Raw genomic sequence first — 72,089 nt, forward strand, 5'->3', positions numbered from 1 at the left:
AATTTTCGTTTGACATTTTTAGAATTTTGTTTAGTTGTTTTTAAATCTTAAATTTGTAAACTCTAATATATTTCTATATAAAAAATAATTTAAAATACTCTAAAGATTCTAAACTCTAATGTCATATACCATATCCTAATTTGAGGTTTTTGAGCAATTAAAAAAAAATGATTTGGGATTTCGTTTGGCCGTTTTTGGGTTTCGTTTAATTGCTTTTAAACCCTAAACTAATAAACTCTAATACATTTTTATATAAAAAATAATTAAAAATATCTTAAAGGTCTAAACCCTAATATCTCATACGATATTTTAAACAATATAGAGTATAGATTATAAAGTATATAGAATTTAGTGTATGTATTATAGATTATAAAGAACATATTAATTTTATTTATTCTTTTTACTAATTTTATTTCACAGTATTTACCTTCAGCGCGCATTATATTCATGAAACTTACTATTTCGTTTCTTCAATATTTTTTATCAATGTAATAGATAATATGTTAAATAAACATATAGTAAAGTTTTATTCAAAATTTTCGTATTTTGATAGTAATGTCCATCGTTTCCGTCTAATTTCTGTCGAAATTTAAAAATCTTCGAAATTTCCGTCGAAATTTCTATCAACATTTTCTCGAAACCTGAAATTTTATTCCTTGCATTTAACAACCAACGCCTAGTTGCTGGAAACAATTTTATTTGTCCAAAATATACCGCCTTGCTCTCTACACCTTTTCAAAAGTCTTTTTTCTATATTTTCTTCGAATTTGAAGATAAATTTCCTAAATCTTACAAAATTTGATTGTTAAAAATTCAGAGAGAGTTTAGCTATGTCCATTCAACTTGATTTGAGAAAATTTAAGAGAAATTTGTGGAGATTTTAAAGAATGGATAAAAATGTGTTTTATTTCATTTTTTGTTCAATTTAAATTTGGGAGAGAGAATTAAGAAATGATTAAAGATGCTCTCAAGTTAAAAGAAAATGATTAGCTTTTTTCACAGTATGTATTGTTTTTTGACTTTTTCCAATATATCCTTTTGTGTCTCGCCATTTCTCTAAAGAGAAAAATTGAACAATTATCTTGGTTGGCAGAGTAATGCTATTTGGACCAAATTAAGTGATCAAATGAGAGGGGCCAAGTGAGGTGTCACTTAGGGAGGTGGTCCCTCTCATTTGGTCACCAAGTGACACCTCACTTGGACCTTCTCATTTGATTACTTAATTTGATCCAAATAGCATTACTCTGGTCGTAATGATGAAGTTATTTGCCACCTTATATAAAAGTCTTCATGGTTACTTCTTTGTCAACTCAACTCTAAATTGCAAATTGTTGTAAATAATGTATTTTATCTGGCTATCCACAAATAGGAAAACTATGGAGATACTTTGTAATTTATATATATATGTATTAGAAACTTATCCTTGTAAATAGATATAAGAGTGAAAAAGTTTAAATCAATTTAGCGAGAATAGACTACATAGATGGAGAAGACGGTAGTATGAGAAAAGTGATTGAGGGTACGTAGTTTGAAAGTTGCAATAATAAAAAATCCGAAAAAGAAAAAATTTACTAGGAAGGGGGCTGGCAATGTGAGAATACTATACATATTGGATGCCAATGAGACCTTGAAAAATTTTCATATTTTATTTTAGGACTTTGTAAATTTATTCGAGGAATAGAAAGTTTATATAAAATTTCTCCTTACCTTTGATTTTTGTAAAAAACATTTTTTTGGGGATTTTATATACTTTTTTTTTTAATAAATGTTTGTACTTTATAAATTTTTTAAAAATTTGACCCGATTTTGATCAAATTTAAATATTTGAGTTTTGACTTTAAATTATTTTCAATTTCTAATTGTTTGCTTGATATACATGGTTGGTCCATTCCCAAACTAAGATTTTGTGGTCTAGTGATTGTCGAATATGTTATCAGAGTATTGATTGCAAGAGGTCCTAGATTAATTTAAAACCTCCACTCCTCATTCCCTACTTCTTTGATGATTTGCAAGGTGTAGGGTAGTGTAGGGTGGGGCTGTGCCTATGTGTTTCTCTTTCTATTTGCACTTCTATGCCTCTTTAATTACTTGCAGAATTGGGCTACACGTGAGTGAGTGAGGGTACTAGCCTGATATACATTATAGATTTATTTCCTAACAACTTAAACTTTTGGGGTTTGGCCTATTGACCATTATGAAAGAGAATATTAAAGCTCATTCATTATGAAAAAGTATATTAAAACTCATTGATCATTATGGTAAAAAAAATTTCACATTAACTATATCATTATTTAGAAATGTTTGATGGATTTTAATATAATTTTCTATAACTTAGTCTCAACACATTCATAATGTTTTTGTTAAGAAATATTTTAAAGTAAAAAAATATTGTCATCTTATAGGAATACCCGGGTGCTTCTTTATTCATACTACATCATGAGAGAAAACATGAACTAAATACTGGCATCACCACTATATGCACATCTATAAATGACTCAATTATGCCACGTCCCAACAAGGATGGGGTAAGGTTAAGAATATCTAAAAAATATATATAATACAAAATTTCTCAAACCACCTCAACCCTATCCAATTCTCTGCCACTTTTCTATTAATTAAAAAATCAATGTATTTGTGCTTGTAGATGGCAAAGACAAGAAAAGTAACACTGGCTCTGAAAAGCGCACTTGTGCATATAACCTTATCGATCTCACATTAGAGTCATGTATATGCTTGTTGCATGGTTCTGGATCTTCAAGTATGTGCAATCACCCCAAAATAGAAAATTTGAAGATTTCATGGGAGTTAAACGAACATAGATGCTCGCGTGCAAATTCACAGCATTCATTAATTTGTGTCGATCTTAATTGCTTCCAATTTCAACCACACGAGAAGGATAAAGGAATAGTGAGAAAATCATCTCTCATCTAGAAGCAGAGGCCACCCTTAACCATGTATTATAGACTCCGTAGTCGTAATCCACTTGTCCATAAAACAAGATAATAATCACAAACTAATAGAAAACCAAAAGAAGTTTTGCATCTGCAATCTATACTATAAGAGATAAACTTTCTTGCAACATGGATATAGCTGATTTGGTATCTTAATCCAATAATATGATTACATTTATATTTTTATGCTTCATCACATAAACATTTAAAATCTCTCGAGTTACGAACTAAAATTTTCAACAAATGACTTGTGATGCACTAAGGAACAACTAAAGATGTCCTAAGGAACAACTTGAGAAACTCTAAGGTATGACTTTAGTAGAGTCAAAACATGACTTGGAATGTCACTGGGTACAATTTGAAATGCATCAAGGGTATAAACATTTAAAATACCTCGAGGTACGAACTTAAATTCTCAAGGAACTACTTGAGATATCCTAAGGAACGATTGGAAATACCCAAAGGAACGACTTAAGAAACTCTTGGGTATGACTTGGAAAACGTTAAAACATGACTTGAGATGTTACTTGGTACAATTTGAAATGTACCAAGAGCATAAACATTTAAAATACATCGAGGTACGAACTGAAATTCTCAAGGAACAACTAGAGATGCCCTAAAAAACGACTTAAGAAACTCTTTAAGACTCTAGAATATGACTTGGGAAGCGTCAAAACATGACTTGGAATGTCACTAGTTACACTTTGAAATGCATCAAGGGTATAAACAATTAAAATACCTCGAGGTACAAATTGATATTCTCAAAAAACGACTTGTGATGCCCTAATGAACGACTTGAGTTGCGCAAAAGCTCAACTTGAGAAACTCTAAGGTATTATTTGGGTAGCGTTAAAACATGACTTGAAATGTCACTGGTATAATTTGAAATGCACCAAAGGTATAAACATTTAAAATATTTGAGGTATGAACAAAAATTCTCAAGGAACGACTTGAGATGTCCTAAGAAACAACTTGAGAAAAACTAGGATATGACTTGGGAAACGTAAAAAATTGGCTTGGAATGTCACTAGGTACAATTTGAAATGCACCAAAGATATAAACATTTAAAATACTTGAGGTACAAACATAAATTAATTCTCAAAAAACGACTTGGAATGACCTAAGGAACGATTGGAAATGTCCTAACGAACGATTATAGATGCCCTAACGAAGACTTGAGAAAGATAAAGAGAGACATAGACAGAGAAAGAGGAGGAGACTCACCTTCACAAAGTTCACAATTGCTTATTGATGTTCCTACTCACAGATTTTTCTTATTCAATTATTGGGTTTTGATAAACAAATTTTATTGATTAGGTTTATGAATTAGCAGATAGGTATGGAAAATTATGGTTAATTTGGCTTAATTTCTCATTCTTCCTTTTTTTTTTTTCAATTTTTCCTCTGATTTTCAGTGATTTCAGTACAATATCAAGGATTTTCAATTTTCACAAAAAATATCTTCAATATCGGGGATACAAGTGAAGATTTTGCTCACTACAACAAAAAAGGGCTTTTATAGCACTCAAAAAACGCTATAAAAACCCTTTTATAGCGTTATTGCAAACGCTATGACAGCCGACGTTATAATAGACCCATGGTTTATTATAGCGTTTTTGGAACGCTATAAAAAAATTTCTTTCTATGGCGTTTTAGAAACGCTATAAAAGATTTATATAATAGCGTTTTAAAAATGCTATTATATGTAACAATCTTTCATAGCATTTTAAAGAAGCTATTATAATTATTACTATAGCATTTTAAAATGCTATCGTTAAATTTTGCAAATATATAATAGTTATTGATTACATATTGTATTGCCTCCAGAATTATTTTTTTTAGGCTTTTTAGATTGATACTAGAAATTTTTTATATATAGCTAGCATTTAGTATGAAAATTATATGCTATCAAGTATATATGTAAATTAAAATAAACAATTGGAACTAAAACACATCATTAAATATATTGGTCCTGAAATACAATAAATAGATGTTACTTCAAATACCAATGTTAAAGCTGCATAAGTATAATAGTTTCACAAGTGTCATAGTTTCAAATTGACCTTTAAAAAACACTAATATGAAGGTCCTATAGTAACAAAAACGAGCCTAGCCTTCATGATACTCGAGTAACCTATTAACTATCCTCAAAATAAAGCATCCAATAGCCGAGTTTCTCCAAAATGCCAAAAAGAAAATATCCAATATCCAAGTGCCTCCAAACTGCCAAAAAGAAAGTCCAATCATTTCTAAGTTTAGCCAAAACCTTAATATAAGCAAAATATAATATTTCTTAAACTTATAAAATCTTGCCGAGTAACAATTTCATATACCAGATTCACCAACTAAACAATGGCTATAATTAATTTTAATATACTCTACACAGTAGGCAAAAAAACTCATTCTTTTAGATTTTTCATGAAAAAGATGCACTTTAAAGTCATAAATGGCAAGGCAATAGCCAAGCAATACAACATATACTTCACCTATCTTGAAAGATCATCTTCAACTTGGTTTTGATTCCCATTCCTAAACTTCCACGCAAGTTTTCTAGTGAAAGATCATATTGAAGACTTTCTTTTGTTTCCTCAGGTTTAACAGTGCAGTTTAGGATGATTCAGCAACAGTAATATGTAAAGATAATCAATTCTAATGTTAATACAGAATATCACTAGAATATTATAGTGCTTGTGTTTGAAATAAACATAAGCCTAATAAAGTAGAAGCAGTTGACCAAACATCCATCATCTTATACTCATCATGTCAGTATTATAGTTCAACCTTCCATTAAACTCAGACCAAGCCTAATTTAATTGTTAGCTTTTAGCAGTTAGACATCAAACTTAGACCAAATAGACATAATAAAAAAAAAAGATATACATTTGAATTTAGAATAGACTTTGACCTTGGTGTAGGTTAACAGAGAACAAACATAGAGGGAACACTATTAAATTTTTTGTAGTAGTGACATGACTACAAATAGACTAAGTAATTGCATAGATACATAAGGAAACATTACCTTCTCTTTCAACATCAGGTGCAAAGTGTCCTCAAATTTATCTCCTTATAGCGTTCAATAACATGGTTTTTGCCACCACTTCCATCCCAATTTCTTCTCCCATGATCGAGGATCATCCATCAACTAGATTTAACCAAAGATTTTATTTTCTATCAACTTTGGCATTTCCACCAGACTAATAATGCAAATACAAATGCAAATGCAAATAACAAAGCAGCAATATATACAAGTTCAATTTTTCCTTCTTAGTGTATAGCATGAATAAATAACTCAATCATTTGAGGACACACAAATAAATAAGTAGAGGTGACAAGCCTTATGCATAAAGTACTTAATACCTTATTTCAAGAAGCAAGTTGGCGCAAGAATTTAAGCTACCTGCCAGTTTCACTTCATAATTTGCATAGTATAAAACAAACATTCCTTTATTTGGCAATCTAATAATTATTGCTTAAGCTACTTAGATGATTAATCTAATAATTAATATTTGTAAGAATCTAGTTTCTTCTTCTTTTCTATCACTTTTTCTGGAGAGAGAAATAGATGGTGTGCAAATAATAAATTAAGATTTTTTTTATTTTTTTATTTTTTTGTGATAGTAGGATTCGAAACTGGAAGGAGGGGTTGGGGCAAATTGGCCTTAGCCACCTCCTCTATTAGTTGTTAGTTCTAAACTAATACTCTGTAGTAGCCAATCTTTGGTCTAATTAACTACTAGTCTAAGAGTTATTTCCAGCTGCCCTTCACTTCTCATCTCTTAGACCTCATTTGACTTATCACAAATAAGTAGAAAAACATATCAGGATTATCCAAATCCCCTTTTATTGTTCATTTGTTATTTGCCCAAAATTTATCTTGAAATTTTAATATGCTGACTTCAGAATTCGCAGAAAAGCATACCCAAACATATTTATTCAATTTCTTTAATTCATACAGCACCTAGACTAAATTAAGATACACAATTACTACACTAACATCACATATATACTATAAGAGAGAAAGAGAGAGAGAGACCTTGGTGTTGTTTACCAGCAGCCTCCAATGGGTGAGCTTTCCAATTCCCGGTACAAGTATAAATAAGCAAATGAGTAAAGAAGGAAGCTTTCACAAAGGGTTATCATTTTGTCTGCAGTTTCCAACAAAGTCAATCCTCTCTCATTTTATCTCAATAGATGCTAAATTGCTATTTCTCACTTCATTTCAAATTTCATCAACATCCAAGAAAAATGAAATATAGTAGCAAATCTCATTATGCACTTAATCACAAAATGCAATATAAAAAGCAGCAAATCCAAGAAAAAATCAAAATCAAAATTGCCCAACCCAACCCATAAAAATGGTAGGGCTTCTCTACGGATCACTTCAAGAGAAATAAATTTGACTAAAACCCATACATTAAAATCACCAACTGTCTAAAAGTTTAAAAATTTTACAGAAAAGCCCCAAATTTCTTTGTGAAGTAAACAACGATCAAACTAGCAAACCCAAAAATCGATGGGCACAAAACACAGAATCGGAAAAACCATAACAATTAGGTCGAAATTTACACAAAAGAAACAGAGAAACAATAAGAACGAAAAAATCACCTTTCGTTACTTTCTAGAGAAACCCCAACCTTTTTGAAAATCTCCGGTGGACGACGCTGCAACTCGAGACCCACGACAAATCGATGGCGAGAGGGTAGCAACAGTGGCGAGAGGGTGACGAGAGGACGTGATGATGGCGATAGGGTGACGAGAGGGCTGCGAGAGAGAGGATCTGGCGAGGGAGAGATGGTTGCTAGGGAGAGAGACAGTGACCACAAAAGGGTGAGAAAGTGAGGAGAGGAGACTTCTCGATCTATTTTCCTTTAGACATTGAAAAGAAAAAAAACATAAAACAAAAGAGCCCAGCCCATCATGTACCCATAGCGTTTTTAAAAATAATGCTACAACTATATTAAATATAATAGCACTTTTGAGAAAATGTTATAATTCAATGCTATTATAGCCCTCTTTTGTTGTAGTGGCTTCACCCCCTATCTGCTGACTCCAAATAGCAATATTTCAAAATATAGGCCAATATTTTGAACACTTATTAAAACTGAAAAATTCATTATTGAAAACCAAAATTGAACCACTCATGTTAGTTTGGTTCAATTTGTTAACCGAAAAATAAAAACAACCAAACCAATTCGGTCGGTTTGGTTTTGTTCGAAACTTGATTTTTTGGTATTTTTGTCCATCCCTAATTAAATGTTTCCGACTAAGACCCCGTTTGGGATTGCGGTGAAGAACCCAAAAGCTGCTGTAGATGACAATTCTCAATCACCTATAGCAGTTTTGATGTTTGGTAAAAAAATAAAAAACTGTTTTTCTCCACAATTCTCAACTCTCAAAAAAAAAAAAACAGAAAGCAGGTTTTTAAGTGCTTTTGAAAGCTGCAGTGACTCGCAGCAACAATGAATATTTTATTTTACCCATAATACCCTCATTGATTTCTATAATTTTTATTTGTTTATTTTAAATTAAAAAATATGTCCATTGTTAGTTATATTTTATATTGTAATAATTAATTATGATATTTTATTTATACGATTAAAATTATAATATACCTAAAAAAATAATAGGCATACTTATTTAATAATGTTGTTCTTAGAAAATTAATGCTAATAAAAATTTGTAGTCAAAAATTTCAAAAACAAGTAAAAAAAACATTTTATTTTTACTAAACAAATAAGTGAAATGCACTTTTAGCTTCATGTCTATTTTAGTAATTATACACAGTCACAACATTTTTATAATAACATTTTGCACTTACAGCACTCTTGAAAACATAGTTTACCAAACACTCAACTGTTTTACTTTATAGCTGACTTTACTTCACAACTGTTTTTTCTCACAGCAATATCAAAACAGACATGAGTTTTAAAAGGAGGGCTGCTATTTGCACACCTTTTTTTTTTTTTTTTTTTGCACACCCTTTTGTAAAAAAAAAAAAAATCAAAAATCAAAGAAAAAGACACACTCACCTCTCACCCAACATACTCTAACTTCATTTTTTCTCTTTTGCACACCCCATCAATAGACAAAAAAAAAAAAAAAACACAGACACCCAGCCACAGACACCCCCCTTCATCTCCCTCACCCGACCACACCCACCCACGCAGCCCTCCCTCAGCAGCCCTTTCGTCACTCGACCCACCCACCCAGCCCCCTCCCTCCCTCCCTCCTTCACCTGACCACCACAAGCAGCACCCGACCTCACCCTCAACCTCCTCCTCTTCTCTCCTCCCTCCCTCCTTTTCTCTCTCTGCTTTCTCCTTCGTTCGACATTGGTTTGTCGAAAATTTGAGTTGCCGAAGACCACCACAAGCAGCACCCGACTTCACCCCCAACCTCCTCCTCTTTTTTCCTCCCTCCATCCCTCCCTTTCTCTATCTGCTTTCTCCTTCGTTCGGCACTGGTTTGCCGAAAATTTGAGTTTCCTTTGGCAGCCACCCACCGAACACTCACAAACCATTCGACAGCCACCCGCCGAACACCCACAAACCATTCGGCAGCCACCCGCAGACGCCGAACACCCACAAACCATTCAGCATACATCCGTCGAACCTAGAGGGAGGTGGGCTGGGTGGGTCGAGGCTAGAGGAAGGGTGCGACGGGGTTGGGTGGGAGGGGATGCGATGGGGCCAGGGCTGGGTGGAGGGGAGGGAGGAGGTCGGGCTGGGTGGAGGGGAAGGAGGTGGGCTGGGTCGGGGCTGAAGGGAGGGTGCGACGGGGCTAGGGCTTGGTGGAGGGGAGGGAGGAGGTCGGGCTGGGTCGGGGCTGGAGGGAGGGTGCGACGGGGCTGAGGCTTGGTGGAGGGGAGAGAGGAGGTCAAGCTGGGTGGAGGGGAATGTGGTGGGCTGGGTCGGGGTTGGGACTTGGTAGAGGGGAGGGAGGAAGTCGGGTGTGTTTTTTTTTTTTTTAGGGGTGTGTTTTTTTTTTTTTTTTTTTGTCGGAGAGTAAGGGGTGTGTTGGGTGAGGAGTGAGTGTGTCTTTTCCTTTAATTTTTGATTTTTGATTTTTTTTACAAAAGGGTGTGCAAAAAGAAAAAAAAAAGAAAAAAAGAAGAAGGTGTGCAAACCCTCTTTAAAAGTCACGTGCTGCTTCCATTTCTAATCCAAAACCCACGTCTTGGCGCGCAAGAACCCTCCAAATTCCAAAAGCAACCCCAACAGGCCTAGGGTTTTAGCCGATTCCAGCTGAACCTAAAGCCCTCAAAAAGCCAAATGTCACCGTTTTCCATATCTCTATGAAACCCTCAGTTTCCCCTCACCCCCCTTCTACCAGTATGGCCTTATCTTCCGGTCTCCGCTTGTCTTCCTCTATCCTCCGCTACCGCCTTGCTGCTGCTCCGCTTAACCAGACCCGGTTCTCCAAGCTCCGACTCAACGTCTCGGAGCTCCGCTACCTCTCAACATCCTCCCGAACCCGGACCCAGCAACTCCACTCAACCAAAGCGAGTCTCAGGGACGACCCCGAAAGTGAGTACCGAGGCGGCGAGGGGCAAGATGCGAATGGGAGCCTGCTGGTCAAGGAGGACGCAAACGGAAGTAGCGAGAGAATCGTGCGTACTGAGCTCCACAAGGAGGCCACTGATGCTTACATGGCCTATGCAATGTCTGTCCTTCTCGGTCGGGCGCTACCGGACGTTCGCGATGGTTTGAAGCCGGTGCACCGTCGTATTCTGTGAGTGACGTTTGCTTATACATTGTTTGGTTCCTGAGAAAAGTTGAAGGGAAGATAAAGAATTAAGAACCCTATGAAATACCCATTAGTTGGCTGTATGATTCTTATTTTGAATTCTTTCTCGAACTACAGGTTTGCAATGCATGAATTGGGTCTTTCGTCGCGAAAACCATACAAGAAATGTGCTAGAGTTGTTGGAGAGGTTAATAGTTTGAGACGTTTTGCTTCCTTTATTTGAATCCCCAGTATTTACGCTTAGGATATATAATGTTTAAATGCAGGTTCTAGGAAAATTTCATCCCCATGGAGACAATGCTGTGTATGATTCCTTGGTGCGAATGGCTCAGGTAACTACAACATTTTCTATTAATGAATAAGTAAATTCATAAGAAAAGTAATGCGGTAAAAGCTAGTAAATTTATAAAGAATATTTAGTAGCCTCTAGTGCATTTGCTTTTTCATTTTTTTTTTAATGTTTGTTTTGATCTAATTAATGATTAGTTATTTACTTAATCTGTTCTTCTTACTGCTTTAAATCTTAAATTTTACAGGATTTCTCCTTACGGTTCCCACTAATCCAAGGGCATGGGAATTTCGGTTCAGTTGATGCTGATCCTCCAGCTGCCATGCGTTACACAGAGTGCAGATTGGATGTATGTTCAGATATTTATTTACCTTGAACATCATATGGGTTCGACATGCTATTCTTAGTAGTTAACATCTGGAGATCAATGTTAAGATATTTACTATACATTTCTATTCCAAAAACGGGTCAACTTCTTTCTCTCTCTCTCTCTCATTGTGCATGTCAACTTCTCTCTCTCTCTCTCATTCTCTCTCTCATTGTGCATGTCAATCATAATTATTTCTTTAAGTATTTGTTTAGTGTTCAAAAAGGTAAAAGAGATTTTCTACTCCATGCCCATTGCACGTTGGAAGAGTATGAGCATGTTGCAGTGTGCTGGAGTCTGGACACATATCTGAGGAGTGTAGGGGAACCATTATTCTGAAACATTTTTTTAGCAGGGACAACTCTTTTCTAAGCCTATGTTCCACATAGCTGGTTGCCCAAGCAAATGTATCATCATCATTGCTTTCCTGCAATAATTAATAGTAACTATTAATATGAAATTCCTAGGTCATGAATATATATATATATATTGTTTATATAGTTCTGACCCTAAAAAATCTCTTGTTGCTGTCTATTACATTTAAATTTTAATTACATGATACTGTGGTAGGTGAATGCAGACATTCTATGGTGCATTAATAGTTCAATCAGTCCTTTTCTCGCAATTTACATTCTGTTTTTAAGGAAGCTATTCATCTTTAGTAATAATTATATATATATGCTTTAATTTTGCAGGGTCTGACAGAAGCAATGTTACTGGCGGATTTAGAACAAGACACAGTCAGAGCTGTTCATTACGTTATGTAGTCATAAAGTTATCATTCTTGTATCATTAATATGTTTGTGCATAACGTGCTTCACTTGTTGCAGGTTGATTTTATTCCAAACTTTGATAATTCACAAAAAGAGCCATCACTTTTACCTGCTAGGCTTCCAACTTTATTATTAAATGGTTCTTCTGGGATTGCGGTATTTTTCTTAGATTTCATTAGCAAAAGCTGCTGCCACTGTTTTGTTCTTGTTCTTCAATTATTGTTGATCTTCTATCCACATATGATAGGTAAAATTATTTTCAGGTTGGCATGGCGACCAACATTCCTCCGCATAATCTTGGGGAATTGGTAGATGTTCTTAGTGTGTTGATTCATAATCCAGAAGCTACGGTAAGTGGTGAGAACTTTTATTATTATTATTATTTTTATCTTGTCTTTCTAAATGTTCATGGTCAGGTATATTTAAAATGGTTCTCTTTTGAATAATGCAAGTTCTTTTGTATTGGTTCATTATGGTTGTTCATAATACAACATTATGGTTGTTCATAATACAACATTATGGTCTGCAGACTCACAACTCTAAGATAACCTAGGCTAAACCAAATCTAAGAAACAACTGCCTTCCAGTCTAAAAGAATAGAAGAAAGAGCTGAATCCTTAAATTCAACTCATATAGACACCCACAGAGAAGACCAGAATCTAACTCTTTGACAAAGTTCCTTCACCCCTGCCCCCTTTTTAGTCCTAAAAAATTCTTCTATTCCTCTCCATTTAAATGATCCCCAATACAGCCAAAAACACTGTACCCCCACCAGACTTTACCCTTCATCCCACTGCCAAACATAACATGTTTTTCGCTTAGCAATGAATAGCAATCTGCTGAAATCACCCAGCTCACCCTGGCATTCCTAGGCAAATTCTGCCATAATCTGATAGTTACTGGACAATGTACAAAAACATGATCAGCAAATCGCACCAATGAGGAGATAAACTTCAATTAGGTCTTCTCCTTTGAGCAAATCGCAAGTATTTACCCTTGAATGAGCCAAAATTCAAGCTAGAACCTTTACTTTAGAAAGGGCTTTGGCTTTGCAAATTCCGCTGGGTGAAGTTCAGGAATAGCATCAATATCACAAAATTTCTAAGAAAAGGTTTGTAAGAAAAAGATCCTGATGACTCTAGTCTCCATTTCCTCGAATCTTGAGTGCATTAGTCAATCTAACCCTTTCCAGAGAGGCAACAGTGAAGACAATCCCAACCTCAGAATCATTTAAATTTCTTCTAAAGCCTAAATCCCTATTCACCTGATAAAGGTTGTCAACGACAAACCTGTCAATAGTTGCACTGAGATACCTTGATAGCAAAAACAGTCAGGGAAATAAATTTTTTAAAGAGGACTCCCTTTCCAACTATCAGCTGACAACACTGTAGAAAATTATCCAACCAAAGGACTGCGACTTGACCCTCTAAGAGCTGGTTTTGCATCCCACACATTCCCTTGAATCTCACATTTACTCCTGGTAACAGCATTCTACAACAACCCCCGTTCTAATGGAAAACTCCATAACTATTTGCTCAATAAAGCCTTATATCTCAACACCAGATCTCCCACACCCAAACCTTCTCTCTCTCTAGTTTGAGACACCAAATCCAACCTTACAAGATGCTCCTTTTTGCCTGAATATTGAACAAAGACAAGTAATAAGTCGGAAGACTCCCTATCACCGCTTGAATCAAAGTTAATCTCCTTCCTCTTGATACAAATGCCCTTTTCACCCTCTAACCTCTTCTCAACCTTTTCCACCACCAGATACCAAAAATTACTTGCTCTAGGGTTACCCCCAAGGGAAGCCCCAAGTATTTCATTGGCCATGACCAAACTTCAGAAGGAATCACAGTCGTAGGCAGGACTTCACTGTAGCGTTATAACTGTATGAGTTATTACTGTACCATTGCCATCTTTTTTCTCCATAGATATGAGGTACAATTGGGCATATTTTGAACCCTCGAGTGAACTCAAAAGAACTTTACTATGTTTTTGTGTTTTCTTTATTTTATTTCGTTTTTCCTTCTGAGTTCTTAACATTTTTCTTCCCTGTGGTAGCTACAAGAATTGCTCGAATACATGCCAGGACCTGATTTTCCAACAGGCGGACTGATTATGGGCAACATTGGGTAAGTTAAACTAGAAACTTCTTTGCAATCAGAAACATTGTTCATTTTGGCAAGCTTAGACAAAGATTTGGACAGCCCCTCCTTTTAGTAGTCCTTTCCTTCCTTGGGTTTTACCAGTTTTTATAACTTGTAACGTTTTAAAAGCAAAAGGGGGATGCCTATAATGTGATGATTGGTAGTGGTGATGTGTGTTATGTACATGCCTGCTGCTATTTTCATGGGGTATACTGCTATGTTTGTATTGGCTGTTATTTTTTAATTTTTTCCCCCTTTTTGATAGGAAATTTATCTATTTTTTCTTAATAAGTAAAAATGTCAAGAAACTTGAGCATAAGGCAGAGATAAGGTAAAATATTATACATAGTGGGAATGTGGGGTTGAAGATAACAACACAAATGATGAGAGTTATGTAGGACTATCCCTTTTGCTTTTGCTGGTTGCTTCCTCCTGATATATGTGTGCATGTGGGTGAGAACATTCACACACATTACGTAGACCATCCCCATTCCACTCTCTCTCTCTCTCTCTCTCTCTCTCTCTCTCTCTATTATCTATATAGCTTTATTCTTGTGTAATCAATGATGTTTTGTCATATGTTTATTTCTTCAAGCATCTTAGAGGCATATCGAACTGGGCGAGGACGTATTGTGGTCAGAGGCAAAACTGATATTGAATTGCTTGATTCTAAAACAAAGCGAAGTGCAGTTATCATAAATGAGGTGATCTTGGTCTTCCTGTTTAGTTTGCATTAAATATGCATTCATTCTTAGATTCTCATCTACTAGTTAATTTGTTAGTGATTTTATGCTTTGTGAATGAATCAGATCCCTTACCAAACCAACAAATCAGCTCTTGTGCAGAAGATAGCCGAACTTGTGGAAAATAAGGTGATGTCAAGTAATAAATGGTCCATTAAAAAGTGCTTGTTTGGAATTCTCATTAAAAGTAGTTTGATAATTGGTTTTTTTTTTTTGGTCATTTGATTATCTAAATCCGAAATGTTCCAATGTACTCATCTCTTCAAATGCATTTGTTAGTGTTATAATTCTAATTTAAAATTTGATTATTAAATCCAAAATGTTCCACTGTATTCATTTAACTTATTTGATGTTATCATCTTGACCTCTTATGATACTGCTTGTCTCTGTTTATGTTCTTCCCAAATTATATTTGGTTAATTAAACTTATACTTACCATCTCTCAAATCCCAAACTTGTCACCATGTTCTGACCAAAAAATAAACTTGTCACCATGTTTGCGTTTGTTGATGTATTGCACTTGTTACTTCTCTATCACTCACATTCAATTTAATACATTAATAAGGTCATACATTGTTGTTAATTAGTTACCAAGAAAATACATTGTTGTTAATTGTTATCTTCTTTTTTGTTGTTTTCTTCCTCCCCTTTTCCCTTTGTATTTTTTTTCTTCAGATCCTAGATGGCATAAGTGATATTAGGGATGAAAGTGATCGCTCTGGAATGCGTATAGTCATTGAGGTATGGAAATCTTTAATGCTGTGCTCCTCTGAGTACTTTGTAGCTTATAAATACTAATAATAATTCACATACTATGGAAAATTTAATTATAATAGGGTTTGTGATCGGATAATAATCTATTTTCATCCTTTTTCAGCTCAAGCGAGGATCTGACCCATCAATTGTTCTAAATAATCTGTATCGTCTCACATCTCTTCAATCCAGTTTTAGCTGCAACATGGTGGGGTGAGTTATATCCTTCTCAGTATTCCAGATATGGGTAGAGATTCACGATGCTGGCATTTTTTCTTCACTGGTCTATATAACTTTTTCTCTCTATTCCTTCTCTAGCTTACCTTTTGAGCTAAAATTGGAACTTGAATTTTGGCCTTGAAAGTGATAACTTTGTTTGAATGTTGTGACTTTAAGGAACCAAGATAACATAGTTAGACCTCCTGCATGTGCACTGATTTTATATAGAAAGTGAAATTAGTCTATTGCCATTGGTAAGGATATCAAAATAACAAAATTGAGGTAAAAGCTGGAAACAAAGCCCGGTTGGTGTAAGGGTCCGGGGCCCGATGGTTTCTCATTGGCTTTATTTCAACATTGCTGGGATATCATGAAGGTTTGATGAAAGTCTTTGAGGAGTTCCACAAGAATGGGGTGATAATGCAATAACCAACGAGACATACTTCTGCCTTATTCCAAAAAGAAAAGATTCAGTGTGACTTAATGATTTGGAGAAAATGGAGGGAATGGATCAAAGGGTGTTTAATTTCTGCTAGTTTTCTAATAATGATAATGGGCGGCCCAAAGGTACATTTGGTGCGTCAAGGGGACCCATTATTGTCTTTCTCATTTACCTTGGTTATTGATACTTAGACCTCGCTGGTAGATAGAGCAAGGGATATTCAGCTAGTGCATGGACTCCCAATTGGTTGGGAAGGGATGATGGTAGCACATTTGAAATTTTCAAATGATGCAATTTTCTTTCATTCTGGGTGATCAGAAATTCTTCAATTCAATTACAGTTATTGAGTTTTTTTGTCCAATATCAGGTTTGAAAGTTTAATGATCTAAGAGTTTAGTTGTTGGGATAAGTACACAAGATGGAGGGTTTGGCTGGTAGATTGCACTGTAAATTGGGAAGCTGGTCCATGAAATATTTAGGTCTTCGATTAGTTGGAACTTCACAAGCTGTGACTTTTTGGGATCCAATTGTGGAGAAAATAGAAATTAGAATTGAAGGACAGACGAAAGCTTTTCTATCAAGATTTAGTGGGCTCACATTTATTGAATTGATTTTTAAGTAGTGCACAACCTACTACCTATCTCTTTTTAGAAATTCCAAAAGAAGTGGCTAAAAGATTGAGAAACTAATGAGAGTTTTTTGTGGGAGGGAATTGAAGAAGGTAAAGGAGATCAGGTGGTTGGTAAGGTGGGAGTAGTCTCTTGTTCTTGAAAGAAGGGTGGTTTGGCAATTTGGTAAAATGAAATTTGGCTCTTCTTGGGAAGTGGTTGTGGCGGTTTTTGTTGGAAATAGATTCTCTTTGGCATATTATCAACAAAAGCAATATGGGCTACATGCTAATGGATGGAACTCTAATATTGTGGTTAGGTGCTCAACTCAGGGTCCTGGGAAAGACATCTCTAAATGATTTTACTGTTACTAAATCCTGATTTTTTCTGTTATTGAGTTATACTGTATTTTATTGATTAAATTTCCTTCTTCAGATGATGCATCACAATGCTTCTCTTGGATTTTCATTTGGTATTTTGTCTATTTACAGTATTCTTAATGGACAACCTAAACAGATGGGTCTAAAGGAATTGCTGCAGGTGACTACTTAAGTTTCATCCCTCCAATATATTTGTACAACCCACCCACCCACTCACTCACTCCTGCATATACATAAGTAATTATATATGCTTACTATAAATGTTCTTGTGTGGTGATGTATATGTGTTTCTTTCTTGCTTATATGCTTACAATGTTTAACACTTTATGAGATATGTTAAGAGTGGTGCAAGAAAATGGAGTTGGAACAAGACATGTATATGACTAGACTTTTTGGCTTCATTTATTTCAAAAGAAAATTGAACATTTGAGGAAAAGTTTTCTTGGAAATTTTCTCTGCAGAAGAACTTAGTTTCTTTTTTTTGGATATATTGTAGAAAAATCATTTCTAGAATATGTTTTTATTGCTGGCAAAGCTTCCCCGTTCCCCCTTTTCTTTTTCATTAAGAAATCATTTTTTTATTCATGCTGATTGGACTGCTGCTATTTTATGAGTTCTTAGTTGTTTCCCCAACTCTAGTTGATTTTTCTTGGTTTTTTGTGTTTTTTTGTTTTTGAGGGAATGCTCGTTCACCATTAATTTAAATATTATTGCCTTAAGAACACATTTCTTGTCAAAAAATAAGGAAATGCTTGCGTCTTAGAAAAGTTTTCCATTCAAACAAAGATCAGGGAATTTTCCATGAAACTATTTTCTGTTGAAAAGAAACAGAGTCCGTAGCCTTGGGATTTATGTTTTCCTGCATGCAGCAAATAGGGTTAATTAGGTCAGATTCTTGGGCCTCCAGGCTTACACTCTATTGGCCTTTTGTTTTTCCCTGCGCTGTTAACTATAAAAGTTTGTCGAGTCATCAAAATGTTCATTGGCAAATTTAGATCTGATTTGATGAGTAATGTTTTTACTGGGCTTTTATATAACTCTGTTGGGACATTGAATGGCTTCAGATCTTGGATAAATTTGTCACATCTCAAATCTACCTGGTTACTATTTTTTATCTTATTTTGTTCTTTTAGGATTTTAAGCATACAGTGAATGGTAAATATTTGGTTTATCACTCTTAAGTACCCATGCTTAATATGTTCACATTCATTGTCACGCTGATATTATGATATGAAGCTTTACGATATTGGTACTTGTCTTGTTACAAGGTTCTTATTGTTCTAGATGGTGAAGCTGCACTCAATAATTACCTTTGTTATTAAATGTTCACAGGCATTCTTAGACTTTAGATGCTCTGTGATTGAGAGACGTGCTAAGTTCAAACTTTCACAGGCACAGGATAGAAGACATATTGTTGAGGTATGGTTCTGTTATTTCCAAAGAAGTATTTTCTTAAATTGTCCTAGGAAATGATTATGTAGAGCCTCTATAATAGAGGTTTTTGGACTTCCATGTATGTGTGTTCACGTCTGCTCTAAACCACTGGTGAGAGCTTGAGAAGACTTCACTCTTTGTCACATTGCATTTGCAATTATTCTAGCTGTTCTTTATGTACTGCTGTGTTATTGTGAATTTATTTTCCTATATTTATATTTATGGCGCCACGCTACAGATTGCGGTGGTCCATTGAAGTTTGTAAAACCTTTTCAATAATTAATGGCTAACTTGGGCTGTCCAAATACTTCATAAATTTGATCATATTCCTTTGTTGACTTTGGAATAGACTCACAGTTAATATGTATGTTATTATTTACATAGGGTATCGTTGTGGGCCTTGATAATTTAGATGGAGTAATTCGCCTAATAAGGGAAGCTTCGAGCAATGCGATGGCATCATCTAGTCTGAGGAATGGTGAGCTCCCCTATGTTTTTAAGTTTTTTCTTTTCCTTAACTTAAATAGATAAGTTATTCTGCAAAAGAGCTGATGTCAACAACTTTTGGCACTTCTTTGGGGTTTAATGCAAATGAAGTTTAATGACACTTCGACAGGGAAAAAAAGAAGAAGTTTAGTGACACTGATGGCTTCACTTTCATTAATCAGAACCCTTATATAAGCTGTTCTTTTTTCGAACTTGTTTCTTTAGGGGTATGGTTTTGTTAATGCCTCATTTAGTGAGGCTCTTTTTGGAATACCCAAGAGTTCTAATATAATGTAATCATGTTTTCAATTTTGTTTTTTAAATTCCTTTGATCTCTGTGATCTGGCATTTGTTTTCTTTAAAATGTGGAAATCTATTAGATTTAAAATACAGACTTTTTATACTTATGTTGTCCATAACCCTGATATTTTCTTTTTCTTTCAACAATCTTTTTTAGTCCTTAATGAATGTTATGGTCAATGGAAATCTTGCATTTTCTTAAATGTGTTTCTTATCGTTACCAACTGTGATTAAAGATCTGCTTCTCTACTTTTAGCAAAATAGTCCTTTAATGTTTCCTGTCTACTTGCTCTCCTTTTATTATTCTTAATAGAAAGTCCTTTAAAATTAATTTCACAATATACTTATCTCTGCCATCATGAGTTTGTAGCTGCTACTTGCTGATAACCTTTACGGAAATTTTTATTTTTCCTCCCGAGTCAGTTGCATCTTCTCTTCTATGTCATTAGTTTCATTAGCATGTGCCTTTGCTGTTTATACTTGGCCTTCCTCTTCCTTGAACTTCAAGAGGCTTTTGGGTTGTATCTGATAAATGAAAATGCAAACCAAAGGTATAAATTATCAAATTTCTAATTTGTAACTGTTGGGAATATAAGAACCACTTTGGGTATTCAAAGCCTTGCATTCCAACATATAAATTATTGGGTCCCTCCATCCATTGGATTAAAGTTTACAACTGAGATTAAAGTTTACAACTGATGAAACCTAACTTCCATTCATAATAATTTGTGAAGCCTTATATAACTCTAGTTGCAAGATTCCTTAACTTGCACCTTTCTGTTTTGTGTCTTTCCTTATTTCCAATGGTGAATATTATTTTTTAGTTTTTCATTGTATCATTTAATTATTTGTGGTGGCTGTTTTCAGCAGTAGACATGGTTAACATTACTAATATTTCTTCTCATTCTTCTGTACAGAGTTTAATCTTTCTGAGAAACAAGCTGAAGCCATATTAGACATTAGCTTAAGGAGACTTACCCTTCTTGAGGTGCATAATAATCATGCCATTAAAATGTATTGATGAGAGACTTTTGGTCATAATTTTTTTATGAAGATCCTATTCTCCTTATTGTGCAGAGGAAAAAGTTTGTCAATGAAAGTGAATCATTGAAGCAACAAATTTCAAAATTAGAAGAACTCTTGTCAAACAAGAAACACATATTACAGGTATATTAGTCTGAGTAAGCTGTATATGAATAACACTGTAGAGGTCCATTTATATTATGCTTCTTTTAAAAAAAATCAGATTATTATTATGATTCTGATAATTAGTTGCCTGTGTTTTAATTAACCGTGACTTACATGCATTGGTCTATTTACTAACAAAAGCCGCATGCATCACCATTTATTCATTCCATTTACATGCATTGGTGTGTGTATATTCTATTAAGTATGGTTTTTAACTTCTTTCAGTTGTTTATTTTCTTAACAATTTTATGATTTCGATATAAAATTTTGATCTAATATAAGCAATATATATATATGGTCTTGTTTTAGACTTTTAATCACACGTTATATCAAAGATATACGTATTGAACTTGTTTCTATATTTTTGCCCAAAATTTGAAATGTATCTAGTGAATTCTACATGTATGTATTTTATATTGTTAAGTCCTCTATGTTACTAATTTTGCCGAAAATTTTAAGATTCTGTTTTGTAATCCTTAATTATTTTTTCATTGTGACCCCGTGTATGTATATTAATTTAAAAAATGCACAACTGATCAGGTTAATCAGGAGCCTCTTGCGCCACTCTCCTGTTCAGGCAGTCTACAACACATTTAATTGAGTTGGGAGTGGGATTTGAATATTAAGCTTATTTAAACCTGATCTGAAAAATACTTGGTGTATAGGATGTTTTTGCATCATCATATTAACTTCTAGTTATCTTTAATCCACCCTTGTTAGAAATTATATTTTGATGCTCGTAATATGAGTATCCTATTGATATATATTCTTAACCTACTTGTTTAAAAACAAATTTTAAATGTTCGTTAGCTGACTATCCTATAATTTATAGGCAAGATATTTGAATTGTCTCCAATATCATAAAACTGTTCCATAGCTAAAATTGACTATAATGCCTTTTTTTTAAAAAAATAATATATATATATTTTTTATATCTGATTAGTTGATTGAACAAGAAGCAAATGAGTTGAAAAGCAAGTTCTCCAATCCAAGGCGTTCAGTGCTGGAGGACAATGATGGTGGTCAACTTGATGACATAGATGTTATTCCAAATGAAGAAATGCTTTTGGTATTGCCTTTATCTTATTTTTCATGGAATTTTATTTCCCTCCTTTTTTTCCAATGAAGAAAATATATGCATACAATTCTTTATCAGTTTCTAAGAACTGATCTTTCTTCAAATTTTCTGTGCATATTATTTTTAGGCCTTCAGTGAAAAGGGGTATGTTAAGCGGATGAAACCTAACACCTTTAACCTTCAAAATCGAGGAACCATTGGTAAATCTGTTGGGAAATTGAGGGTTAACGATGCAATGTCGGACTTTATTGTTTGTCACGCCCACGATCATGTTCTATACTTCAGGTACATCTCTCTTCTGGGTTTCTCATGTAAAGTTTCTTTTATCTCTTGATTGGAAGAATTAATCTGAAACATTTGGAACTGTCAACATGTCTTGGAGGATTCATCATGTGGTGGGTCTAGGGCTTTTTCATGCTGAAGTTGCAAGATTTAAATTTTATACTTGCCTATGCTTATGGGGGATTTGGCGAAGTAGAACCAATGCTTTTGTCCTTATTATTAGGATAATGTCCAAAGATTGGTCCTATAAGGCCCTATGCCCCCTGTCATGCCAAGTGAAAACTTTCTTTACTGCCACCATGTAGTAAGTTAAGAATCATGGACATGAATGATCTTGCCTCTTTATTTCTTTGCTAAAAAAAAAAATTGGAATAGAAAATGCTTGCGTTTCTTCCTAAATTTCCACTTGTCTCCTATATGCTCATCCTTAAGCTACTTGGTCTTTCTCACCCCATGGATTGTTTTTCAATTTATGGTACGTCATATTCTTTCATCGCAGCCCACACAATATGTTTCATAAAACATATAAATCATTGCAATAGGTTGTTATGAGGTATTTTGTGTATCATTCTCTATAGTTTCATGTTATATTCCAGTTAGTTAGAGTTAGAACTGAGCTGGGTGGTGCTTGAATCAAGATTTTGAGACATGCCTGTGTCTTTAGCTTGGATTCTATCCTGTTCAATATAAGAGAACCTGGTTTTGAAATGTCTTGTCTTCTTATAATTTCCCTTTAACCAGATTTTTTTTTTAAATAGAAAATAAAAAAAATTCTCCTCATGATAATTTTCTCCTCAAAACTGTTGTCTTGCACTTCACTACTCTTACACTGTATTTGCTTTAGTTTCCCACCTGGTTTGAATATCAGTAATAAAGTATGCTTCTCTTGAGTGTCATAAGTTGTTCTTTTATCCCTTTTTTTAAAAAAAAAAAAAAAAAAATCTGTTGTAGTTCCTCCTCATATGGTGATATGATATGTATCAGGGCATCTTAGCATGTCTCTATTCATCTAGTTGTTCAGTATGTTTACATAGGAATAGGATATAGAAGCTGAAAACATGAATGTTTATCCTCAGAATTGCAACTTGTCCCCTTGCAGCTATAACTCACTTTTGTTGAATCCCAAGAAATATCAAGTGGCTGAAACATATTGATAAATCATCATATAAAAATCCATAAATTTAGATGCGCATCCCGTAATTTGTTAGTTTCTTTTACTGGTGCTGATAAAGGGTTTCCCTTGGCTGAAATCTTTCCTTGATAGATATTTGCATTTGATGACCTCCTAAAAGACAATGCAAATCTAGTTCCCAGAGTCACACCTTATGGCTTGCCTATTGAAAGTTACTCAGTTTTTAGGAGCTTTCTGTTGTACTTTTGTTAGTGAATGAACTTCAATTAATTTTGCATGTGGTTCCTGTTTTAACATGGTCATCTAATCCAATTTAATTTTTTTGATTTTTATCTATTTTGTACCTGTAACTTGCCTTGCATATCATGCAGTTAATTTTTGGTGATGGATGACTTGAAACTGTTACTTTTGCAGTGATAAAGGAATAGTGTACTCAGCTCGTGCATATAAAATTCCTGAATGCACCCGGACAGCTGCTGGTACACCACTGGTTCAGGTAATTTACCTTTAATCTGTTACTAGTCAATCTCTCTTTGTTTGCAATTCATTTAAACGATTGCTTAAAATTCGTATTTTTTTTTGCACTGGAGCCAGATCTTATCTTTGTCAGATGGCGAGAGAATTACATCTATTATTCCAGTGAGTGAGTTTTCTGCAGATCAGTTTTTACTTATGCTAACAGTGAATGGCTACATCAAGAAGGTCTCGTTGAGTTCTTTTTCGTCTATCAGGTCAACAGGAATCATAGCAATTCAATTGGTTCGTTCTCTTTCTCTACTTTAGTCTTGTATTGCCTCATGCATAAAATTCTCCTTTGGCTCACAGCTCATCATTTTTGTTTTCTGAAAAGAAAAATATATATATATTTTTTTGTTTTGGTACAAAATTACACATGGATAAGGAATCCACTGTTTAGTTCCAAAAAGAAAAATAGATACAACAAGACACCAAAACAACCAGACTCACAGAAAACATAGCAACATACATTACTGCACCACAGCCAGTCAATCCAGCTTAATGTTTGAAAAAAAAATCTCTCTAAAATCCCCTGTGACAGAAGCACACAAGGCTGACCAGAATCTGACTTGATCCCAGAGTTCATCCACCCCAACCCCATTGTAATTCTCAAAAATCTTTCTATTATGTTCCACTGTTTCTTTTTTTCGGCCAGGTATCTATAACGTTCCATTCAAATAACCCAGAAAATTACCATCACTGAACATCCCCATAGTCTTAGCTTTCTTTCCCTTGCTCAAAGCGATGAACTGAATGCTCAACAGCTCAAAATACCCTTTTGGCTCACAGCTCATCATTGATGTGATAGGTTCCTGGTGATGAGCTAAAATGGGTCCGTTGCTGCACAAATGATGACCTTGTAGCGATGGCTTCTCAGAATGGAATGGTTATCTTAAGTTCCTCTGGTATTGTAAGTTTACAACACTTTCTTTCTCATTCATACATTGTATGCAGTTTAAACATGTAATTACATTTTCATTATTTATTTATTTATTTTGTTGTTGTTTAAGTTTACAGTAGCTATTCATGAGCAATGGAAGAACACCGTTTGTCTTATTTTCTTTAAATCCAGAATTTGGTTCTCATCAATGTTGCCTTAAAACATGAGTTTTAGTCATGAAAGAGTACACAACAGTGATTTTTCCATAAGGTGGTCTAGTAAGGGTAATAACATGGCTAGTTTAGATTAATAAGTAAAGTTTGGGTTTGATAAGGGAATGTTAAGTTAGTATCTTTCTGGTTGTAGCATGTGTCCCAAATTTTATCTATGTTAGGTTGGATTCATCACATTGCACAATCCTATCAAAAGGGAAAAAAGGGAAGAAATATGAGGATATATATATATATTATATATGTGTGATATTTAAAATTCTTTCAGAATTACTAGGCAAGTATGGTGTAAACAGTTTCAGGCTGACTCATTTGAGTCATACATATGCCAATTCCACTTTCAGGAGATCCAAGCACCCACTTTTTCATCAATGTCTGTATGATCGTTTTTTGGATGCATCTGCATCGAGATTATCTTCTATCTAAACCATACTTTCTGTAATGTTTATAGCAGTGCAACTTGGGTTTTGTTGTTTTATCAGTATTATAATTTTGTGAATAGCTTTTGTATCCTATTTTCTCTTTATATTGGAATACACAAGTGATTCCAAGTTCTGTGCCATCATTGCTTAGTTCGAAATAGTGGTATGAAATGTGTCTGAACTGTTGGTTAAATGCATGGAAAATTTGTCCCTATGTGTCTTATGTGGACCCTCTTAAAGGAAGTAACAATAATCATTTGACAGACAATTTAAAGTTCATGTTTCCAAGATTGCAGTTGTTGTGGCTACCTATTTTCCTGAAATTTTCTTCTCCCATTTTTCTTGTTTATTTACTCCTTATTGTGTCTCTTCCGTGGGATCATCTTGTATCTTCCATGCACTTTTGCACCCTTTAGGGGTTGTTTGGTTCACAGAATTGATTTCCTGTAAAAATATCATCATTCTGGTAGAGACTAGTACTACTCGTGTTGTTTCTATCCTTGGTCATTTTACAGAATTCTGCTAAGAGAACTCAAATTTTGTTTTCTGGTGCTATATTGCTGGCGAACATTGATATAGAATTTACCTGAAGGATATTTATACGACTAATTTACACCATTTCATGTTCATCTTTGTTATGTACCAGATTCGAGCACTAGGGAGAAACACTAGGGGTTCAGTGGCCATGAGACTTAAACAAGGGGATAAGATGGCAAGCGTGGACATTATACCAGGAGCTATGTGGAAAGATTTGGAGAGGGTGTCAGCAGCTCCCAATAGCTCGTAACTTCTTTTACAATATAATGGATTTTTTCTAGTTGTTATTAACTCTAACCTTTGATTAGCATCAACATGGACTTCAGGGGTACTGGTTAGCTTGAGCAACCAAAACCTATCAATAGAAGTGTTTTGGTCGGATGTTTGGGTTACTTTTGCCCAATCGGAATGGCATCTCATTTATTAGGATAAGGGAGAAGGAAGAAAAAGGAAAAGCTAGCATAGTCTCAGGCTGCCCAATGCTTAGGAGCTCGTTCAAGTTTGAAGCGCATTGGGTCAACTATACTTTGTTGACAAAATGCTGGACAAATTAAAATGACATTCAGGCATCTGTATGTAGAAAGTGGATTTATGATGGACGAGCCGAATTGGAGGAGAGAGAATAAGAATTAAATTAATTTAGGTGAGGGGTGGAATAGCCAAGAACTTGAGGGAGAGTTGCTTGAGATGATTCAACTATTTGCACTAAAGACCTACTGGCTACTAGTGGGCTAATTACTAAGAGTCAATTCATTAAAAATGAACAAACAAGAAAGGCTAAAGGGAAGTCGAAAATACAATGGGTTAAAGCTGCAAGTTGTAACCAATGATATAATCATTATAACCTAAAAGAAATTGGCCTTGGATCTAGTGGGCCCTAGTTATTCGAAATTTGAGACAGTTGAATTTATTCTCCTACCCCAATGTAGTCTGATAGATTTGCCTTACATTTTGTGTTTGTTAATTGTGCCGCAGTGCTAGAGGTGTGAATGGCCCATGGTTGTTGTTTGTGTCCGAGAGTGGATATGGAAAGCGTGTTCCTTTGAGCAGATTCCACTCATCCCGATTAAACAGAGTTGGTCTGATAGGCTACAAGGTATGCTTATCATAACATAAAATTCTTGGTTGAAAGCTTTAATAATCTGTTCTTTTTCCAAGGTTGTGGGCTTATGCCTTTTTCACTGCTCCTTTTTCAGTTCTCCACAGAGGATCGCTTGGCAGCAGTTTTTGTGGTTGGATTCTCGTTGGCAGGTGATGTTACATAAACTAATTTGAGGCTGATTTCTGATGTCTATGAGCTTTGTCCTTAATTTGGTTAATTTTATTTGAATTAACAGAGGATGGAGAAAGTGATGAACAAGTGGTACTTGTAAGTCAAAGTGGTACAGTCAACAGAATAAAGGTTCGGGACATTTCAATACAGTCTCGCTATGCAAGGTAAATTTGAACTGGGGTATTTCCTTTGTATTCTGAAATATGTCGGGGTAGTTGTAACACACACACACACACATAATTCTCTGTCAACTATGTACTACGATGGAACAGTATGATTTTCATGTATAATGGACAGATCCTTATCATCTCATGTAGTGGTTGGTGGTTGATATTGTGATGATATATTTTCTTTGAATATACATCTTTCCAGGGGAGTTATCTTGATGCGGCTTGATTATGCTGGAAAGATTCAGTCTGCATCATTAATCTCAGCAACAGACGAGGAGGAGCCTTTGCTAGAGGTTGAAGCTGCCGTACAAGGCTAACTGTACACAAATTTATTGCTCAGTGCATTTCAAGGCCACTTGTACATATATGGTAGATATACATTGAAGGTGAAAACATGTATTTTTGTTACACAGTTGCTCTTAAATTATTCTGCCCCTTTTTGAGAATTGTCAAATTTTATGTATATCAATATTGGTAATTTTAAGATTCCATGGGCCTGAATTGGGGAGTCAAATCTGATGAAAAAGATTGCAACTGCACCAGAGTGCCATTTTCTGCATGCCACAATTCTGAAAATACTTTTACACTTAAATCCCAATTTGCAAGCCTTCTCCGCTCTCATGTCCAAGGAGTGACCCTGCTCTCTAGACCAATTTCTCATTTTCTTTTTCTTTATTGTGTTCTTGACTGGGGTTTTGTTTATGTGTTTTTTTGTTTATCTTAATGTTGTATTAGAGTTATCAAATAAAAAAATGGATCAGTAAATCCTTTTTTATTTTTTGGTGGCAGGAGTAAATTCTGTTTGAATGAACATGAATGGTTAAAATTTGAACATTGAAAAAAAAGAAGAGAAAATTAGGGAAAGAATAGGAGAAAATCATTTTGGTCTTCAACATATGAAAGTGGCACTTGTTTAAGAGACAGTTGGCCTTTAACACTCAAAAACCATTAGTTTATGATCCGGCTGCACACCTTCAAAAATCCAATGAATCATATTATGATGAATATCCAAGCACACGTTTCAATTAGTTTGATGGCGTTTGAGTTGCTGGTATGTTTGGCGACAGAGGAACATGCAATTGTTTGAACCTAATTTCTCTTTTCCTACTGCACCCCCCTCATAAGATTATTTGACACTTTGCTCGCGAGTGAAAGAAGTTTGTTGTGAATAGTCTTGCTAACCTTTTTTTTTTTTTTTTGGTTTTTGTTTACATTTGTGGGAATCGAATTTTGGACATATTTTAATCATAACCCTTACCCCACCTACCCTCACTACTTGGCCTAACCACAAGGAGTTAATGGTCTTGCTAACTTTGGTCTCTCGGTAAGTTTGTTGTGATTATTGGGTTTACTACCCATCAATCTCCTTTGACCATATAGGTAATTGCTGTTATTATTTGCACCATACGTGATCCAAATTTCCTCAGCATATAGGTAATTTTTAGTGATGACAGGACAAGTGCTACAAGGTCTTGTAGAGCCTACAGTCATAGACACAAAGGCATTTGTAGGGATCCCAGCTAGTGTTGTCATTGTTGTGTAGTTACAGGACTATGCACAAGAATGAAGAACCTCTGATGAAATTGGAATAGGGAGATCATGTGAGAAACTTGAAATTAGAATGAATTGGTGTGAAACAAGAGGTAAATGAAGTTCTATTATTAAAAGCGGGGCAATTTACAATTATCATATTATATTTAAAAATCTATTACTAAATTATTTGGCAATTTCTTGTATGGTCAATAAAATCTTTTAATAATTATAGGGTTTAGAAACCGACATATTTTAATACATGAATTATATTATAGGGAGATATATATTCATATATCTTTGGGGTATGTCTCGAGACAGCATCAATAATCTATTAGCATTCTTTAAAATGCGCGCAGAAATTATGCACTATGATATAAATTGATCAAAGGGTGGGAGAAGCAATAGTACAATGCGAGCCTCTAGGCCAAGTAACCCTCGTACTTGTAACTCTTCTTGATCAAGAGAAAGTAGAACCACAAATGTTATTAGTGTGGAAATTAAAGCATCTAATCCAAAATGGATTGACAATGGATGGAGTTGCCATGACATTATATATTGTAACGTTAAGACTTAACATTCACAATGTAGGACATTCTATCAACAATTAGCCACAAATTTACCCTAATGTTTCCTTGTAACAACATAAATAGTAGTATTACTAATATGAGAAAAGACTTTACTAAACAATGAAACAAGCCAACATGTAATCTTTATCAAAGGAGATAGAGAAATTAGATTGTTTTTACATCAATACGAAATATCAATTGTATGACCAACAGCAACAGCCCCCTGGTGTATGCACCCTCTTTCCACTGTCCTGGCACCGTATACTGCGATTTTCCAATAAGAAACTACCCAGGCGCTATCCTCAGAGAGAAAATTGGTGTTTTGGAAACATGAAACTGTAAAGTTCATTGTCTTTCATGCAAACGGGAGCCTACTTGGAGAGCAGCCAACATTTTTACCGCAGGATGATAAGTCCTGAAACATTTCACAGAAGAAGGCCATTCAGAACAGTCATGAAGGGACTCTAAAATTGAATGGTCCAAAATTCCAAATGCCACATGGTCCCTGCAGTAACTGTTTGTAACTTCATCTTAATATGTTCTATCCGTGAGGAACTATATACATTTCACTGAGCAAACATATTAATTTATAGATAACAGTCTGTCAAATTTGATATTTATCCGTTCATTGTTTTGATTATAGTTGTATAACTGAGAAATGCATACCTAATGAAAACATGTGAGTTTACTCATCTTCAAGGGCAGCAATTTCATATCTGACTTCTTCCAAATGCTCATTTATAGCAGTCACAGCATCCTGCACCCCTCTAATGGCTTCCTTGAGAGCACTATCATATTGGGCATCTTCTTCTGCCTCTTCAGTTCCAGTAGCTTCTGTTATCTCATGGAGATGCACACACTCATGCTCCATTGGTTTCTTAAATCTGCAATTTTCATGACTCACCAGACGATCCGAGGGTCTACCAGCCTTCTTCAACACCTGAATTGTAGCCGTCTTTGAAACAAACAAAATACACTTATTGTCAGCAGAGAATGGAGCAAAATGGCAGCACAAATAAGTATGTTCATTGATCAAATATATGCCTGAAACAAAGAAAAACTATCCTATCCCAATCATAATTAAAATTAAAAAATAAATAGCCCAGAGCACCACATACCCCTATTAACCATAACTCAATTATCATTTAGTCATCTAAATATAATCAAATAAATAGACGAACACACGGGGTCATGATGATAATCAAATGGTCAAACAGAGCTACCTGGATATTTTTAAATAGTGATTCAAAAATTATAAAGTATGATCATTGAACCAAATTACGGGAACAATGTGATCCTTTTTGTTCTTATCAAAAGGGATCCCTCTTAAGAATAAGACCCTCTATATACACACACATACACACAGAGGATTGTTTGATGTTTGTGTGGATGTGGATGTGGTTCTTTTTCTAGCTGTTCCTTAAGCATCTAAAACACCACCAACAACAAAGCCTTAGCCCAACATAAGTATCTAATAGACTACCACACAACTATATTTGGGTTGGCTACATGAACCTGATCCTCCATTCCATCCATACCCAATTAACCACAAAGCATCCAACAAAAACAGGAATGATATGAATTAAATACCAGGTTCAATTTCTGCTTCTCGTGGGTTTGGACAGCTCTGAGGAGTTGGGCCAAATCAAGTCGGCAGTAATCAGGATTGAGAAAAAGCGATTCCATTTCAAGCACTTTTTTTGAGCACTCATTGAATTCCACTGTCACCTCACTGCATACTTGTTGGTACGCTAACTCCCCATGTACTCCTGATGACTCCATGTACTCGCCAAACCCGCTTTTCAGCTTCGCGTATGCTTCTGCCCTGCGCTGCTGAATCCCGAGAAACCCGCGAAGTAATTCAGCGATTTTTGAGGACCCTTTTGCTGCCTCTGCCTCTGCCTCTTGTTCTTCGTCTTCTTCCATTGGGTCTCTTATTGATACCTTCTTCTCAAAGTCTTCCATATTCGATTTGCTTCTTCTCGCCCTAACTCCCAATCCCACTTCCTCCTCTGTTTTATTACTCTTCCAAATCCAAAGTAAAGTAAATTTTCTTGGGTAACCTTTGGATTTTCTGTGAACAGATCTCCACCGTTAAAGTTTAATTAACAAATTCAATTAAAAGTTTTATTGGGCATCAAAGAGGGGAATTTCTACTCATGCTCCTCAATTTACTCTCCATACCCCTCTTTTTCATTTTGGTCAAGTTTAAAACCCAATTTTGTCCTAAGATAAAAATGAGTGTTGCTATTTGCACACTCCTAAATTTCTTTTTACACACCATTTTTCTCTTTTTTTTCTTCTACACACCTCACACACTCATCTCAAATTCAAAACCTCTCAACACACACCTAACTCATTACCAAAATACCCTCATTTCATTACACACCTACACACCCCATCTTTCTCTTTCCTTCTCTCTCTTTCTCTGTCCACACACACCCGCGCAGCACCACCCTCCCTGCATGTGCACCATTCTCCTCTCATTCTCTCTCTCCTCATCTCTCTCTCTCTCCTCCCTGTTGCACCACCCTCCCCGCGCCCACCACCATGCCAAGCTCGCACAGCCAAGAAGCCTCAACACCCGACCACGCCGCCGACGCAAATGAGTTCGCACCCGACAGCTCTGCCCAGCTCGCACGACCATGCCGCAGTGCCAGCCAAAAGGATGAGCTTCGCAGGCCATTCGGCAGTCATGCGCCAAAACTGGCAGGTTCGTTCGGCAGCCATCCGTCGAAATTTTGAGTTTCCTTCGGCAGCCACCCACCGAACATTCGCTGCAACTCGATCATCATCGATTTCCTCAGCCCGGTGGCTTTCACCGGCGAACCAGGCGACGAGACATCCACCAAACACTTCTTCTCTCTTCCCTCTTCCTCTCCACACCCACCAACCACCGAGAAAATCAGCGACGGCGCCGAAAACAAAAGCACCACGCTGGCGTTGATTTCGTTTCCGGCGAAGTTGGGAGACCGGACCACTCTCCTCTTTCTTAAGATCGAGGCTGGTGTGTGTGTTTTTTTGGTCCGGGTGAGGGAGGGAAATGGGTTTTTTTTTTTTTTTTTTTTTTTTTTTTTTTTTTTTTTTTTTTTTTTTTTTCTGTTGATGGGGGTGTGCAAAGAGAAAAAATGGAATTGGACTTTGGGTGAGAGAAGGAGAGAAGAGACTTTTCCCTTTGATTTTTTTTATTTCTTTTAAAAAGGGTGTGTAAAAAAAAATTTAGAAGTGTGCAAATAGAAACCTTCATAAAAATTTTCTATCATCTTTCGTCACATTCCCAACCCTAATTTCACCTAGCCTATACTCAACCCACCCCACCCCACCATTGGCCGCCCCTCGTCCCACGCTAGCTGCCGACCATCCTTCTTCCCAATCCATCGGTTGTCGACACCCTTCCTCCATTCCTTCTACCTTAGTTTAATTTTGTTGTTATTTTCATCGTTTCAAAGTAGAACCGTAAATGAGGATAGTAAAGTGGTCCCCAACTATCTAGGGCCTCAAAAATTTCATACCTATTATAAAATATAAGAGAGATGAGAGAATACAAGAGAGAAAAATGGAGAAATCATAGTGTCTTTTTTATTAGCATAAGGCCTTTATTTATAGACTCTAGAATGACTAGGGTTGCTTGGAGATCACTCTTAAATTATTTGGATATCACTCTCAAGTTTCCTTGTTTTACGAGAAGAGGATTATGATAATTACAATATTACAAATACACCCAAATACATAATTGTAGACAGCCACATAAATATCAATATTTACAACAATATCATTTATATATTTTATTAAGTACAATTAATTTTGAAAATATATTTAAATTTCAATTCAAAAAAAATTTCAAAAAGGTCCATCCATTTTATTTTATTTAAAAAAAAAATGGTTCGTTTATTATGGTTTCTATGAGTATTTACTAACTCAAGAAAAAAAGAAAAGAAAAAGGAACATCGAGGGTCGAATGCCTCACTTTTATGATTCGCCTTGATCTCTCGAAATTTCAACTACGGCCTTGTTTCAAAGTTTAGTTGTGCTTTTGTAACAACTTATATGAAGTTTGTGTAAATGTATATGTGTTTTACCAAAGTTTTTAAATATGAAAATCACATACGGTCCTAAATAGGTAGACCAAGGCACTCTTCATGGCGTTTGGTGAGCTTGGTTTCAAAGATAAAGTTAATTCTTCACCCAAAAAAAGTTCATTGTTTATGTGAAAAAAAAAAAAAAAACTTATATATATGTGAGCAAATCACCAGCTTAATTTGTTGGTAACTCTATATGATCGAGCTGTTCACTAACTCAAGGTTGAATTTGTGTTCGTTTATTTATTAAACACTCTTAAATAAACAAGTATAACAAGTTTTAAGCTTGGTGCTGAATTTACAAGTAATTCTAAGGACTTTCTTTTCAATATTTAGAGAGCTATAAATGGATAATAAGGATTAAAGACTCTATTGTTAACAGGTTAATTCTTAGCCAGCTCTGCTAATTAAAGACAGGACTAATTGGCTACAGTTTGAGTTACTTGGGCAAATGCAACGATCCTTATTCCTTAACATAAATTTGTTAGATGAATAAAAGGTAGGACTGTCTCGCTACCCTTATAGTCTCTGTTTCCATTTTTGTAGTTGAACCAAGACTTGGAGTTTGAACACCAATCTATTAATTAAAGAATGAGAATACTAATCTTATAGATCGAGGCATGCACAAGCATTTTTATCAAAAGCACCAAACACAACATGATGCTCAATTGTGTAGCATGCATGTCAAACATTTTAGCAAAGATGTCAAAACCTACATTGAGTTGTAAGATTATAGAAATAAAAAACATGATTTCTTTCATAATTATGGTAACCATGAATGAGAGACACACGACCAAGCCAGCAAAGGAGTGACCGTAGCGATCGGCTGCTTCACTACCCCAGAATGGAAGGGAAAAAACAGAGAAGGCAATGAGCTTAATTACCAAAGATGGAGTCTCTGTGGCTGTATCTTTTGTTTGGTGGAAACAGTATAAAACTAGCCCGAGTGGTTATAATTGCTTATTAATACATGTTTGGGATGGTGTGAAGTTTTTGTGCAGGGACTTATCGAGGAATGTAATCTTTCAATAGTCAATACACACAATTTATTAATTTGGTTCATTATTCTATGTACTACTACTGCATGTTTCCAACATAATAACGTAAAAATTACTTGCAGATTTATATATATAGAGTTTTTCATAGAAAACAAAAAAAAAAAAAGAAAGAAAAAGAAATAGACAATGAAAGCAGTCATCATGGAATTATTCTACAAGTTTTTCAAAATTGTGATTGTTTTTAAAACTGGATTTTTTTTTTGTTGTTTTTTGCGGATGAAGTAAAATGGAATTGTTTATTATCAAACCAACTATTTAGATGGTTTACATTACACATCCCATGTATTAGCCAAAAACGGACAAACAGAGTCCGGTGAGCTATAACAACAACATTCGTCCTAAAAATGCGTTTGAGATAATAATCGTTCATCAATTTGTTTGGGATTTTATAGTGATCGAGCTTGATTGATCTAAAGAATTATGTTCTCATTAGCTTGATAATTTTGTTTGAGCTTGAACTCAAGCCTAAATAGAATCTGTATTAATTTGACAAATCATTCAAATTATAACTCCAGAGATAAAGAAAAATGTGAATTTCAAAAAATCAAGTCAATCTTCTACGGGGTCTAGTTGAACCAAGACCTGGAGTTTGAACACCAACCTATTAAAGAATAATTAAGATACTAATCTTATAGAGGCACAAGCATTTGATCAAAAGCACCAAAGACAACAAGATGTTCAATTGTGTAACATGTCAAATAGTTTAGCAAACATTTCACCTAGATTGAGTTGTGAGATTGAAGAACTAAACAACAAAAAGATGATTTCTTTCATAATTATGGTAACCATGGGAGACACTCGACCAAGCCAGCAAATTAAATTGTGCCTGTTGTTTGCTTCATTACCCAAAAATTTGAACCATCCTCAAACAACAAAACCTAGAGGCCTCCATGCTCACCTGGAAAAAGTAAAAAAAAAAAAATTAACAATATGGCTAAATCTGTAGATTATCGAATTGATTTTATAATATATTGCTATTCCAATCCTTAATTTTTTTTGTTTTTTGGCTCTATTGCAGTCTTAGCATACTATCATTTCTTACATTTCGATCTTCTCAATTCCCTCAGAACTTCTTCTGTCACAGTTGATTGTTATCCCTTTCTTCTTACCAGTGGACATGTCCTCAGCAGAGACACTCAGGATACCATTAGCATCAATACTAAAGCAAACATCGAATTTAGCAGCACCCTTGGGAGCTGGAGGAATGTCATCCAGAGTAAATTGGCCCAAATAGTTATTATTTAAGGTTGTTTCACTCTCACCCTCATAAATTGGAAAGAAGACTCTTGTTTGGTTGTCATACAATGTTACTGTCGTACGATTCTTCTTGATGGGAATTCTAGTGTTTCTTGGAATTCTAGATAATTAAATTATATGTTTATAGAAACAAATGAAGTATATATAAATACGAGCCTCACAGTGATATATATATAAAACTGATTTGAAGAACAAAGGGCAATATATAAATAAATTGATATAAATATATACATACCAAAAATGGAGTGAGTGGGGTTTCTGATGACCTGGTTAAGTGCTGCATCACCTACCAAACGCTCAGTATCAGTATCAGTGAAGGCAACATAAGATGGGGTGGTCCTGTTTCCCTGATCGTTTACTATGACTTCTACATGACCATGCTGCCACACTGCCACGCATGAGTACGTTGTCCCCAAATCGATACCGATTGCATGACCCTTTTCTTCTCCCGCCATTCTCAGCTCAAAAACTTCAAGAGCAAATATCAAACAAGAAATAAATGGTTGCAGAGAATGCAGAAAATGTTTTGGGACGGATTCTGGCTCTATCGTTTGTTAATTAGTCACACTTAGCTTACACGGATAACCAAAGAGAAGTTTAATGGGAACAATTTTAAAGGAGCGAGTGTTATCTGTCCCAAACACATAAAGTTTAATGTGTGAAATTAATGTTGATATGACTTTATGCCACAAGTAATTAAGTACGACCAAAATGAGAAAACAATTAAGACAAAAGGAAACATGCTTATTCATTGGTTATGTTGATGATCCAATTAAGTAATCTAATTAGTTCTGCATAGATCCAACTTGACAGCAAACCCTCTTATGCGCGTATCTTTTTTTAATGTGAACCACAAATATTAAATCCTAACTCCAAAAAAATACTTATTTCAAATTAACACAATACAAACACATAAAATGATGCAGAACCGATGGCGGAGAAGTTTATGCAACAGCTTGATCGTTGCAAACCCAAGAAAATTGGGAAATGATTTCTACTAGTCGGAGGGTTTGGCTCTGAAAGTGGTACTAATGCATATCGTTTCGAAGAGAATCGTGAGACGAGTCAAACTCATTGCTAAGCCATGATGTATAGGCTTTTTCGGCCATCCGAGATCGTTTAGGACCTCAAAACTGCATTCTAAACTTTTAGACATTTTATTTATTTTTGTTTATATTTTATTTGGGTTTGTAATTACGTACCGTAGGCCTTAATTATATGGTTGTTTGCGCCCTAAGGTTTCTTTAAGCGTACTTAAGCAATTTTTACAATTGCTAGCCGAATTATTCTATTATTATTTTATCAAACTAATTGTTGAGGTTTTCTCTTAATTTCCTGATGGATTCCAGACTTCTTGTTCTTTTAGATTTACGTTTATAAACCTTGGCTGATTGTACTGCATCATAAAATATCATGATTAAATTCTATTTCTAGAATAACACCCAAATTAAAAATAGAAAACTAGTTAACTAATTAACCTTATTTGGACATAGTTTTCTCCTGAATCATCCTTGTTAGTACCAATAATTTACGACTATATTCTTTGTATTTATTTATGTTGAATAATGGAAAGGATGTCCGAAAGTAGTATTGATAAAGGCAAGCAAAATTGTTGGAGTATCACACATTAAAGACTTTAAATAAGAGGAAAAAATGTAACCTCGGTCCGGTCCGTTATCCTTTTCTTTTTAACTCCAGTCGTCGCTCGATGACGTCGCATGGTCCCACATCTGATTCCGTCACGCGAATTCGTCTGCTTAAAAGGGTGCAAGGAGTTCCGGGTCCCACAATATAGAAAGTTTCGCATAGTGTCCATCCCATTCACTCGTCTGGCACAAAGGCTACGAAGGTGCGCGCACACACCGAGCTTGCAGCCTGATCCTCCCGGTCCCACATGGATGATCCTCTAACACTTGGCAGTCAAGAACAAACTTTTTTTTTTACCATGTTTTTTTTTTAGGTTTTTTTTTTTTCATGTTTTTTTAAGGTTAATTGCAGAGAAACGGTTCCTTTTCCCCTCTGCTAGTTCACTCAAGCTACTCTCTCTCACTCTCTCATATATAAACTTCTTTCCACTCTCTAAAATCCCTAAAGTTCCTAGCGAAAAACTGCTTTTGCTTCCCTTTTGTCACCGTTTCAATTGGGCATTTTCTTACCAACTTTTTATTTTTGGTCTGAATCCTTTAGCAATTTCAAACTCGATTTTTTGGACGGAACTTATATGTCTTCTAGGAAGTGCAACACCAATTAGATGTATTCTAACCGTTTAATTTTGTTTGTAAAGCTGATCTCTTGATTAGGGACAAAGTATTATGTATTATAATGAGTGAATTGGAAATACTATGTTTATATATGATACGTGGTGGTATGGTAACACATAATAATTTTTCAAAAAAAAAAAATATCAATTAATATATCTTGACTATAAAATATGATAAAGGGTATGAATAATGTTGTATGACATTTTGGACAAGTATGGAGGGGTTATTAGCTCTTGACCCATATACAATAATATGTATTTTATACACTCATATCTAAGTCCATTTTGAAACTAACTTATTTACAATATATATGACATTGGCATATACATCATCACATCATTAAGGTTACATGCAATTATTTATTGTGGAAAACTTCCTAATTTTGTGCTGCTAATGTCCACGCTTAGGTGACAATTTTATTTGAGAAGTATAATGATATTGATAGGCCCATTATTAATTAAGAAGTCCTGTTAATTTGCAAATTGATCATCAATGTAGATGAAATTAAATCTTAATTAATTGGTTACCTCTTTCGCAGAAATGTACAAAGACGCATAATTGATTGTCATCTACTTTACCGCTTTACGTACAGGTTTTTTCATATAATAGACTTCGTATAAATATGTCCCAATTAACACATAAAGTTTCTTATGTGAAATTAATATTTATGTGAGTTTATGCATGCCACAAGTAATTAGTATGACCAAAATGAAAAGACAAGGAGAAGCAAATTAAGATTATTTATCGGTTACGTCGATGATCCAAGTAATTAATTAGCTTTTCATGCATAGATTCAACTTGACAGCAAACCCTCTTATATATGTATATTTTCAAATATGAACCATAAATATTCAATCCTCAACCTAAAAAAACTCAACACTTCATTTCAATTAAACAAAATACAGACACAGAAAATAGCATCATTGAATTCTATTTTTAAATTAACAGCCAAATTAATCTTAGTTGAATATTGTTCTTCTGGAATAATTTATGAGTTTGTTTTTTCTACATGTTGGATACTATCCTGAAGTAGTATAAATAAAGCCTGAAGTAGTATAAATAAAGCCAAGCAAAATTCTTGGAGTATCACACATTAATGCAATAAGAGGAACAATGTAAGAAATCTATTATTGCTTTAATATATATATATATATTATTGGAGGAGTATTTACATGAGGAAAGCATGAATTTGTTTTATACTGCAGGGAAATGCCCAGCTGGGCCCGGTCAAGGGGGTCCCACACCCGATTCACTCATCGTCTGATACAAAAGGCTGCGAGGTGCGCGCACACACCCAGCCTGACTCTTGATCTTCCCGGTTCTACAATGACCTCCACTAACAGTTGGCACTCAAGCAAGCTTCGCGTATTGATCATCCGGTGCAACTTAAAAGGGAATCTCCACAACGTCACTAATGTGAGCGGAAGGTCGTATTGTGCGCCACACAAAGGCAAATTTTTACTGATAAGTGGCAAGAAGGACAACCCAGCGCATTTTTGGTACAGTATATATATAGGACAAAATGCGAAAAAAAACGCTTCATTCTCCACTCCGCTAGCTCGCACAGTACACACTAGTCTCTGATCTCTCTCTCACCGGCGCATTTGGTTTGTTGATTTCACCGGCCAAAAAAGAGAATCAGAGCATGGCATTTAAGTGCATCATCAAAGGCGGCTGTGGCAAGACAGTTCATACAAAAGATGCACTGAAGGAGCATCAAGAGACCGTACATAGAGGCAAATTCTTCAGGGATTGCGGCAAATGTGGTAACAAGATGGCTTATCCAGGAGAATATCATCCATGGTATTTCTCATAAATTCTTGAATCCTATTCGGGGCTGTCATTTGTTATTTTTTGTGTATTTGGCATTTTGGTTCTTTGGGTATTATTCCTTTTTTTGGTCATGATCTGGGCATTATTCTTTGGTATATATGTGAATCCTCTATCTAATGCAGAAATTGTTGCAGGTCCTTCAAGTTTGAACAAACAAATGCTTCTTATACTTACTAATTAATTGTTGCATTTGTTCTTATCATGACTGCTTTGTTTTGCTTATTATATTTACTGATTGTTTTGAATTGTCACAAATAAAAGCACAATTTGAAACAAGAGTTTTAATTCATAGCCAAGTGATTGGTGTTCATCATTTTGGTTCAAGTTGTGCCCACAAATTAATTAATGCATGGTGAAATCTATGGCTCAAAATGAAACACTGTGTGGTTACACTACAAGAAAAAACATTTTTAACAACATGAGATTAACAACGTGCAGTGAAAACACCTTGTGAAATGTAATATTCAACAACGTGCTTTTAAAACACGTTGTCGAATTGGTCATTTACAAGTGATTAACAACGTGCACTTTTTGCCCATTGACATAAGTTGAATCAACAACGAGGTGTGCACGTTGTCAATGGGTTTACCTATAACAACATGGTAAGCATGTTGTTATAAGTTAGTAAGCAAATAAATAAAAAAATTAGACTAATAGTGCTCTGATACTTAGAAAAAATTGGAAAGCCCTAAAATATATTTTGGTTAAGTGGGAATACATTTGCATTGGGTTCGCTCTAGACCTCACGCCAAAATTTCAAACAGCCCCAAATTCAGACAAAACTCAAGATCGATTTCCCAAGAGTTCAGACAAAACTTTAACCTTCTTTCTTCTCACTACAAAAATTTAGACAAAACTCACGATTTCCCTCTTCTCTTTTTGTACTCTCTCCCCACGCCTGAATCCTCCTCTTGTAGTCCACAAAAAAAATTCTTCGGGTACAACGAAACAGAGGTCGGAGGCCGACTCAGGCTGTTGTCGGAGATCACTGGCGTCTGCCCTCACTGCAAGGAACAGATCAAGTGGAAACGCCGTTACAGTAAGTAGAAGACCCTGACGAAGTCGGCCAAGTGCCAACGTTGTACGAAATGAGCTATTCGTCAATCTCACCGTAAACTCTGCTCGGCTTAAACCAAGGAACAAGGTGTCTGTGCAAAGTTCTGTTGCCATGTCGAACGCATTGTCGGAAGAGACCCTTTGGAAGTTGAGGCTGAGCAGAAGTCGCTTCATGAGGTTAATTTGTTTGTAATTTTCTTTCTTATTTTCCAAATTCCAATTGCTTTTGCAGTCAATAAACTGCTAATTGGATTGATAATCATGATGGGTATGTCGGAGCTAAGCTTTCATTGGATTTTGATAAATTTGTTGTTCTTAATTATGTAGGTGGATTAATTAAGGTTTTTATTGTTTTTTGTTGTTGTTGTTGTGGGTCATTGACTCATTGTTGCTTGTGTTGTATGACTTGGGTGATTAGTGGTTTAATGAATTTCAAGGATGAATTTAACGTTTCTTTGATTATTTCATGATCTGGGAACATGGGTCTCTGTTATATATATATATTATTGGAGGAGTATTTACATGAGGAAAGCATGAATTTGTTTTATACTGTAGGGAAATGCCCAGCTGGGCCCGGTCAAGGGGGTTCCACACCCGATTCACTCGTCGTCTGATACAAAAGGGTGCGAGGTGCGCGCACACACCCAGCCTGACTCTTGATCTTCCAGGTTCTACAATGACCTCCACTAACACTTGGCACTCATACAAGCTTCGCGTATTGATCATCCGGTGCAACTTAAAAGGGAACCTCCACAACGTCACTAATGTGAGCGGAAGGTCGTATTGTGCGCCACACAAAGGCAAATTTTTACTGATAAGTGGAAAGAAGGACAACCTGGCGCATTTTAGGTACAGTATATATATAGGACAAAAGGCAAAAAAAACGCTTCATTCTCCACTCCGCTAGCTCGCACAGTACACACTAGTCTCTGATCTCTCTCTCACCGGCGCATTTGGTTTGTTGATTTCACCGGCCAAAAAAGAGAATCAGAGCATGGCATTTAAGTGCATCATCAAAGGCGGCTGTGGCAAGACATTTCATACAAAAGATGCACTGAAGAAGCATCAAGACACCGTACACAGAGGCAAATTCTTCAGGGATTGCGGCAAATGTGGTAACAAGATGGCTTCTCCAAGAAAATATCATCCATGGTATTTCTCATAAATTCTTGAATCCTATTTGGGGCTGTCATTTGTTCTTTTTTGTGTATTTGGCATTTTGGTTCTTTGGGTATTATTCCTTTTTTTGGTCATGATCTGGGCATTATTCTTTGGTATATATGTGAATCCTCTGTCTAATACAGAAATTGTTGCAGGTCTTTCAAGTTTGAACAAACAAATGCTTCGTATACTTACTAATTAATTGTTGCATTTCTTCTTATCATGACTGCTTTGTTTTGCTTATTATACTTACTGATTGTTTTGAATTGTCACAAATAAAAGCACAATTTGAAACATGAGTTTTAATTCATAGCCAAGTGACTGGTGTTCATCATTTTGGTTCAAGTTGTGCCCACAAATTAATTAATGCATGGTGAAATCTATGGCTCAAAATGAAACACTGTGTGGTTACACTACAAGAAAAATCATTTTTAACAACAAGAGATTAACAACGTGCAGTGAAAACACCTTGTGAAATGTAATATTCAACAACGTGCTTTTAAAACACGTTGTCGAATTGGTCATTTACAAGTGATTGACAACGTGCACTCTTTGCCCGTTGACATAAGTTGAATCAACAACGAGGTGTGCACGTTGTCAATGGGTTTACCTATAACAACATGGTAAATGATTTTGGTTCAACATGGGTTTACCTAACTTATAACAACATGCTTACCATGTTGTTATAAGTTAGGAAGCAAATAAAAAAAAAAATTAGACTAATAGTGCTCTGATACTTAGAAAAAATTGGAAAGCCCTAAAATATATTTTGGTTAAGCAGGAATACATTTGCATTGGGTTCGCTCTAGACCTCACGCCAAAATTTCAAACAGCCCCAAATTCAGACAAAACTCAAGATCGATTTCCCAAGAGTTCAGACAAAACCTTAACCTTCTTTCTTCTCACTCCAAAAATTTAGACAAAACTCACGATTTCCCTCTTCTCTTTCTGTACTCTCTCCCCACGCCTGAATCCTCCTCTTGTAGTCCACAAGAAAAATTCTTGGGGTACAACAAAACGGAGGTCGGAGGCCGGCTCAAGCTATTGTCGAAGATCACTAGCGTCTGCCCTCACTGCAAGGAACAGATCAAGTGGAAACGTCGTTACAGTAAGTAGAAGACCCTGACGAAGCCGGCCAAGTGCCAACGTTGTACGAAATGAGCTGTTCGTCAATCTCACCATAAACTCTGCTCGGCTTGAACCAAGGAACAAGGTGTCTGTGCAAAGTTCTGTTGCCGTGTCGAACGCATTGTCGGAAGAGACCCTTTGGAAGTTGAGGCTGAGCAGAAGTCGCTTCATGAGGTTAATTTGTTTGTAATTTTCTTGCTTATTTTCCAAATTCCAATTGTTTTTGCATTCAATAAACTGCTAATTGGATTGATAATCATGATGGGTATGTCGGAGCTAAGCTTTCATTGGATTTTGATAAATTTGTTGTTCTTAATTATGTAGGTGGATTAATTAAGGTTTTTATTGTTGTTGTTGTGGGTCATTGACTCATTGTTGCTTGTGTTGTATGACTTGGGTGATTAGTGGTTTAATGAATTTTAAGGATGAATTTAACGTTTCTTTTATTATTTCATGATCTGGGAACATGGGTCACTATTAGAATTTGTGAGAGGTGGGTTTTATTTGCATATTTGAATTCTAATTTGGCATCTCAAAATGGGAATATACATACCAAAAATGGAGTGAGTGGGGTTGCTGATGACCTGGTTAAGTGCTGCATCACCTACCAAACGCTCAATATCAGTGAAGGCAACATAAGATGGGGTGGTCCTGTTTCCCTGATCGTTTACTATGACTTCTACATGACCATGCTGCCACACTGCCACGCATGAGTACGTTATCCCCAAATCGATACTGAGTGCATGACCCTTTTCGTCTCCCGCGATTCTCAGCTCAAAAACTTCAAGAGCAAATATCAAACAAGAAATAAATGGTTGCAGAGAATGTAGAAAATGCTTTGGGGACGGATTCTGGCTCTATCGTTTGTTGACAGAGGGTGTTGAGAGTCATCACCCTAAGACATGATTAAACCTAGGATTGATTAGACATACATCTATTTTAGGAGACCCAATTTGTAACAACCCGACCCCAAGTTTAAATTGAAATTGAAATTTTCAAGTTTAATTATGAGTTTCATTTAAGTTTTGGAAGAGAGGTCTAGTGTTTTAGAGGGGCGGTTTAAAAATGAAATGTAGACCTTTTTTTTTTTTTTAGACGAATAGATAGAAACTGAGTTTCTGAACGCATAGGCGAAAACGGCCTTTAAATCAAAGCTTCGGGGAGGATAGTTTGAAGAATTGTCTAGAAAGGGGTATTTTTGTAAATTCAAAACCCCAATAACTTAATTAAAACAACCCAAATACACACACACACACACACACATTCTCTCTCTCTCTCTCTCTCTCTCTCTCTTTCCCCAGCCACCCCCCGTCGACCCAAGCCAACCACACGACCCCCTCTCGCTGGCGTAGACCTTCAACCGAAATCCCTTGACAACCCAACCCCGCTCGCACAGGAAAATCCCATAAATCTTAGTTGCCACCCCCCTCTGTCTTGCCGAATTCCAGCCAAACTCCAGCGTCATTCACTTCGAAATTAGGTGGGTTTTTTTCCTTTCTAAGTGGGCTTTCTTTCTCTTATGGTTTGATTGTTTGATTTTGTGTATTTGATGAAAATTGAGTATGGGGGTTTAGGGCCATTTCGGGATTACCATGGGTTTTTGGATTAGAGGGTTGTTCTTGATGTTTATTTGGACAAATTTCAATCCTAAGAACCTCAATTGATGTTTAAGTTTGAAGAGTTGAGTGGATTTGAGGAATTTGGTATTTTAGTTAAACTTTTGGATTTGAGGCAGCCACTTTGGGCGACACTCTCAGTGATTTTGAACCCCATTGTAATTTCCTGAATAAAGAATTATTTTTGGGCGATTTTTTTGTGAGTTGTTGGTCTTAGCTATGTTGAATGTGGTTGGAGAAGCCGAAGTTATTTTGGGACTAATTTGAGACTTTGTTGATACCGATTTTACTCTAGGACGAACTTTTCAATCGAAGTAAGCCTCGGACAAGTTTCTTTTTAAGCTTAGGATTGGTTGTGAATTGTTTGGTGACGTTAGTTCGAGCCTGCAAGCTTTCGGGGTGTTTGAGGAGGTTTTGTGGGTTTAACTTGTGAATGTTGCAAATCGTTGTGTTGGAACGAGTTTCGGGTGGGATGTGAGGTTTATCACACCAACGTCTTTGAGCCGGGACTAATTATATTTTATTGTTCTATATATTTTATAGGCGAGACGACTGTGGCCCGAGACGATCCGGCGAAGTATCGGAGCTAGGATTCTCATTGTGAGCGGACCTTTGTTTTTTTTAAAAGATTTATGAAATTTGTGTTTTATTTTGGTTATTTGAGTTTTGATTGAGAAGTATTATATGTGAGTGAACTTTTACCTTTGAAAAGAATTTTATGAAATTCCATTAATTTAATTATGTTAAGTATCTTAAAATTGATTTTGGGATTTGATAAATAAGGTTGGACTTCGGGTTTTCAAATACCTTTTCGTATATAAGTTTTATAAACATGATTTTTCTTAATGGATCATTTAAGTTGATGGATCTCTTTTGGAAAAGGATTATAGCTTCTTACTTTCTCCTTATGGCTTAATATTACTTTGGTTTTTGATCGAAAGGAATTAGTTGGATTTATACTTATTGAATTTAAATTGAGATATGTATTAAGTGCGCTTATGGATTTAAAGTTTTCTTGGGAAGTACAATAAGATATTTTCTATCGGTGGGAAAAAAAAATTATGATTTGGTTATGAGAAATAGTTTCAAATCACCTTCTCAGTACCCTTCAGGTTATCGTATTAGATAGGTCTTTGGGACCCATTAAGGCACACACATAGGCTTTGGCCCGTGCGTCGTGATACTTAGCCTTTTGGGGGTGACTCTTCGTGCATGTAAGACAAAATTAATGGCTCTGCACAGATTCTTGGCTTTGCGCATGTATGACAAGTGCTGTAGGTAACTGATTGGGTGTAAACTCTTCTTTTTTTTTTTTAATGTATTATATGGTTTTATTTCGAATATTTATCTCACATCTATAGTCTATTCAGAATATTTCAATGTTTGATTTTTCAATAACTTAATTTTACCTCAATAGATTTATTATATTATGCTAGCAACCTGGAATATATTTATGAACGCATTTTAAAACTGGGGGTTTTCAAAATTAAGTTCGTTTGATAAAGAATGGTTGATTTTCTTGGAAAACGATATTTCGAAAAGTTTTACGCCATTAAACCATTTTATGTCCACTCACTGAGATTATCTCACATTTTTCTGTTTTGTTTTAAACTTTTCCCCCCAGGTAGTAGCAGTGATGGAGGTCGAGCCATACACGTCGTGGCATCCCTTCTATTTTTCATTTCCTCAAACAATTGTAGGCCACATGGCTATCTTTTATTTTGTTCGGTTATAATTGTTGTAAGAATTAATAGAAGTAGTGGCTTTGATAACTGAACTTGGGATTTCTAACTAAGTTATGCTTCTGATGGGTCTGAGACCCTTTTTGGTTGTGGTAGAGACAGTTGATGTTTATTAGAAGTGTTCTTTACAGGTTTTATAAATTCGGGTTAATCCATTTTCAGGGGAGGTCTATAGGGTCGCGCTAGCCACCCATGGTGGTCCAGTGAGGGAGGGTGGCAGAGAGAGGGAGAAGGCAGAGAGAGGGAAGAGAGAGAGAAGGGAGATCGGGGTGGGTAGGGTCGAGCCGACAATGGGGAGGGGTGGGGTTGACTGGTGAAGGGGAGGGGTGGGGTCGCGCCGGCGGTGGGGAGGGGGTGGGGTTGTGCCGGCAGTAGGGATGGGTGGCCGGCCAAAATTGGAAAAATAAGTTTTTTTTTTAATGCAGGGGCAAAATAAGAAAAAATGGGCAAAAAAATGAGGGGATGGTCAACTCAGTGGTTTTGGGTTGTCTGAATAGTCCCTCCCATTCAATTTCAAAGATACAAATTCAGTGTAACTTCAAGATGTAAAAGTTAATTCTTCACCAAAAAATTAAAGTTAATTGGTAACTTTAAACGAGCTGTGTTACTGAAACTTAAATCTATTTGACTAAAATGAGTTTCAAAATTGAATTTGTGTTCACTTATTATGTTATTAAATAAGCAGGCAGAATAACAAGCTTTTTTTTTTTTTTAATAAATAGGCATAATAACATAATAACAAGCTTAGTCCTTCGAATTGCAAGTAAATGATTTGGTTTCAAACTAAGAACAAGCTTATCTATTAAATAAAGGTATCATAAATGACTAAGGCTCTGTTTCGGATTGCGGTGGAGGACCCAAAAGCTGCTGTGGATGACAATTTTCAATCACCTACAACAATTTTGGTGTTTGGTAAAAAAATTAAAAACTGCTTTTCCCCACAATTCTCAACTCGCTACAACAAAAATAGAAAGCATATTTCTAGGTGTTTTTGAAAGCTGCAGTCAATCACAGAAATAATGAATATTTTATTTTACCTATAATACCCTTATTGATTTCTATAATTTTTATTTGTTTATTTTAAATTAAAAAATATGTTCATTGTTAGTTATATTTTATATTGTGATAATTAATTATTATATTTTATTTGTACGATTAAAATTATAATATACCTAAAAAATAATAGGCATACTTATTTAATAATGTTGTTCTTAGAAAAATTAATGCTAATAAAAATTTGTAGCCAAAAATTTCAAAAACAAGTAAAAAAACATTTTATTTTTACCAAATAAATAAGTGAAAGACACTTTCAGCATCATGTCCATTTTAATAATTATAAACAGTTACAGCACTTTTACATTAACATTTACCAAACACTTTGATACTGTTTTTTGTATTCGAAGCACTTTCGAAAATATAGTTTACCAAACACTTCACTACTTTACAGCTGACTTTACTGACTTTACTTTATAGCTGTTTTACTTCATAGTTATTTTTTCTCACAATAATACCAAACTGGCCCTAAAACAGTGGCCTATTCTAGTCATTTGCTACAGTTTCGAAACACTGGCGGCCCCTACAAGAGCCCAATTTACAAGTAGCTTGTAAATTACTTCATGGTTCCAACAACCCACAAATGTTTGCAGGTGCCACACACACTACATTAATCACTTAATTATTCAAGGCTTTACCCTACCTTTTTTTTTTTTTTTGGGTCTACGCTGATTTAGATATGTCCACATTTCAATGCCACAAGGCACTCTCTGAACTCCAGGCCAAATATGTTACTTATGCAATTAGACTCATGCATCAAGACCAAGTTTGTGAAACAAAAAATGGTGAGAAACACTTTAAACCCATTGACGGAGAACTTTTAAGTCCCAAATACGCTTTCTTCTAGCTTTCAAGTTGCAGTTAGTTAAAATATGACAATAATTCGTTTGCAACATCAGAGACATGTTACTAATACATTTGCAAAGGGTCCAGCTTCAGGAAGATCAAGATCAGCTAAAGGTTTACAAATTCCAGCAATATATGAACCAAGGATAATCTGGCCCAGCTATCTACTATTACAATTTGCAGAACAGACAACTGATCAATCTCCACTGGCACAACCCCTACAGCCACAATGTACACACTCTATAACCTTCTCCTCCCTCAGATGCTTGGGCACTCGGCAGACGCATGTGGTGGCAAAGTTGTGATCCCGAGGCTGCATGCATCTTAAACAGCAGAGGCGTTCATAACCAGGCTGCATGACAAACACAAACCATATGCCATTGATTTAGAGTTGAGAAACTAATGAAATAGACTTAGATAAATGGACAGCAAGGGACATGCGTTTGTTGGCATATTTTCTTTATTTTCTCAACATCCTAATTAAATTAACTGATATCCATAACAACCTGCAAAAAAATGGTACAAAGGTTCCTTTAACATCCTAATATCAAAGATGAAAATGCTCTTCCAAAGCATGTAGTATGAGAATTTCAAAAATGAGTTCAATCAGTGTACAAGACCTCTCATATTGACTTTTATCCTCATGACACACTCCCCCAAGTCCTGATTCCTGAGTCTTCCATGAACCTTCTCAACAGTTTTTTCATGCTAATTTTCTAGCATGCTATGTTTGTCCCAATTCTCTTATATTATTTTTTTTTCAAGCTTATGTTCTTTGAACCTTATTTATAGGTTTTTCCTGATTAACTACTAAATTTCCAAATCATAACCAGGCAAGGTAATTTCCAAGTCTAATATATTACTGAGTCAACTCCACAGTCAATACGCATATAAACCGAAGCAAAAAAAAAAAAAAACAAACAAACACCGAATAGTAGCAAATAAAGAATTCAAGATAGAAGAGTTTCTGAGACAAACCTTCTTCCACTTTGCAATTAGATTGCGGTCAGCATAGCCTTGGTCCAGGCAGAACTCGTACAATTCCTTGGATATTTCATTTCTCCGATGGTAAAGGTCAAAAATGTAGCGGCTCTTTTGATGTGCTATTTTGAAAATAGGCCACAAGGTCTCACATTTTCTCTTACCATCATGAGTATCATTCTCAGCTGTCCAGAAGATAAAGGGAATATACATTAGTTTTTTTCTTTTGTGTGTGTGTGTGAGAGGGGGGAGGGGGGTGGGGGGGGGAGGGGGTTTGTGGATGGGTTATTAAGCATATTAATTTTTGAAAGTTCAGTGAACAATGTAATAAATACATGGAAAATACCAACCTTCTCTCATCTTTGCTTGGAGTTCACGAAGAGTAGGCTCAATCAGTTCCCATCCTTCTGGGTATTTGACTCGGTTAGTCTTTACCTTAGGCATTTTCTACCTGGTATCAGCGGCAATATATAATGAATAAATTGTTTGGAGATTTCAAAGGCTATCAACTTTTGACGCTGCGAGAAACCAGAACCAAGGTTTAGACAAGTATCTAAACTCAAAACAAGAACAATGACTCCACAAGGAAACTAATTCAAACCCTATTCCTACTAGGAAACGCACAAGGGAAACTCCTACTAGGAAACTAATACTAATCCTAATTGAAAAAGGAAACCATAAAATTAGAAATATCCTAAAATCTAAAATTATGATTTTGACCCTAAAGTTGTCCAGCATCAACATTCAAACAACATGTTCTTCCCAAAAAAAAAAAAATTCATGTCTCAGATATATGAAAATAGAACAATAATTCAATCAGAAAAACTAATCAATACAAAGAAAATGATCAAAACACCTTTACTATTAGTTAAAAACAATCATCACCAGCAGCAGTAGCAACAATGAGAAAAGCAGCTGTTTCAAAGAATACATTCCGTTTTCATCTACTTATTGTTTTAAGAAACATTTATATTCATCAGGGGAAATCATAGATAATGAACAAACCATGAGCCTAGTTCTGTCCTCGATATGATGACTTAGGATTCATTTGGCACACTGTACCCAACTCTACTATTTAATTGGAGAGTACTGTATTGTATTCAACTATAACGTACTATAAAGTTCAAAGTACTATCGTGCATTTGATGTTGCACCAAATTAAGAGGCTGGATAAGTTCTGCTGTTTGATGCAACATCAAACTAGACTGCATTCAATTTTTTTGAAATCTTTATATAAAATTAAAAAATAAATTTTCTAATATAAATTTTTTATTTATACCTTAATCATTTTTATCGAATGAAAGAAAAAATAATTAGACATTATGCAACCATCCCAAGAAAGTTAGCACAACAGCATAACTTCATATTAATTTTTAACACCAATATATAATCAACCATCTTAATTTTTTGAAAAGAAAAAAATCCCCATCTTACATTACTCAAGTTCATATTTTAACATAAATATGCAATCACCCCATCTAAGTTAGTAGTATTAATGCATTAGTTAAGCCAATACATCATCCTCAACAACATCATGATGACCCATAGTTAGAAAGTGCCAAGCTAATTAGAATGTATGCCACAATCTTTATTTCTTCCATATCTATTCCATAATCATTAACTAAACACAAACACAGTTGACATTTTGATTAAGCTAAAAAACTATAAAATTTAAGTTTTGAAATTAAGAAAGTCTTTAATTAATCATTAGCTTGAAAAAAATACAACCCAATAACTTAAAATAAGTTATTTCAGAAGTTTCTCCGGTCTTCACAACCAACAAAACGTGATGGGGTGCTTGCATATTTATGTTAAAAGGAGACCAAGACAACATCACCAGACAGAAAACAAACTAAGTTGGAATTCAGAAAATAAAAGTATTGTCATGTAACATATCAGCTCCCAAGTTTTTTCTTTTCTTAACGCAAATGCCATATGATGTTGGTTTTCTGTGGTACAAGATGAATATACATTTGAATAAAACTCAATCATTGTGCATAGGATAATCCATTAACCCTATGCATAAACAAATACAATTACCATCTATAGACAATGTATCAAATGGCTTCACGCACATGAGACTTTTAGAATGTATTTAACTCAATTGAACATAAACATAAATGAAGGACTTATCATTAAACCCAACAACCTATTAGGGAAGAAATGCCCCTCACCAATTACCAGAGCATCACCAATCACAAATTGATTGTAAAAATTGCATTATTTAAGTCACAAGATATATAGATAGAGAAATTTGAGGTTCATCAGCATTCAGCACAAACATATCCATCACAACATCAGAATCATCACATCATCATCAATTCATAACCCTAACAATCACATCATCATGGTCTAGCAAGAAAAACACCAGCTTCAGAATCATCACATCATCATCATCCTAACCCTAACAATCATCACAAACCAGCTCAACCCTAATAATAAACCAAATATAATAACCCTAACAATCCAATTTATCAGAATCAGAAAACTTACCCAGAAGCACAGCAAGCAAGCAGGACAAACCCTTAACCCCAAAATCTGAGAGACTGAGACACAAAATTGGCATAAATCAGAATATATATTGAAAACCTTAAAAAATCAAAACCCTAATTCAACCCTAAATCTTAAATCCCTAATTCAAAACCCTAATTAAAAATTACCTTCGTAGATTGGCGATGGGTGACTGGGTGGTGAAACAGAGAGAGAGAGGCGACGGTGGTGACTGGTGAGACAGAGAGACAGCGAGACAGCGAGACAGCGAAACAGAGAGAGGTAGAGAGGGATGCGACGGTGGTGAACTGGTGATGGTGGTTTCAGGGTGGAGTTGGTGGTCGTGGGGTGTAAACGGCGTCGGAGATGATGGTGGTTTGAGTTTCAGGGATAGCAGAGAGAGAGAATCCAGAATCCAGGATCCAGATCGACATGAGATAGAGAGAGAGAGAGAGGGATGGAGCCTTCTGGTATCCTCTCTGCGTAGGGATCCAGTGTGTTGGGGTGCATGATAAATATAAATAATTAATCCTGACATGCATTCTAAATCCAAGAACTAAAATTTCAGATTTCCAAAAAATTTCGATAAAAATTTCGATGAAAATTTTGAAAAATTTTAAATTTTGATAAAAATTAGATATAAACGACGAAAATTGTTATTAAAATATAAAAATTTTAAATAAAATTTTACTATATGTTTATTTAACATATTATCTACTACATTGATAAAAAATATTGAAGAAATCAAATTATATAGTATGTTTTATGTGATATAAAATGAATATAATGTGCGCTAGAAGTAAATACTGTTAAATAAAATAGTGCCTAATTTTAAACACCCTACTCACCAAAAAAATTTGTCTAAACCCCCACCCATCTAGAAACTCTTTCAAAACCCCCTAAAATTTATAATCCTAAATTACCCTTCTGACGCATACTGACGCGCGCTGACGCATGCTGACGTCACTGTAACTGTATTTTGGTGAAACTGTTTTTTTTTTTTTTTTTTTTTTTTTGAAATTGAAGTTTTTGCTAAAACTCCATATTTCACTAAAACTAAAATCAAACACTGAAATTGAATTTCATTACACTAAAACTGAATTTCAAAAATTCAGTTACACTAAAACTGAATTTTAAAAATTCAGTTACACTGAAACTGAATTTCAAGAATTCAATTACACTGAAACTGAATTTCAGAAATTCAGTTACACTAAATTGAAGAATTCAGTTATGAATTCACTTACTGAAACTGAATTAAGTGATGAAACAATTACACCTCGACTAAAATACAATTACACCTTAATTAAAAAACAATTACACCTTTACTAAAACAATTGCAATTCACTAAAACAGTTACACCTTTACTGAATTCCGTTTCACTAAAAAGAACACAGCAACCTTATCAAAAAAAAAAAAACAACAATACAACAAGCATTGAGATGAGAGGAGTAGCCAACAATACAACGTCGTCCGATCACCTCACGCGCGACGAGTACACGACAGTCGCCACTGCCTCGATCTGTTTCAACCTGCAAATTTGATTCATCATATTTCAGAACCATAATTTCATTCAAAATTTATTTAAAACTCATGTTTCACGAACTGAAACTGTTTCACGAACTGAAACTGTTTCATCAATAAATGTTTAAATGCTCCTTAGCCATCAATAAAAAGATGGCTAAGGAGCATTTAAATAACATTTTAATCTTTAATTAAATAAGCATGACATTTACTGCACCACCACCACCACAATCAACCAACCTGCAACAATTACCATACCAACAAACTTTCACACCCAGCTCTAAAGACCAACAAACTTTCACACCTAGCTCTAAAGACCAAAAGAATCTACATGATAAAAGACATAAATTTCACAATGAGAAAAACAAATTGCAGACATTTCCCCATTCGTTTAGTATGCAACAAAGAGCAGGAGGGGTAAAAAACGAAGAAAACTGAAGTCAAACTTTGACCTTATGGAAGTCAGTGATCAGCATTGATTCCAAATATACGAACCTTGTGCATGTTTGGAAACTTTGCTACTACCAGCACAAAAACTGCAAGTGTGTTAAAGAACAGCATTGGATTTTGATAGTCTGTTGTGTGAGAGGCTATCAAATACCTGCCAAATGATGGATGGGTAAGAAAAATGAACAAAACCAGGTCTTAATCGCCACCACTTGCGGCGGAGCCGCCGCAGTGGCTGTGAGGTATCAATTTGGGGTTTTTTGATTCATTAACAATTGGACTAATCCAAACACATAGAATTGAAGAGCACAACGAGAAGAAGAAGATGGCTACCTGACTCGACGGAAATGGTCGCCGGAACATAGAGATCGCCGACAATGATGTCGCCGGCTTCTCTCCTTCGAAACGGCGGGCCTAGGGGTCGTCCAAATCTTCTGATGGCACCAGTGGACTCGGGACGACGAGAGGAAGCCATCCATGGCGGTCCGGCACCTCGTCGTCGCCGGAACTGGCAGATCTCCGGCCGGGAGCTCGGGTCTGCCTAGACCCGATCCGGTGTCGACGTTCAGTTTCGCGGAGAGTGGAGGGCAGGGAGAGGATGAGGGGGGAGAGGTGAGCGTGATGGGACTGGTATCGCCGGCAACCGTCGCCGGACGGCGGCGCACGCGCCGACGACAACCGCGGGGGGGAGAGAGAGAGAGAGAGAGAGAGAGAGAGAGAGAGAGAAAGAGAGAGAGAGAGAAAGCACGCACAGAGAGAGAAATTTCAGAAATGTGGGCTTGATATTTTTTTCGAGGGTTATAATTGGAAAAAAAAGGGTAAAACTGGAAAATTAAAAGATGGGGAGTCAAACTTGACTGGGTATTAGTTGACTAGGGGGTTTAGGAAAATATTAAGTGTAAGATTGGGGGTTATAGGAGAGGTAGATTTTGGGTGGAGGTTATGAAAGATTTTATCTCTAACTAGGGGGTTTATAATTATTAACATTAAATAAAATTAGTATAATAAATAAATGAAATTAATATATTATTTATAATCTATAATGTATAAACTAAATTCTAATACTAAACTCTATATACTCTATATACCCTAATACTTTTTATACTCTAATACTCTTTATACTCTATAATATATATATATTAAACCCTATATTTTATATAATCTATATTTTATATTCTTTAGAATATGGTATAAGATATTAGAATTTAGACCCTTTATGGTACTTTTAATTATTTTTTATATAGAAATATATTAGAGTTTAGGATTTAAAAACAACTAAACGAAACCCCAAATCCTTTTTTTTCTTTCCAGTTGTCCAAAGACCCCAAACCCCAATCAACCCTAAACTTTTTAATTTTTTTTTCTTTTTTTCTTCTTTTCTCAATACAACTTCCCTCTCATTAGCATTTCTCAGTTTCTCAGTTTCTCACCTTCTCTTTCTCTCTCTCAATCCCTTACTCCCTCCCCCCCTGATATCTTCTCTCTCCTCTCTCTCCTCTCTCTCCCTCCCTGATCTCTTCCTCCTTTCCTGATCTCCCTCTCTTCCTCCTCTCTCTCCCCAATCTCTTCTCTCCCGTCGATCTCTTCTCTCCGCAAATCTCTTCCTCATCTCCCTCCTCGATCTTTTCTCTTCCTCTGGTGAAGGCTGGCTTGCCTCTTCCTCCCCTCTCTGTCTATGTTCTCTGCCTCCTTGGCTCAAGCCGAAAATTTTGGTGAAATTTCGATGATTTCAGAAAATTTTCAAAATTTTAGAGAAATTTTTCGAAATTTGAACTAAATGTGTTTGGTATCGGGTTAAAATTTTCAAACAAAAAAAAAAAAAACGAAATTTTACTCATTGGCTAAGTCAAATGGTACACATTAATCCAGGTATTAAAAAATATATAAATAATTAAATTATAAAAAATCGGTTAGGTATCAATAAGCCGACGGTTTGGGATACCAAAAATTGTTTCGAAGCTAGTCTCGATCTGTTCAGTTCAATTTTACTACCGATACCGAGATTTCAAAAAAATAACCGAGCGGTTTGGTTGGTCGTTTTTGGGTAAAAAATGTCACCGCTAGTATAACACTACGTCAACTTATCACAGTGACTATTTACACACAATAATTTCTTTGTGCATTCTCTCTCTTTTCCTTAAATTAGACACACCAACTTATCACAGTGACAATATGTTATTTGTTTATATCAAGCTCCACCTTTTTTTTTTTTTTTTAAGAAATATCTAGATCTACTTTGAATCTCAATTATTTACGAAAGTATGTTGTGTTGTTTTGTTGGTGCAGATATTGGCAGAACATTCGGTCGACTGGTATTATAATGTAAAATTAATTTGTCACAAGTTTTACAACAATGTACAGCATACAACAATTATTCCACTTCCATAACGAAGGGAAAAAATAAAAAATAAAACAAAAGGCTTTTGGGATGTCTGGGCATCTTTACAAATCCATCTGCTTGAATCCCCATCTCACCTTTGATCAGTTTTGACAGTCTTTCCTTCACCACTGTTCTAACGACAGTTTTGCTGTTCCATACCAGTACAAGTGTTTCTTCACTGACCTCCTACGAGCCTCGACGTACTAATGAAACATCCAGTCCATACTTCTCAGACTTGCATCTTGCTACGCTCATAATTATGTGTCAAATAAATTAGTCATGCTTCCACTTATTATCATGAAGCATATTGACGAACCAAAACTGAAATCTTTGGTCAAATGACAAAATATTTCATATTCATATGTAGGTTTTGATGCAAGAGAAACATATATTTTGACATTAAAAGAAAGGAAAAATAGACTGCTACTAGATTGAATTCAAGAATGACCAAGTAATAGCACCAAAACTGCATGGAAATTACCCAAGGTGACATCAGTTAACTGATACTGATCTGATTACATAAGAGTTCATCTGACAAGTTTCTGAAGCAAATACATGAATAGGGTCTTAATGCAACCTCCTCAACAAGAAGATTTCTCGACGGACCATAATGAAGAATCCAAGAAGTACAAAGTTCATGAAGATCTAGCTATAGAGAAAGTGTATCTCTTGCAAAATTCAAACTATTAAAACACTTATCCCAAAAACATATGAGCATTTTATATTCCTGATATCACAACTAATGCATGCATAACAGTACAAACCAAAGGGGACACCACAGGTGTTGCCTAAAATTATCACAAAATCACTAACAAGTATAACTGAAAGTAAAAAATAATAGACTCTAGAAGAGGACAAATAGTTGGTAGTTTTCTCAGTGCACTTTCACCTAATGATCCACCTAAACCCACAGTTATTTTCCTCAGTGATGTGATTGCAGGCTCTAGAGCTTCAAAAGAGGAGTAAGAAAATCCCCATCCAAGTTCAATGTCTTCCAATATGCAGTTTCTTCCTATTTCATAATGCAGTTCTCTGCAAGAATAGGAGGAAGAAAACTCTCCCTTTTGAGAGTCACTTTCCTGTTGAGACAAATTTCTACAGCCCCTCGCTTTCAAACACTTCAAACCTGGATTTCCACCGGCTAGATGAGCTAAAGCAGCATGATTTTGCCTGTTGTTGTTTAGTGAACCAGTGAACCATTGAAAAGTACAGTGACAAAAAGGAGATCTGTTGGCTCATTATTTGGACCAAGCATTTTTCAACAGACAAATATGCCGAAAACAGATGCTACTTTTCTACATTCCCTTTCTTTCTTTCTGCTTTCTTTTTTTTTTTTTTTTTTGGAAAAGGAGGGGAGTGGCGCTAGGTTCCAATAAACTTGATGACCCACCTTAGTATTAGAAACATCAAGCATCTCCAAGGAAGAACCTCTAAAATATATAGAGCACCATCACTAATGTGAGTATCAAGCAGGCAAAGAGTCTTTAGCTTTTGCATTTGAGACATAAGCTTTAGAAGAGATGTTTCATCAACACCTGAGAAAAAAGTGATCGATCATACAAGTGGTCCCATGACCTTTAGGCCTAGGTCTTTTTTTTGTTTTTTTTTTTTGTTTAATATAGACAAGAAAATGTAATTAAATCAACTTAGAAACCATGATTCTCAACTGACTGGATTTGTTACATCAACCACTTGAGCCATTTTACAACTTAGGCCCTAAACTTTTGTCAAATCATCATTGAACACAATCTTTTCAACGCAAGTGCCATAAGATTGTGAAGAGACTGAATTGAACGTGTCCAACTGGTCAATGGTGACAAACATTAGTTCCTATTATAACAGATTATGTACCCACAGATAGCAGAAATGCAAAGGAGGAAGGGGGATATATATTTGTTGTATATGGAAGCAAAAGTAGTGGGCAGAGAAGCTGTATATACATTTCACTGTGAACTATATGGATAATGGTGCCTAAAAACAACTATTTGCAACTAGAAACACAAATGATATTATCTCAATTCTCAAAAAGTATAAATTAATCAATAAAAAAGAAACCCTCAAATTTCTGCCTAAAAAAAAACAGCACACAAAATGGAAACATATTCAACTAAAATTTATAACTCTATTTGAGTCCTTTGACACCATTTTTCCGAATAGAAGAGACTGAGAATGTTGATTCCAAAACAAGAACAATAAGGGAAAGACACTTACACTTGCAGCCACCCATTTACCAACTATTTTGATGGTTCAAACACATCCCATGTATCAACCAAAAACAGAGAAACAGAGTCCCCTGAGCTATAACAACAACATAGTCTAAAAAAGAGTTTGAGATTATAACCGTTCATCAATTTGTTTGGGAATTTATAGTGAGCTTGATTGTGCCAAAGAGTTATGTTCTCATTAGCTTAATAATTTAGTTTGAGCTTGAACTCAAGCCAATCTGTATATTAATGTGACAAAACATTCAAATTATAATTTCAGAGATAAAAAAAAAATATATATAAGAATTTCGAAAAATCATGTCAATGTGCTAACTAACTTAAAGCATTTAGCAAATAACCATTGTACATGCTAAATAGACTAAATCAGGAGATGAGTTATCTGAGTTACACTTAACTTAAAGCTTAAATCTTGCTCACTGAACGAGTCTCAAAATTGAACTTGCATTTGTTTATATATGAAATAAACAATTATAAACGAGGACTTTTCAAGGCAATACTTGTAAATGGATTGCCTTGTTAACAACCTTAGAGAGCTGTACATGATAAGTTGTCTTTGTTCTGTTGAGTTAATGAGCGCTGTGTTTACAGGTTCTTAGCCAGCTCTGCTAATTAGAGACTGGACTAATTGGATACAGTTAAGAGTTATCAAATGCTTTGATGTCATGGATTCAGTATATACATCATATATCTTTTAGATGAATAAAGGTAGGACTGTCTCGCTACCCTTATAGCCTCTGTTTCCATTAATTTGAAAGTTGAACCAAGACTTGAGTTTGAACTTTGAACACCAACCTACTAAAGAATAATTAAGATACTAATCTTATAGAGGCACAAGCATTTGATCAAAAGCACCATATATAGACAACAAGATGTTCAATTGTGTAACATGTCAAACATCTTAGCAAACATTTCACCTACATTGAGTTGTGAGATTGAAGAACTAAACAACAAAAAGATGATTTCTTTCATAATAATGGTAACCATGGGAGACACACGAGAGAGCCAGAAAGATTGTGCTCGTTGTCTGCTTCACTACCCCAAAATTTGATCCATCCTCAAACAACAAAACATAGAGGCCTCTGCTCACCTGGAAAAGTAAAAAAAAAAAAATTAACAGTATGGCTAAATCTGTAGATTATCGAATTGATTTTATAACATATTGCTATTCCAATCCTTTTTTTTTTTTTTGGCTAAGAAAATAAGGATTGCTATTGCAGTCTTAGCATGCTATAAACTATCATTTCTTACCTTTTGATCTTCCCAATTCCCTCAGAACTTCTTCTGTCACAGTTGATTGTAATCCCTTTCTTCTTACCAGTGGACCTGTCCTCAGCAGAAACACTCAGGATACCATTAGCATCAATACTAAAGCAAACATCGAATTTAGCAGCACCCTTGGGAGCTGGAGGAATGTCATCCAGAGTAAATTGGCCCAAATAGTTATTATTTAAGGTTGTTTCACTCTCACCCTCATAAATTGGAAAGAGGATGCTTGTTTGGTTGTCATACCGAGTTACTAACATACGATTCTTCTTGATGGGAATTCTGGTGTTTCTTGGAATCACAACACACATGAATTTCTTGCAATCATCTTCGAAAGTCTCCACCCCAAGTGACAGAGGGGTGACATCTAAGAGAGAAAAATCATGAAGCTTCCCATTTCCATTCCCACTCAAAACTGCAGCTTGAACAGCGGCTCCGAATGCCACTGCCTCATCAGGATTAATGCTCCCGCACAGCTTCTTTCCCTTGAACACATTCTGTAATAGTTGCTGCACTTTTGGAATTCTCGACGAGCCACCAGCAAGAACAACATCATGGACACTGCTTATATCCATCTTAGCATCACTCAAACACTTCTCTACAGGCTCCATACACTTGTTGAAGAAATCCATGTTCAATTGTTCAAATTTGGCACGGGTAATAGTTACATAAAAATCAGTACCCTGGTACAAACAATCAATTTCAATGTCAGTTGTGAACGTAAATGAAAGTCTCCTTTTCGCCTTCTCGCAGGCATTTCTTAACCTCCTAAGAGCTTTGGAGTTTTCACTGACGTCCAAATCATGCTTCCTCTTGAATTGCTCAACACAGTAGTTCACCATTGCGTTATCAAAGTCTTCACCTCCAAGGTGAGTGTCTCCAGCTGTGGCCTTCACTTCAAAGACACCATCCCCTATTGTAAGTAGGGACACATCTAAAGTGCCACCACCCAAATCAAATATCATCACATTTCTCTTGCTATACCAACCGGCCTGCTTTTCAAGGCCATAAGCAATGGCTGCGGCTGTTGGTTCATTGATAATACGCATGACATTCAAGCCTGCATTGACTCCAGCATTTTTTGTAGCCTGGCGTTGCGAATCATTGAAGTAAGCGGGGACAGTGATAACTGCATCTTTCACAGTTGAGTCGAGGTACACCTCAGCAATCTCCCGCATCTTTGCGAGAATCATGGATGAGATTTCTTCAGCAGCAAACTGTTTCTCTTTACCCTCATGGGTAACCACAATCATGGGCTTGTCACTAGGACCTTCAATAACCTTGAATGGCCACAGCTTCAAATCATTTTGTACAAAATCGTCACTGAATCTCCTACCAATTAACCGCTTTGCATCTGCAAATTGATGCCAAACTTGGAAACACAATTCGACAAAGAAAAGCAACAACAGATATCTAAACACCATCTAAATTTTTATTTATTTTGTTACCTATTAATTTGTTCCTTATGACTAAATATTATATTCCACAAAGGCCGGGTAGATAATTAAATTACATATTTATAGAAACAAATGAAGTATATATATATACGAGCCTCACAGTTAAATATAAAACTGATTTGAAAAACAAAGGGCGATATATAAATAAATTGATATAAATATATACATACCAAAAATGGAGTGAGTGGGGTTTCTGATGACCTGGTTAAGTGCTGCATCACCTACCAAACGCTCAGTATCAGTGAAGGCAACATAAGATGGGGTGGTCCTGTTTCCCTGATCGTTTACTATGACTTCTACATGACCATGCTGCCACACTGCCACGCACGAGTACGTTGTCCCCAAATCGATACCGATTGCATGACCCTTTTCTTCTCCCGCCATTCTCAGCTCAAAAACTTCAAGAGCAAATATCAAACAAGGAATAAATGGTTGCAGAGAATGCAGAAAATGCTTTGGGGACGGATTCTGGCTCTATCGTTACACGGATAACCAGAGAGAAGTTTAGTGGGAACAATTTTAAAGGATCCCGAGTTTTAATAGTGGCTTAGGGCATCAACTATATGGGTTGATCGTCTGTAGCCCAGGCTAGATTTACTTCTGGAAAATTCTAAAAATACCCCTTTTTTTTTACTTTTCAAACCCCTTTCTTCGGCCAGTGAATTCCGATTTGACTAATTTTTTGTAAGGATGATCTTTGACTATGAACATAAAAAATGAATGGCTCAGATTGTTAAAATTACGTTGTGGTCTTCACAATTATGGAAATAACAAGGTTTCAATGGGAAAGTTATTATAATTATACTTTTCAAGTGTATTTATATATAGAAACTCACATCTAAATCGTGTTTTTAACGATCCGAACCGTCCATGTTTTAGTTCCTTACTCAAAGATAATCTATGCAAAAAGTAGCTCAATCAGAAATGTAAAAGTGAGGTAACGGTGGTCGAATTAATGAATGATCGTGGTTTAATAACTTTGATTATAGTTGTATTATAAAAAAGGTGCATTGACTTTAGGTACTAAATTATAATGTTTTTTCATTTCAACTACTAAAACATTTATGTCATTTCAGTTTAGGTACTAAATTTCAGTTTAGGTACCAACTTTAAAAAACATAGTTATATCGAACTGTGACTGTTTAACAGTCATAACTTTTTTATTGATTTATTATTTTTTCAATATTTGCAAGGTTTAAACTTTAATATTTAGTCTTTGGGTTATAGGATTTCATCCCCCAAACCTAAATCAAAAGTATGAAACCCTAAAAATTTTTATTTTTTATAAATTTTAAATAGTCACAACTGTGACTGTTCGACAATTACAACTGTAACTGTTCGACAGTCACAACTGTATTACAAACTGATTTGTTACCTAATTCAAAATGTTTTACTCTAGGTTAGTACCTAAACTAAAAAAAATTAGTGTCTTGCTGCTTTATTAAAAAACTATTGATATTTGGTATTTAATCCTAATTTTCTATTATAAAAATTGTATATATATATGTACATTTATGTTTTATTATAATTGTAATGTTGTATATAATTTTAAAAGTTTATTATTTATGGTATTACACTAACATAATAATATTATATAATAACTTAATAAGCATATTAATAATTTATTAAAGTAAACAAACGAAAGAGCTATTAAATATGTTATAATTCAAAAACTAGACAAATAAACTAATCAGCTCAGTTGGTTGAGAGTTTAAGCTTGTTATGTGAGGTCTTATGTTCAAATCACAACATAGCCAAAATCTTATATTTTTATATTGAAGATATATATGTGTGTAAACAGGCTTTGGGCCCATTATGGGCCGCCCTTCGGGCCCAGCCCAGCCCAACCCAAAAGCCTCTGACCCCTGTCTCACTACACTCATTCAAGTAAAATATAAATAGGGGGAGACTATGCAGACCACTCAAAAATGTTGAATTGACCACCCTCCTTATTTATTTTACAAATATTCCTAATATACCCTTAATGTAAATAAAAAAATTTATTAAAAAAAAACCACAAAACCCCATCCCTCCCACCCACCCAACCAGTCACTCTCTCTCTCTCTTCGGTGTGTCGTCGTCCGGCGATCAGTGGCGGCGAGACCACCACCAGTCAACTCGCCTGCCTCTCCTCTCTCTTCCCATGGTAGCCTTCAAACCAGGAAAGCCCAGAAAACTCGAACCCAGGCGAAGACCTGATCGACCCCTTCGCCGGCGATCTTCCTTTTCCGGCGGAGTTGAGACGCCGGACCACTTAGGTTTTGTTCCCCAAGTCATGACGAATCCAACCCTGGTCTTCCCTTGCTCATCCGACCACCATGCGCGGCTAATCGACGTGGTGAAGCTCTGCGATTTTCGTCGCAGATTCCAACAGATTCCGGCGACGAATTGGGTCGATCCATGTATGGTTTCGATCCTCTCGTTGTGTTTTTGCTGTTGGTTAGATTGGTTTGAACTAACTTTGAACCAATTATGGAGAGGTGTGGTGGCGGTGGCTGTGGGTGGGTTGTTAATGGGGATGTGTTTTTTTTTCTTTAATGCAGGGGTAAAATAGGAAAAAATGGGAAAAAAAATCTTAAGGTGGTAAACTCAGTATTTTATTTATCTAAACACAATTCGACAAAGAAAAGCAACAACAGATATCTAAACACCATCTAAATTTTTATTTATTTTGTTACCTATTAATTTGTTCCTTATGACTAAATATTATATTCCACAAAGGCCGGGTAGATAATTAAATTACATATTTATAGAAACAAATGAAGTATATATATATACGAGCCTCACAGTTAAATATAAAACTGATTTGAAAAACAAAGGGCGATATATAAATAAATTGATATAAATATATACATACCAAAAATGGAGTGAGTGGGGTTTCTGATGACCTGGTTAAGTGCTGCATCACCTACCAAACGCTCAGTATCAGTGAAGGCAACATAAGATGGGGTGGTCCTGTTTCCCTGATCGTTTACTATGACTTCTACATGACCACGCTGCCACACTGCCACGCACGAGTACGTTGTCCCCAAATCGATACCGATTGCATGACCCTTTTCTTCTCCCGCCATTCTCAGCTCAAAAACTTCAAGAGCAAATATCAAACAAGGAATAAATGGTTGCAGAGAATGCAGAAAATGCTTTGGGGACGGATTCTGGCTCTATCGTTACACGGATAACCAAAGAGAAGTTTAGTGGGAACAATTTTAAAGGATCCCGAGTGTTAATAGTGGCTTAGGGCATCAACTATATGGGTTGATCGTCTGTAGCCCAGGCTAGATTTACTTCTGGAAAATTCTAAAAATACCCCTTTTTTTTTTAACTTTTCAAACCCCTTCTTCGGCCCAGTGAATTTCGATTTGGCCAATTTTTTGAAGGATGATCTTTGATTATGAACATAAAAAATGAATGGCTCAGATTGTTAAAATTACGTTGTGGTCTTCACAATTATGGAAACAACAAGGTTTCAATGGGAAAGTTATTATAATTATACTTTTCAAGTGTATTTATATATAAAAACTCACATCTCAATCGTGTTTTTAACGATCCGAACCGTCCATGTTTTAGTTCCCTATTCAAAGATAATATATGCAAAAAATTAGCTCAATCAAAAATGTAAAAGTGAGGTAACGGTGGTCGAATTAATGAATGATCGTGGTTTAATAACTTTGATTATAGTTGTATTATAAAAATTGTATATATATTTACATTTATGTTTTATTATAATTGTAATGTTGTATATAATTTTAAAAGTTTATTATTTATGGTATTACACTAACATAATAATATTATATAATAACTTAATAAGCATATTAATAATTTATTAAAGTAAACAAACGAAAGAGCTATTAAATATGTTATAATTCAAAAACTAGACAAATAAACTAATCAGCTCAGTTGGTTGAGAGTTTAAGCTTGTTATGTGAGGTCTCATGTTCAAATCACAACATAGCCAAAATCTTATATTTTTATATTAAAGATATATATGTGTGTAAACAGGCTTTGGGCCCATTATGGGCCGCCCTTCGGGCCTAGCCCAGCCCAACCCAAAAGCCTTATTGGGCTTCTCTAATTCAAACCCATTGCTGACCCCTGTCTCACTACACTCATTCAAGTAAAATATAAATAGGGGGAGACTATGCAGACCACTCAAAAATGTTGAATTGACCACCCTCCTTATTTATTTTACAAATATTCCTAATATACCCTTAATGTAAATAAAAAAATTTATTAAAAAAAAACCACAAAACCCTATCCCTCCCACCCACCCAACCAGTCAGTCTCTCTCTCTCTTCGGTGTGTCGTCGTCCGGCGATCAGTGGCGGCGAGACCACCACCAGTCAACTCGCCTGCCTCTCCTCTCTCCTCCCACGGTAGCCTTCAAACCAGGAAAGCGCAGAAAACTCGAACCCAGGCGAAGACCTGATCGGCCCCTTCGCCGGCGATCTTCCTTTTCCGGCGGAGTTGAGACGCCGGACCACTTAGGTTTTGTTCCCCAAGTCATGACGAATCCAACCCTGGTCTTCCCTTGCTCATCCGACCACCATGCGCGGCTAATCGACGTGGTGAAGCTCTGCGACTTTCGTCGCAGATTCCAACAGATTCCGGCGACGAATTGGGTCGATCTATGTATGGTTTTCGATCCTCTCGTTGTGTTTTTGTTGTTGGTTAGATTGGTTTGAACCAATTATGGAGAGGGGTGGTGGTGGTGGCTGTGGGTGGGTTGTTAATGGGGATGTGTTTTTTTTTCTTTAATGCAGGGGTAAAATAGGAAAAAATGGAAAAAAAAATCTTAAGGTGGTAAACTCAGTATTTTAGGGTGGTTGGAATAGCCTCCCCATATAAGTATGGGGTTTGAAAAGCCAAAAATGGTTCGTTTAGAATTCCCTTTTCTTTTCCCATCCCAGTTTGGACCCCAGTCCAAAAATTTGAAAGAAGCCCGATGTCATTAGACGGTAAAACCCTGCAATACAATCGAAGGCCTAGAAGTCATAAGAAAGTAAGGCAGAAGAGTATATATAGCTTGTTATAAACATTAAACCTTTAAACTCTCTTGCATCATGACATAAAGAAGACCGGGTGTTTGGGACTACAACTGTTGAAACAACCCTAGCTCCTCCCAACTTTTCTGAACAAGAATTTATAACAGAAACAGCCCTTGGACCGCTGCAAATTGAGAAACATTAAAGAATTAATAGATGGATGTAAGATGCACAAACAGGAAGGAGAAACACGTAATGTGTTTGGAATAAATTTTTACCAACAAAAATTCACTGAATTCAACTAAGCTTAAGGCTGAAACTTCTGCTAAAACAGAGGATCGAGAAAACCAACATTTCATTTTCACATGTTGAAATGCTTGCAAGAAAATTCAATTCTATGTTATGTGGAGTGGAGCATATGGGTGTCTGATTTAGATGCATTCAAAGGTCGGATTTGTCTATTCTCAACAGGTTTTCTATGCTGGGAATACTTATTAATTGGAGTCGAGTTTTAAAGACACAGCAAAAACTCATTATAGTAAAGGGTCCACTCTGATGAGGAGTAATATCAACTTTGCCTTGTTTGTTTTGCATCTATTAAGTGACCTTCTTGAAACAAACATTCAAAAAGCTAGGAGTATCTAGATGCATTTGAGTTTGATTATGGATCTTCCTAACACTTGTAGAAAAGTTTCAGCTGTGAAAAACCGCACCTAGATATTTTGCACAGCATTCACCCTTTACATATCAAACTTTGATAATGAGGAACATCAACTGTTCTATCATTCTAGCATCCACAAATTGACCTTTTTCAAACAATATATGACTCAAAAAGGCATATCTAGAAGCAGTTAGTTAACTGCCAACCTTCCTAGTGGTATAAGTTATTATATACAATGTTGATAGAAGGCTTATTTCATAAATTATAGGGAAAAGGAAAGAGTAACAAAGTAATTTATTCTAGGATAGAGGATGTGTCTTTCAGAAACAGAACAATAAATATTAAAAATTAACAAAATTTATAAAAATAAATATAATTAAAACAAACAGATTAAATTTTTGCTCAGGAGCATTTTACTTCTAATTAATAAAAGAAAAGATGGACCATTAAGTTGATGCAGGGTAATCAAAATACTATGAACAGAACCCTTATCTAATATGTATGTGCACACACAGAAAGGGACAGTGAAACAGAATATTGAGAGGCAGTCCATAAGTTCCATGTGCCAAGTATTCCTAACATTAATTAACAGAAATTGCAACATTTTACATTTTTTTATATGATATGTGCATGTGTGTGTGACTGTTAGTATGTAGGTATCGAGAAAGACTTTCATGTAATAGATGTATATACCATTGTGTCTATCTCTCTCATCACGTGCTAGATCACATGATGAGAGAGATAGACGCAAAGAGTGTATACAACCATGATAGGTAAGTTCTTTCCATAGGTATTATACCTTCTATCAGGCCCTGCCCCTGATGCAACAGTATCATGCACTGTAAGAATAGCTACTCTAACCTCAGCATCTTTGAATAGGAGAAGCTGAACCTGGTGATGAGGAACCTTTGCAAATAGCAGCACTACTTATATCAGAAATAATGACAGCTGACACAGAAGTCCCAGCAGGTAATACACAGCCTGTTGCTGGCAACTCCAACAAAGCATTAGCAGACTTCATACTTAAAATCTGACTGCTACTCTGGTGGCCAGTACTCTCCAGAAAAAAAAAAAAAAGCTAACATGCAAAAGAAAAAAACATTTCAAACAAAATGTTAATGCAATTCAAAGGGTTAAAATGGAGCAAACACTCCCAATTTTGAAAAGGAACTAGACTAAGCAACCTAGACAACAAATTCCTTAAACAACCTAAGATTTTTCCAATTTGTCGAATATTCAGTCCACCATTTTTCCAACTAACAATGTTTAAAGATTTTTTTAAGACACCCCTACACCCATTGTCTGCGTATGAGAGATTGAAAGGTCGTAGAAATTTTTGAAGTTAAATTGGTCACTCAATATTTACTCTAATCTTTGTACAGCAAAGTGAAAAACTTGTGCACATGGGAGGTGTGTGTGTGTGTCAGAGAGAGAGAGAGAGAGAGAGAGAGAGAGAGAGAGAGATATTTGCCAATAGCTTACAGTACCTGGTCTCGACTTAAACATTCTTGTTGTTTGGTCTACAAGTTCGTCTCCTGTGGAAAGCACACCAATTGTTGGGGTGGGATATATACCTACATGTCAGATTAGCTCTCAGTGTCAATCTATTAAGCACAAAAGTTAATTGTTTTAATACCTTCATCATTGTAACTCCACAGTTGCAAGTACACCAATTTCTGAAGGACCAATTCTTTGACCAGATATCAATACTATAGCATCTTTCTCAATGTCACATACCTGGGAAACAAACTTTTGAATGAGCTTTAAAAATTCAGTATATCAAAAAAATAAGAGTATAGTCAGTTGTTAAAAAAAAAAAAAAAAGTTTTTTTTTTAAAATTTTTTTTAAAATTTTTTTTTATTAGATCCTGGTGGTTCAAATTGAAGATAAAAAGTACAAATAAATATATTGGTAGTTTGGTACTCCATTTCACTATACAAAATCTTGAAATTTTCACTAGCATAAGTTTAAGCAAGGAATGAAATCATACCACTGGACGAATATCTACTCCTTTTCTTGATTGTACCAATATTCTTACTCGCTTTGATTCATGTGAATGCTCTTCAATTTGTTCAGTGTCCTCAACTTGTACAACAGTATAAGCACCATCAGGCATATATTGGTCCTAAAAGAAAGCACAGCAGGAGAACGGGTTAAAGGAGAAAAAAAAAAAAAAAAACCAAATATGTCGAGGGTCGCACATAAAGCAACTGTTGGCATTCTATGCCCTTAAAGCCACTCATCTTCCATTTGATATGTTTGCTTGTCCAAATATGTACATATAGTGAATAAAGCCACTCATCCACCAATAGAATTGTGAGAATTTCCTAACAATTATGGTATGCTACCAGGACCATTTCCCTTAAAACCTTTTCTTGGTCATTTCCACTTAAAACCTTAAAAACTTCTAAAAGGGGAAAGAGGCTCAAATTACATACCATCACTACAAGAAATTGGGGATTAGGCAACGGAACGATAGGAACGCCTTAAAATTCGTTGTCTATTACAAGAATAGGCAACAAAGTTTTTTACACACGCAACGATCGTGTACTTGATCTAGGATAATTAATAGACAATGATCTCTATAGCATAGAAAACAATGTTTTGGTTGCAGATTATGAGAATAAGCAAGGAATTAAAAAGGGGGTTACCTATAATTTAGCAGGAAGGAGGCGGAAAGTTTAACAAGGATGAGGTCGTATAGGCAATGCATGTTTAAGGGTTTAGGCAACAAATTGGATTTGTTGTCTATAAATTTTTGCAACGACTATTCTATAATAGGCAACGAACATGAACCTAATGTTGAAAAAATAAAAGGCAATGACTTCAGTACAATAGGCATTGACTTGGTCATTGTATATTATAGGGATGGGCAAGGTACTGATTAGGGCATTGCCTATTAGTACAAGGGAAAAAGACACACAGTTTAGCAACAATGAGGTCATTGTTTATTATTTTTCAAGTGGTTGTCAATTCATATGCGGGGGATTTTTGGTGCTATAATTAATATAAAATAGGTATGAACCGTTATTTGCATTACATATATATGAGTATATATAGGCAATAAACTTTTTGATATATAATACATATTTATTTTTAATGTCATAATCTTGATGACCCTTTATAACACCTAAACGCTAAAATAGTATAAAAAAATGTTAATCAAACTCAAATAGAAGAGCACATGCATTGAATGGTTGGAATGGTACAAACCTAAGCAATTGTGATAACGTAAAAAATATACACCTATTTTCATATATAACTAAAGTGAAAACTATAGAGGTTTTCTCTCTATAAATTCTGAAAATGCATTCGAAAATCTCATTTAATTACTAGTTTTCCAACAACGGAACAGAAAAATAATGAAAATGGCGAATTTTGTTGTACTTGTGGCAGCAACAACAATACTATTGCTACCTACAATAGAAGGTGCAATATATATGGTAGGAGGTGAGCTTAGTTGGACTATACCTCCAGACACTTTTTATTCCTGGAATATATATCAAAAATGGGCTTCACAATATTCATTTATTCCTTGTGATATACTAGGTAATCGATCTACTTTTGTTATAAGCACAAAAATTAAATTTTTGTGGAAAAATATTAATTATATATGCAATTACTAGAGAAAAAATGATTGATTAGTTTAATTTAATTTTTAATTTTTTCTTATTATTAAAAAAATTGAAATATTGATGTATTTTTTCTTTTAATTAATAATTAATGTCTATTATTTGTATTATTGCAAAATCTCATTGGGTTTTGGGTAACTAATTTGTTTAATCATTGTATCTTTGATAGATTTTTATGATAGATATGGGTTGATGAACCTAGCTCAAGTTAGCGAGGAAGATTTCGAAAATTGTAATGTCACCAATCCATATAATGTGTGGTATGGACGTTATAAGTATAAACTCAGTCGATCCGGCATGTATTACTTTACTAGTGCCTATTCAGAGCATTGCAACAAAGGACAAAAAATGGCCATTCGAGTGACGTTATATTTTTAAATAAATTTTTTTAAGGGATCACTTGTTGAGTCAACTTTACATAAATTTTGATGATCGAAATTGTTTATTTGTTAGGTCACAATTGAAAGATCATCTTTGTAAAAATTAATTTAAAACCATTTGTCCTTTAATTAAATGATCATCATTTCAAGTATTTATCGAAATTAATATATTTGTTCGTTTAGATATGTTAATGGTTTCCAATGTATTTAATATTTTATATAGATGATTTGAATAGGAACTTACAAAATATGCGGTTCAAATTGTTGAAAGACAATACAGAAGACGCCCCATAAGGAATCTCTTAAATAAAATTAATGGAGTTATCCTTTAATGAAAGTGGCAAGAAATTCTCTAAGTTTTCTTTACAGTAAATTCTACAACTCCTAGTTTGTTGTTCTCTCAATTTGTAAGTACCTAGGGTGATTGACTAAGAAAGTGAATATTTGATTATAGGGAAATGGAAATTATACTAAATAGGAAATTACAGATTTGTCCACTAATTGTTTTACTTGTTCAATAAAGGTTCAAATTTGTGACTTTAAATCCTTTGGGTTGTGTTTTCTTCAATTATAATTAAAGTATAAGTTATATTTCATCATTTCTTAGTCATAGGAACCAATTTGGAGTATTAGAATCTAAGAAAATTGAGATTGGGTGAAATTTGAAAAATTGGCAGTTTCGGGTACCCTACTTTGGGGTCAATTATCTTGAGTTTTATAACTCCAATTTGAATGATATTTATATGGTTGTAAAGAAGAGATGCATAACTTTTAAACAAGTATATGTTTGCTGAATTTGGGTGAGATTTGATAGGGTAAAAGACAGACTAAATTTGAGAAAACAAATCTGAACCTTTATTGAACAAGTGGAATAATTAGTGGACCAAAACAGAACTTAAAAAAGATTGTGAACCAAAATTTAACTATATATGTATAAAATAAATAGACTAAATTTGTAATTTTCTCTTACACTAAATAACTATTTTTGATGTTGTTCCTACTTGTTTAACCTATTTGTAAAATTCTCACTTTTCTAACCTTTTTTTGACTTGAAAACAAGGAGTTAAATTTTGAAATTTTTGGCAAAATTTCGCCGAAAATTTCGTTTTTCAAGGGTATGGAAATTTTAGC

At 35.3% G+C, this 72,089-nt stretch overlaps 4 protein-coding genes and 1 long non-coding RNA gene across 7 annotated transcripts; 1 reads left to right on the top strand and 4 right to left on the bottom strand.

Annotated features, from left to right (window-relative positions):
* Window positions 1-5,139: 5,139 nt before the first annotated feature.
* LOC147291472 (uncharacterized) lies at window positions 5,140-7,793 on the bottom strand. Of its 2 annotated transcripts, XR_015121503.1 has the most exons (4): window positions 7,557-7,793; window positions 6,985-7,096; window positions 5,971-6,093; window positions 5,140-5,174 (listed from the first exon to the last, which is right to left on the bottom strand). It is a non-coding gene; the product is annotated as an uncharacterized LOC147291472 (long non-coding RNA). The 2 variants fall into 2 exon arrangements; XR_015121502.1 differs by lacking the exon at window positions 7,557-7,793 and having other exon boundaries at window positions 6,985-7,233.
* Window positions 7,794-10,138: 2,345 nt separating this feature from the next.
* GYRA (DNA GYRASE A) lies at window positions 10,139-27,850 on the top strand. Its single transcript, XM_086237323.1, has 27 exons — window positions 10,139-10,682; window positions 10,815-10,884; window positions 10,964-11,029; window positions 11,234-11,335; window positions 12,049-12,093; window positions 12,184-12,282; window positions 12,390-12,476; window positions 14,191-14,261; window positions 14,872-14,980; window positions 15,086-15,148; window positions 15,695-15,760; window positions 15,897-15,985; window positions 17,533-17,581; window positions 18,754-18,840; window positions 19,240-19,333; window positions 20,559-20,629; window positions 20,719-20,808; window positions 21,773-21,898; window positions 22,035-22,192; window positions 23,736-23,817; window positions 23,916-24,080; window positions 24,646-24,747; window positions 26,016-26,152; window positions 26,882-27,002; window positions 27,103-27,157; window positions 27,244-27,343; window positions 27,552-27,850. The coding sequence occupies exons 1-27, from the start codon at window positions 10,246-10,248 to the stop codon at window positions 27,664-27,666; spliced, it is 2,856 nt and encodes a 951-aa protein (XP_086093449.1). The 5' UTR covers window positions 10,139-10,245; the 3' UTR covers window positions 27,667-27,850.
* A 1,713-nt stretch (window positions 27,851-29,563) lies between these two features.
* LOC147291474 (DNA repair REX1-B protein) lies at window positions 29,564-31,444 on the bottom strand. Its single transcript, XM_086237861.1, has 3 exons — window positions 31,039-31,444; window positions 30,115-30,403; window positions 29,564-29,863 (listed from the first exon to the last, which is right to left on the bottom strand). Exons 1-2 carry the CDS (start codon window positions 31,411-31,413, stop codon window positions 30,134-30,136), a joined length of 645 nt encoding a protein of 214 aa, XP_086093987.1. The 5' UTR covers window positions 31,414-31,444; the 3' UTR covers window positions 29,564-29,863; window positions 30,115-30,133.
* A 17,054-nt stretch (window positions 31,445-48,498) lies between these two features.
* On the bottom strand, window positions 48,499-52,476 carry LOC147291475 (protein BUD31 homolog 1). 2 transcript variants are annotated; one of them, XM_086237442.1, is made up of 5 exons: window positions 52,180-52,476; window positions 52,013-52,065; window positions 49,870-49,970; window positions 49,517-49,704; window positions 48,499-48,890 (listed from the first exon to the last, which is right to left on the bottom strand). In XM_086237442.1, the coding sequence occupies exons 3-5, from the start codon at window positions 49,961-49,963 to the stop codon at window positions 48,735-48,737; spliced, it is 438 nt and encodes a 145-aa protein (XP_086093568.1). In that variant the 5' UTR covers window positions 49,964-49,970; window positions 52,013-52,065; window positions 52,180-52,476; the 3' UTR covers window positions 48,499-48,734. The 2 variants fall into 2 exon arrangements, with proteins under 2 accessions (XP_086093568.1, XP_086093567.1); XM_086237441.1 differs by having other exon boundaries at window positions 49,870-50,037; window positions 52,180-52,475.
* A 6,967-nt stretch (window positions 52,477-59,443) lies between these two features.
* Window positions 59,444-61,804, bottom strand: LOC147291476 (heat shock cognate 70 kDa protein-like). Its single transcript, XM_086236743.1, has 3 exons — window positions 61,473-61,804; window positions 59,831-61,199; window positions 59,444-59,669 (listed from the first exon to the last, which is right to left on the bottom strand). The coding sequence occupies exons 1-3, from the start codon at window positions 61,684-61,686 to the stop codon at window positions 59,666-59,668; spliced, it is 1,587 nt and encodes a 528-aa protein (XP_086092869.1). The 5' UTR covers window positions 61,687-61,804; the 3' UTR covers window positions 59,444-59,665.
* Between the last annotated feature and the right edge of the window lie 10,285 nt (window positions 61,805-72,089).

Source organism: Dryas octopetala, chromosome 3 (assembly GCF_963921425.1).
Source record: "Dryas octopetala chromosome 3, drDryOcto1.1, whole genome shotgun sequence".
NCBI classification, from domain to species: domain Eukaryota; kingdom Viridiplantae; phylum Streptophyta; class Magnoliopsida; order Rosales; family Rosaceae; genus Dryas; species Dryas octopetala.

Excerpts from the sequence above, each read along its gene's own strand:
- GYRA (XM_086237323.1), top strand. The coding sequence starts at position 10,246 with ATGAAACCCTCAGTTTCCCCTCACCCCCCTTCTACCAGTATGGCCTTA. Across the intron at positions 21,899-22,034 it reads CAAATGAAGAAATGCTTTTG|GCCTTCAGTGAAAAGGGGTA; the intron begins GTATTGCCTTTA and ends TATTATTTTTAG. Across the intron at positions 22,193-23,735 it reads GATCATGTTCTATACTTCAG|TGATAAAGGAATAGTGTACT; the intron begins GTACATCTCTCT and ends TTACTTTTGCAG.
- LOC147291474 (XM_086237861.1), bottom strand. The coding sequence starts at position 31,413 with ATGGAAGACTTTGAGAAGAAGGTATCAATAAGAGACCCAATGGAAGAA. Across the intron at positions 30,404-31,038 it reads AGAAGCAGAAATTGAACCTG|ACGGCTACAATTCAGGTGTT; the intron begins GTATTTAATTCA and ends TTTGTTTCAAAG.
- LOC147291475 (XM_086237442.1), bottom strand. The coding sequence starts at position 49,963 with ATGCCTAAGGTAAAGACTAACCGAGTCAAATACCCAGAAGGATGGGAA. Across the intron at positions 49,705-49,869 it reads CCAAGCAAAGATGAGAGAAG|CTGAGAATGATACTCATGAT; the intron begins GTTGGTATTTTC and ends TCTTCTGGACAG. Across the intron at positions 48,891-49,516 it reads TAATTGCAAAGTGGAAGAAG|CCTGGTTATGAACGCCTCTG; the intron begins GTTTGTCTCAGA and ends TTTGTCATGCAG.
- LOC147291476 (XM_086236743.1), bottom strand. The coding sequence starts at position 61,686 with ATGGCGGGAGAAGAAAAGGGTCATGCAATCGGTATCGATTTGGGGACA. Across the intron at positions 61,200-61,472 it reads CCCCACTCACTCCATTTTTG|ATGCAAAGCGGTTAATTGGT; the intron begins GTATGTATATAT and ends ATCAATTTGCAG.